The 72,089-nt window shown below is 37.5% G+C and overlaps 1 protein-coding gene across 1 annotated transcript; it reads left to right on the plus strand.

Annotated features, from left to right (window-relative positions):
* The first annotated feature begins 28,471 nt into the window (after positions 1–28,471).
* On the plus strand, positions 28,472–34,530 carry LOC149257609 (disease resistance protein Roq1-like). The gene is made up of 6 exons (XM_089380562.1): positions 28,472–29,052; positions 30,659–31,739; positions 31,825–32,115; positions 32,252–33,345; positions 33,452–33,772; positions 34,347–34,530. Exons 2-6 carry the CDS (start codon positions 31,029–31,031, stop codon positions 34,528–34,530), a joined length of 2,601 nt encoding a protein of 866 aa, XP_089236688.1. The 5' UTR covers positions 28,472–29,052; positions 30,659–31,028.
* Positions 34,531–72,089: the final 37,559 nt, after the last annotated feature.

Raw genomic sequence — 72,089 nt, forward strand, 5'->3', positions numbered from 1 at the left:
GTCCCAATGGTTTAACCAGGCCCTGGTGTCTTTATGCCAACCTCGTTTGAGCCTTAGGTGGTTATGGCTAGAATTTAAAGCTGGCTTAGGAAGTCTATTGTCTCCTATCTTATTGAGTTTGTGCTTGTACAACAGAAGCCTAGTCATAGCTAGGTTCTCGATAGGGGAAAGACCCACTTCTATAAGGAGAATAGGATAGGGTGTATTTCTTTTAATTTTGAGGTTATACGTTATAAAACGATTCTTGATTTGCTCAATATTTCTCCAGGATTCTCTAGAGATGCTGCAACCCCAAGCCTCACATCCATATAAAATAACAGGAGTGACTAAATTTTCAAAGAGGAACTTCTTTCTATCCCACATTACGAGGTATGTCGTTTTATAATTATTTTCAAGACCAAAATAAGCTTTCCACCCCCATTAATCCTTTTCTCAATGCTATAATTCCAGTTGAGCTTGTGATGAATATCAATTCCTAGGTACTTGTAAGAAGACACTTCCTCCAAGTTACTATTGTCATACATAAAATTAGCGTAAGCGTCCTTCTTGGATTTGATAATCATAACTTTTGTTTTGTCAATGTTAACAGTCATACCCATGGTAGAGCAAAAATCCTTAAGAAGTTTAAGTTGATTATCAAGATCAAATGGGCACCTTGCGAGAAGAACAATATTGTCAACATAGAGAAGAAGGATGATGACAATCCTAGCTAAGATTGTGCCATATCAACCTGCTTCCTCTAAACAACCCTCTAGCTTATCAATGTAAATTCCAAATAGGGTAGGGGAGAGGGGGAAACCTTGTTTAACTCCGATATTACACGTAATATCTTTCGACCACTCCTCATTGCTCTTTAACTTGGAAATTACATTCTCGTATAACCTTATAGCGACAACTCTCAACTCGAAAGGAACCTTTATCTCTTCTAATCTATTCCATAGGTTGTTTCTCAGAACCATATCGAAAGCCTTTCTAAAGTCCACAAAGCAACAAAAGAGATTGGATTTATCATTGCGGCATTCCTCCACAATGATCCTAAGTGTAACAAGGTGGTCCGTTGTTGAGTGCTACCTTCTAAAACCCGCTTGGACTTTAGCCCGCTTACCTTCACTTTCAAGACATATGCTCAACTTCTTTTCCAAAATAATACCATATAACTTGGCTAAGAGAGGGTTGCTCATAATTGTCTGATAATTAGAGGGGTTATTTGTATCCCCACTTTTAAAAATAGGGATAATGAGGCCCTGAGTCCAAGGTTTAGGAAACCCTTGCTTGGCCGCTTGATTGAAAAGCTTGTGGATGTGGGGGATGAGGACAATACCTCCAATATGTAAGATTTCTGCCTCGTAACCTTCAATGTCCTTAGCTTTCCTATTTGCCAGGCGTTTAACCCCAAAATCAATGTCTTCTAATGAGAAAACTTCTTTCGTTGTGAGTAGGGTTTCAAATTTATCCATAACATTTGGAAATTCATAAAGCTTTTTAAGATAGGAATTCCAGTTGTGTAAAGAAATTCTATTATTATCTTTAGCTTTCCTAGTTAGAATCTGCTTCCAGAATTTCTTAGGAGCTACCTTAGAGAGGTGTAAGAGGTTCTCTTGTATTTTACGAATATACTGCTTTTTTTTCCTTTTAGTTAGGGCTTTGTATATTTTTATCTTGCCAATTTTGAGAGATTCATCTAAAACCTCCTTAATTGTTCTCCTCGCACTTTTATAATCTTTGTCATACCATGTGTTGGTTTTGCTATTTCTTTTATTACTTGAAACTTCATTTGAAAATTTGTTAATAGAATATGAGAGGGTTGTAGTAAAATTATGATAGAGATCTTCTATGTTGTTTATACTAGATAAAGGAAGAAAATTAGTTTTTAATTCATTTAGAAAGAGATCGTTTTTATTTCTATCAAATATTAAGTTCTTTGGGCTATAAGAATTATCTTCTATGGGATCTCTATGCATGAAAAAATTGAGAGTTATAAGTAAAGGCCTATGATCATAATCAGGCTCGTGGTCATTTAAGATGTCAAAATTTATTATTTCATTGTATAAAGGGAGATCGGAAATAACATAGTCTACCACGCTACTACCAAGCCCATGTATGCAGGTCATCTGGCTAGAATTGGGCCACTTCTTTAGACCATTGCAAATTATGAGATCTTGAGCACTACATAGCTTGACTAGCTCCGACCCAAACAAATTATCCTTGAGATATTCAGAGCTCCTTTTGTACTGGCTAGCCAGAGTAAGGTCTTCGTCTAACCAAAGAGGATTAGGGTTGGAATGATTTCTTAGAAGAATAGCTTGGTTGCTTGAAGTTCGAGCATTAAAGTCACCCATTAAAAGAATATTACCTTCATTCCCGAGGCTAGAAATATCATTCTCTAAACCAATTACACACTTCTATGTTGTATGAAAGGTGATAGTGGGGAGAGAAGGGAGGGAGGCGGCGATGGAGCGCAGGAGCATCGATGACGATGGCTAGCTAGGGTTTGACATATTTGCAGGTTTCTGAGCCTGTGAGATATCCCTGACCCGCTCCCCTGGACGCATCTGCCCTTTTGGTGGACGATCTCGTCCTTTAACTCAGTCCCCTGACATCTGCTCTCTGACCTACTGTCACTGGAACCTGCTGCTCATGGGAGATTATGAAGCTGTAGATTACACTGCTGACCCTCTGGAAGGTGTTCCTTTCTGGCGTACCCCAAATGCTTTACGAGGTATGTATAACCAAGCTTCTTTTTCTATTGGGGATCCGTCGCTCTCTTGTCCGGCATCTCATCCGATCCTTACACCTTCCCGGCATGACCTCTCTTCTCCGGCGACCCTCAAAACTACGGTGGATTGCGCACCCTCATACCCTCCCCCTCCTTCTTTCTCAGCTTCTGTTCCGGATCACATTCATACTGCACCGCCTCCCATCTCTTTCTCTGTTTCACAGTCTTCAGATCCCCTCCTTGGAGGTCACCCATGTCATCCTTCTCCCTTTGATCCTTTTAGCACTTCCGGCGGCTTCTCTATCCCCACATCCTCCTCTGTCCCTCCTCCTGTCTCAGGAGCCTCCCCGCTACCGCATCGAGCGTGGAGTTCACCACAGGATCCTAAACCAAAAAGGAAGAACAGATGTTTCAAGTCCAAAGCAGAGGACGTCTTTCTCAGACTGGAGGAGGATGTCCAGTGGGGTGAGATTATGGATCATTCCGATAAAGTCTTGGTGGGCCGAATAAGGGGTCGGAAATACTCGGTTTCTTGATTGAAGGCATGGATATCTGATATTTGGGGACTCCATCTGAGGGATCCCCCCTTAGTATAGATATTAGCTAGAGGTTGGTTTGCAATAAAAATTTTCCTTGCTGAACACACAGACTGGGTCTTATCTGCACATTGGCATTTCCAACATGCCCCAGTCCTCCTTAAACGTTGGACTCCAATGTTTGACCCCGAATTGGAGCTGATCGGCACTGGACCTATATGGATTCGGCTCCCAGGCCTCCCTATACAGTATTGGTCTGAAGATATCTTCAGAAGAATCGGGAATGCATTGGGCTCTTACTTGGACTATGATCGATCCTTCATCCATACAGGAGTGATGACATATGCTCGTATTCTCATCAATCTGGACACCAGGGGTGGCCTTCAAGAACACATCTCTATACACTGGAGGGACTTGGCGCGCAAACAGATTATCGATTACGAAGGGATCCCGTATAGATGTCGCCGATGTCACCAAGTTGGACATCTATACCGGGATTGCCCTCTCCTTCACAAGGGTAAGCAGCGACCACTGGAAGAGGATACTGAAGTTCCCCCTCACTTCCCTAATATGCAAGCATCGGATGCGCCTTCAACGGAGCAAAACCAGGCTACTGATGATACTCATGACCCTCTGGGCAGCGCTATTGATCCCACTTCATGTCCGTTGTCTGACCAAACGCAAGCGTTTCCTCATCAGTTGGGTGATAGTTCATCGATCCCTCATACCTCTTCCCCTCCGGCACATCCATTTCCCTCTGAAGAAACTGCTCCGCATCCGAACCCTTGCCCTCCTGGATCTGACCCTCTTTCGGGGATTCCCCCTCCCTCCCTCCATTGCCCCATTCCGCCTCCGACTCTCGCTTCTCCCCCTTGTTCGCCCTCCATAATCACTCCATCCATATCTGCCTCCCTTGCTCTATCCCCCCCGCTTTCCCCTCGATATGCCCTCAGATCCAGATCTAAAGACAGAGGTGGAGATGCTTTCGGCCTTGACATTATATCAGCTCCTATCAAGCAATCTCGTGGTCGACCATCGCGTATTTCTAAAGCTAGACATACTGCCGATGCTGAAGTTGCCATTGGGCGACAACAAACCATCCCCTGGGCCCTTAGAGCAAAGCATGGCCCTGCCCCTCTTCCCTAATGAAGGTACTCTCTTTCAACTGCAGGGGTTTTGCTAGTTCCCCCAAGAAATTAGCGCTCAGGAGATTGCTCTCCATATCTCAACCAGATATCATTCTACTTCAAGAGACCCTCTGTCCTGCAGACACTCTCATCCAGTCCTTCAAATCTTGGATGCCATACTGGACATTTCATGCTATTGATGCATCAGGGAGATCGGGAGGTTTAGCTATTGGGATCCTCAACAAAGCTATCAAGATCAGTAACATTTGGGGTGGTAGGGGCTTCATAGGCCTGGACATCTATGTACTTTCTATGGAAATGAACCTGCGTATTGTCAACGTCTATGGTCCATGTTCTAGCAGGGCTCCCTTCTGGAGTGCGCTACTTGAATCTGACCTTTTGAAGGAGGACAATATATTGCTTGGTGGTGACTTAAACTTCTCAATGGGTCAGTGTGAGTCATGGGGACACTCTGCCCTGACAGACCCTTTATCGGACACCATATCCAACTTGTTGGAGGCGCATCACTGGGTAGACATACCCTCTGCCAGACTACAGCATACCTGGACGAATAACAGAAGTGGGAATCAGAGTTTGGCTAGAAGATTAGACAGGTTCTTGCTTAAAGAAACCCTCTATAACCATCTTCCTCGCACTAGGCAGTGGGTCGGCTCCGGCGGCATCTCCGATCATCGCCCTATCTTTCTGGAGACAGCTGACTCCTATGACAGAATCAAGAGCCCTTTTAAATTCAATTCTACTTGGTTAAAGGATCCCTCCTATATACACTTGGTCACCGAATATTGGCAGAACAATCCAATTCGTGAACAGGAGGAACTCTCGGCCGGATTTGTGAGGAAACTAGCTGAATTAAAGCGCTTGTCTAAGCATTGGGCACACCAGAAGCGGATCAGGGACGATCACACTTTAATAGAAGCTGAAAAAGCCATTGCAGCATACGAGACCTCTTCTGATGGCATCTACACTATTGAAGGAAGCAAAGAACAGTTCAATTCCCTCATTACCGAGCACACACAGATTCTGAAATGCAGAGAAGAAAGCTGGCAGCTGCGCAGCAGGGCCATATGGCTTAACGAGGGAGATGCTAATACTACTTTCTACCACAAGTTCGCCAACGGTCGAAAAGCCATCAATTCTATTTGGGAGCTCAGGGATGAACAAAATCAGTCTATTACATCTCAGAGGAACCTGGCCTGTTTAGCGATCAATCATTTTAAAGGCATTTATACTACCCCCAGAGAGGCAAACATCCTGGAGATCATGCGAGTGGCAGAGCATTTTCCCAGTTTCGTCCTTCAAGATGATACAGAGGAGCTCACTAAGGCAGTCACTATGGAGGAGCTAGAATCCACCATTAAGTGGTTCAAGAAGGATAGAAGCCCCGGTCCTGATGGCTGGACCATCGAATTCTACATTGCATTCCTTGATCTTCTGGGCAACGATCTCCTCCATATTATTGAGAAAAGCAGAAGATCTGGCAGGATTTCATCAGCTATTAAATCCACCTTCATCGCTCTCATACCGAAAGCCAACCACCCTTCGTCCTACAACGACTTCCGCCCCATCTCCCTCTGCAACTGCCTATACAAAATCATCGCTAAAATCATCGCCAATCGTCTTAAGCCCATTTTATCTCGCCACATATCCCCTGAACAGTTTGCTTTCCTCCATCATCGGCAGATTCATGAGGCCATCGCCACCGCTCAAGAGCTCCTTCATACTCTCCATACAAAAAAACAAAAGGTCCTGATATTAAAGGTTGACCTGTCAAAAGCTTTCGATAGAGCCAACTGGCTCTACATCAGGCTTCTTCTGACTCATCTCGGCTTTCCCTATAGCTACACTAAATGGATAATGGGCTGCATCTCTGATGTGCCCTACAGCATTCTTCTTAATGGTGAAGCCACATCCTTCTTCACCTCTGAACGAGGGCTCAGGCAAGGTTGCCCATTATCACCGCTTCTATTCCTCCTCATCATGGAAGGCTTGAGTCGGCTTATCATATCTGCCCGAGACAGGAATCAACTCAATGGCATCAACATCTTAGAGTATCTTCATCTTACGCACCTCTTGTTTGTCGATGACATACTCATATTTCTTAATGGTTGCACAGGTGACACCACTACTCTCCAGAACATTTTTGCTCTCTTTCAACAAGCCACTGGTATGCAGATCAATGAGACCAAATCCACAATTACGGTGGTTGGCTGCTCACAACATGAATTTACCTTTGCTCTACAGCGCTTCCCCTTCATCTCTTTAACATTATCTGAAGGCATCAAATACCTGGGGTACAGATTAAAACCTGTGGGCTATCGGATTGCAGATTGGTCGTGGTTAATAGCGAAGGTGGAGAAAAGATTACAGGTTTGGTATCACCGATATCTTTCCAGAGCCGGTAGATTGACTCTTATCAAAGCAGTCATTGAGGCCACCCCAGTATACTGGATGACCTTGGCATGGATACCTCGGGGCATCCTGAGCAGATTACAATCCATATGTGCTAAATTTTTATGGAATGGGCATCATACAGGGAAGAATTTTGCCTGGGTGAATTGGGCTACCATAGCAAAACCCAAGCGATGGGGAGGCTGGGGCATTAAAAACCTCGACTTCTTTGCAAAAGCGTTGGCTGCCAAACTTGGGTGGAGCCTCTTGACCACGGAAAGCCTATGGACTCAAGTCGCACAGGCAAAATACACCAAGCCAATGCACCTTATGGACTGGTTACGTCTTCAACACAACCCGGGCAGAAATACTTCAAATATATGGAAAGCAGTCCTCCAATCGTTGCCGCTGTTGAGGGATGGAATCACCTGGCGCATCAAAGAGGGCAACAGTGTCAGGATTGGAGTGGATCCGTGGGTCGGGTGCGGTAATTCGCACAGGTTACCAGATGAGCTTTTAACGCACCTCCATGCCAATGGCATCACTCATATCTGGCAAATTGGGGATAGGGCAAACACCACCTTCCTACAACAAGCGTGGGCTTCACCTCGCACATTAGAATTACCTGAACGTTGGCATCCTGTATGGCGGGATTATACAGAAGCTCTGTCGCAGGCCCACATTCGACTTACTGACGGTCATGACGAATTAATTTGGGCAATCGCACCCCATGGCACCTATTCGCCCAAGCTGGGATATATCACTCTAATGGAGCCATATAAGCCCACGGTTATTCTCCCTGTCTGGAAAGCGCTCTGGAAATTGGATGCTGCCCCCCGAACTCGCCTCCTTATGTGGAACATCCTTGCTGATAAAATCCCAACAGGTATCAACCTCATGAAGCGTGCTTTCCACGGGCCATTCAGATGTCATTTGTGCCGATCAGGGGAGGAAAGAACTGCACATTTGTTCCTATTTTGTCAAGCCACAGTAGCATTTTGGTAGAGCATAGTTATACACTATCCATCCCTCAAGCCCTGGCAGGGACAAAATCTCATGGATACATGGAGCGACTGGTGTCGATCCCACACAGGCAAATACGTCAACATGCCCTTACCTGTTTGCTGGGCAATATGGATTGCCCGAAACCAAGTTATTTTTCAAAACAGGGAGCCACAGTGGCCTGTCATTCTGAGACACACTATAGCAGATTTTGATTTACTTCCCACAGCTGTACCAAAAAATACCACGCGTACCTTCAGACAAATCAACTTGGATAAATCGAAGCCCTGGGCGTTTTTCGACGGCTCTGCACAAGAAATAGGCTGCGGTGGTGGAGCGCTCCTTTATCTCAGCGATACCCATTGCTACAAAATTCAGATAAATCTGGGTCGTGGTACCAACAATTTTGCCGAATTATGTACAGCAAAGCATATCATCCACTTTGCCATACAGAAACATTGCAGCCATCTACAGTTATTCGGAGATTCTCAAATTGTTTGCAATTGGTTGAACGATACAGCACACTGCCATACATACTCTCTGAGCCACATTCTCCTAGAGACAAAAAGGCTGATAGCATCATTGGAATCCTTCAACTGCAGCCACATATACAGAGAACAGAACACCGAGGCGGACCAGCTTTCCAAAGCAGCTACTCATATTCAAAGGGACGGCTGGCTCATACAAGAGGACATTGATGGATCATCCCATCAATACTACCACAGACCTTTCCACGATATTCCATAGGTCTGGGCTTGCTCCCACACACTATCTATGATTTTTTGTAGCTCATATGATCAGCTGTTATTTTTTATTTTTACATCAATTATGTAGTTGTACTAGAACTGCTGGGCTCTCTGCGCAGAGCCGGAATGTGAAAGTATTATACAGGCTTTAGCTGTTAGGACTCCATATCAGACGATAATCGTTACACAATCTTGAATGCAACTGCATCTGTAAAATGTAATTTCTCCTTTAATAGAAGTTACGATATTTTCCTTATGGGAAAAAAAAAAAATCATTCTCTAAACCATTGTAAGGACTATTTTTATCTAGACTCTTTTTCTTATAGAAGTTAGAATTGATGGGGGGGAAATAACAGATTTTTATGTAGGTATTTTATCATTAATGTCAGTAATCTCTATCCAACTATATTGGTTGTAAGGGTCGTTTTATAAATCCTAGCATGGGGGGAAATGTTCTTCTTAATGTAACAAGCTATACCCCCAATGCCTCTACGGGAGGATCACTTGTTCCAGGTAGACCATAGTGCAAAGCCATCTATGTTGGGGACCCTAGATTCTTCGTGCTCCCAAGTTTCAACAAGCATATAATATCAACATCATTCGAGATCCAACTTAGTTTGGGGCCTTTGTTCCATGGAAAGCCCCGACAATTCCAAGAAAGAATCTGGAGCATGTTAAATTGCTATTTATTACTATCTTTTTGGTTTCTATCTCAAATAACATCATTTCTATTTCTAATTATTGCCCATTTTCCTTCCTTCCTAGCTTCTGTTACCTTTTGAACCTCCTTTCTTAATTCTACTTGATCTTCTTCTGGAATGAGACCTTCATTTATAAATATTCTTGTTCATTTTAGACTTGAGGTTTTACTAACTATATGTATTAGATATATGTAATAATATTTAAAAAAAGATTAATTTAAATTCAATTTAAGCTTGGATTTATGAAAGATGAAGACGAATAAAAATAAACATTTTTTAATATAAATAAATTGATATAAAATAAACAATTAAATAATATAACAATCGACAAATTAATAAACTTCATCTTTCTCATCATTTAATTTAATAGGTTTATAATATAAATATAAATATAAATTAATTAATTTTAAAGTTTTTAATTCAAGAATCATATGAATAACTACTTTTAAAATTGAAATGTACATTGATTTATAAATATTAGAATATATATATATATATATATATTAAATGTAAGTGTTATTTTTAAATTATTTATATTTAAATAATATATAATTAGCATAAATTTAAAATAATTCAAAATTGAAATATATTTGTGTTCATATATGCAATATGTTTGTAAATTTAATATTATAAAATTAATGCATTATGAAATTTAATAATATGAAATTTCAATAATTTAAAAAACATAAAATAAAATATAGTCTTTTAATTTCACAAATAATGTATTAATAATTAAAAATTAAATTAAATTAAAAATAGCGCTATGTGATTCATTTCGCTAGTTTCAATCCCACTTCTTCATCCCTGTGAGCTTCACGTGATGCAACGAGTGCTAAGTGAACTATTCAAAAATCATGATAAATTAGTCAGTTACGACTACCTCTCATGGAAATGGTCATACGTGACTGAATTACTTAACGCAATTGAATCCCAAAATAATATCTAACATAATGCACTGCGTAAACCCCCTAATACTTAAATTCAAAAAAGAGTGAAGGGATCTCTACTTGAATGGTTCATGAGGCACAATACTTGCTAAGGTTTTGCAAATGGGGTAGCAAGCTAAGTGAGCTTGATTGTGGGGAAAACTCCACAGTTAAGCGCGCTTGAGCTAGAGGCGATCTGGGATGGGTGACCTCTCGGGAAGTCTTGGTTACTGGGTGCAAGCCTCAGTGATGATTGACGTTATGTGATTCATTTCACTAGTTTCAATCCCACTTCTTCACCCCTGTGAACATCACTCGTTGCAATGAGTGCTAAGTGAACTATTCAAAAATCATGAGTTGCAATGAGTGCTAAGTGAACTATTCAAAAATCATGAGAAATTAGTCAGTTACGACTACCACTCATGGAAATGGTCATACGTGAATGACTTACTTAACGCAGTAAAAATCCCAAAATAATATCTAACATAATACACTGGGTAAACCCCCTAATACTTAAATTCAAAAAAGAGTGAAGGGATCTCTACTTGAATGGTTCATGAGGCACAATACTTGCTAAGGTTTTGCAAATGGGGTAGCAAGCTAAGTGGGCTTGATTGTGGGGAAAACTCCACAATTAAGCGCACTTGACCCAGAGGCGATCTGGGATGGGTGACCTCCCGGGAAGTCCTGGTTACCGGGTGCAAGCCTCGGAAGTGATGATTGACGTTATGTGATTCATTTCACTAGTTTCAATCCGAATGATTTACTTAATGCAGTGGAATCCCAAAATAATATCTGACTTACTGACTTTCTGACTTACTTAACGCAGTTGAATCCCAAAATAATATCTAACATAATGCACTGCGTAAACCCCCTAATACTTAAATTCAAAAAATAAAAAATAGTCTTTCTAATTTCTCAAATAATATATCAATAATTTTAAAAAATAAAATAAAAAGTAGTTTTTTAATTTCACAAGTAATGCACCAATCATTTAAAAAAATAAAAAATAAAAAAATAGCTTTTTAATTTCACAAATAATGTACCAAAATAAAAATAAATGTAAGTGTTATTTTTAAACTATTTTATATTTAAATAACAAATATATTTAAGTTGATACATGTAATAAGTTTGTAAATTTAATAATATAAAATTAATGCATTATGAAACGGTCACAAATTCAATAATATAAAAGTTCAATAATTTAAAAATGAAAAAATAATCTTTTTATTTTACGAATAATATATATATATATATATATATATATATATATATATATAAATGTACTAATAATTAATATAAACTAAAATTAAAAAATAGTCTTTTAATTTTATTTCACTAGTAATATATCAATAACCCCTCGGTTTCTTGCAGACCCCCCCGACCCTGCACTCCTGCGAGCTGGGTCGCTGTGTTTCCTCTTCCTCAGGCTGCGAGTTCTATGTCATTCGCCTGGTACCTGGCCGCAACCGGCTAGGTTTGGACCTTCCTCATGGAGGATCCGGACCACCCTCTTGGGCCTTCCTCCCCCCCCCTCCATCTACTGTTGAAACCTTCAAAGCTTTGCTGGATTCTCTGCCCAAGAAGAAATCCGTGGAAGCCGCCAAATTCGTGAAAAGACTGGAGGACATTCCCGAGATCGCTCTACCTCCTGAAGGGCCGATTCAAGTAGCTTTGTCGCTGGCAGATCGTGCACTGGTCGGGCAATTTACAGGACTCTGGCCCTCCCCAAAAACAACAGAGAGCTGGGTAGCCAGAAACTGGGCTCCCCTGATCCAGAATAAGGTAACGTCTTACTTCCTCGGTCGAGGATACTTCCTATTTGAGTTCTCAGATAAAGAAGATAAGGATCTAATCTTCAGAAACGGCCCGTACTTCATGGGACCTCAAGGGCTATATCTGAATAAATGGACACCGGATTTCGATCCGGCGGTAGACGTGCCATCAGCAGTCCCGGTTTGGGTAAGGCTCCCCAACCTCCCGGTCCATTGCTGGAACTGGGATTCTCTGAAGCACATCGGAAACACCCTTGGGAAATTCATAGACAAGGCCAACAGCAAGGACCAGTACGACTGCGCCAGAATCTGCGTGGAGGTTGATCTGGAGATCGGACTACCAGAAGCCATCAAAATAAGGGTTGGTCCCTGGACGCATGTACAGAAATTGGACTACGAGCAGCTGCCGTTCAAATGTCGGAGGTGTCAAGTGTATGGACACTTCGCCAGAGATTGCCCGTCCAAAGGGGTAGAGGAAAAAGGGAAAGAAGAAGGATGGAACCAGGCTAAAAGATCCAAAATGGCGCACAGGAAAACTGCAAGTACTAATCCCAGAGCCACCCAACGGGGCCCTGCTCAGCACACACCCTTAGAGAGCCAAGGAAATAAATTTGAGATCCTGGGATCTGAAACCATGATCACCCAGGAAACTGAAGTTGAGAAAGAAGTTTCCCCGCTCAAATCTAAAAGCGAACCAGAGAAAGCTAAAGGGAAGGCATCAGAAGACGAGGAGGAAACCCAAGAGTCCGAGGGCTCAGAGGAAGAAGGGGAAATAGGAGAGTCCCAGTCCACCCCCAGAAGGTCTACAAGAGGTCGAATGTCATCCAAAGAAAAAAGGGAGCAAGAAACATACAAGGAAAAGCTCCAGGGCAGCCAGCCAACGCTAGAAAAACTTCTAGCTAAAACCCCGAAGACGAAGAAGAATCATACTTTGAGCTCCAAAGGAGCTCACCACAACAAAAGTAAATGATGAAGATAGTCTCCTAGAATTGTAGGGGAATGGGTTCCAAAGCTAAAGAAGAAGCAATGAATAGCCTAATAAGGCTGGAAGCCCTGGACATTCTCCTCATCCAGGAGACAAAGCTGGAGGAGACAGCCTTCCTCCAAGAAAGCAGAAAGTTTTGGAAAAAAGATGGAGCGCATGCAACCTCCGCTCGTGGAGCATCTGGAGGACTTGGATCGCTCTAGAATTCTAATAAGTTCTCCCTTATCTCTGAATCCCTGAATACTCACTGGATTCTTTTAAAGCTGCAACATCTAGAAACTAAGGAAATTATTAGTCTGGTCAATGTATATGCCCCTAACAATGCAGGTGAAAAGCAAACATGCTGGGACTCCATCAAAGGCCTGGCTGAGCAGGAAAATCTGGAAAACGTCATCATAGTCGGGGACCTCAACCTTACCCTCCTCTCGTCGGAAAAAAGAGGAGGCAGTATAGTCAGAGATCCGGCCAGAGAAACAGTAGAAGATCTCATGCAAAATTGGGACCTGATAGATATCAAACCAACTGTCGGGAAATACACATGGACAAACAAGAGGGTAGGGTCGGGGCATATAGCAGCTAGATTGGACAGATTCCTAGTGCAAAGCTCCTTTCTTCTCCTTGGTCTAGAAGCCAGATCGCGTATCCTCCACAGCAGCATATCATATCATAAACCCATCAGCCTTGAACTAATGACTACTAAGGATTTGGGACCTATACCCTTCAAATTCAGCCCCCTATGGATCAAAGAAAAAGACTTCATGGAAAAAATCAGAGAGTGCTGGAAGAAGCCAGTCAATGGATCGCCTTTTTTTGTATGGGAGGAAAAACTCAGAAGAGTCAAAATCATGCTAAAAGCTTGGGCCAAAACCCTGCCAAATCCGGCAGAGGAAAGGAAAAAAATCCAAAATGAGCTAGAAATCCAGCATCAGCACTTTGAAACAGCAGAAATTACTAAGGCTGATTTAGAAAAGGAGGCCAAGCTTCAGCAAAGTCTCCATAAAGCCTGTTTGGCAGAGGAAGAATTCTGGAGGCTCAAATCTAGGAGCCTCTAGCTCAAATCTGGAGACAGAAATTCCTCATTCTTCCATAAGCAAGCCCAAGCCAGGAAAGGTTGCAACTCCATCAACGAGATAAAGGAAGCCAATCAAGTTCTGAAAGATTTTACCAGCATAAAAAAGGCAGCAACAACCCACTTTGAGCAGCTGTACAAAGAAGATGCTGGTACCAATGTCAACGCATCCTGGTTAGATGTTGTCCCTCCCATGATCTCCTCCAAAATGAACAAGTCTCTAGAAGAAAAAATCACAATAAAGGAAGTAAATGAAGCCCTGTTCTCAATGGACCCGGACAAAGCTCCAGGTCCTAATGATTTCACGCCCAGGTTCCTCCAGGTTTGTCGGCAGATCGTAGAAAAAGACCTGATTAAAATGATACAGAAATCTCAGGATTGCCAAAAGATAGGTGGCAGTACAAACTCAGCCTTTCTCGCTCTCATCCCCAAAGAGAAGGGAGAAAATACATTCATCAGATTTCGCCCCATTTCTTTGTGCAATATTGGATATAAAGTCATAACTAAAGTGATTGCCAATCGGCTGAAAAGGATCCTCCCCAAAATCATCCCCGATAATCAAGGCGGTTTTATTCAAGGCAGGCAATTGGTGGACAACTTTGTGCTGGTCCAAGAGGCGATCCACTCCAGTCTACACCGCAAGGAGAAAGGTATGGTTATCAAATTCGATCTTGCAAATGCTTTTGACCAAGTTAGGCACAGTTTTTTGTTTGATGTTATGCAAAAAATGGGGTTCGGCCCAAGCTTTATCAAATGGGTTAGAGCCTGTATATCGAAGCCATGGATTGCCCCCCTGGTAAATGGAAGGGCAGCTGACTTTTTCAAAGCCTCTAGAGGACTGAGACAGGGGTGCCCCCTGTCCCCTCTTCTCTTTGTGCTTCAAGCCTCTGTGTTCAGCTTCTACCTTCAACACAAACAACAGGATCATGAGCTGGCCGGACTATGCATAGCTAGAGGGGCCAAAAACATCAATCATGCGCTTTTTGCGGATGACACCATTTTATTGGGGGCAGCAACAATGCATTCAACATCCAAGTTCAAAGAAGTCCTGGATGAATATTGTAAGATTTCAGGCAGCGCTCTAAATGAATCCAAATGTCACATATACAGCTGGAACATTCCCGTCTCTACTGCAAGATATATTGCTCGCTGCATGGGATTTGCAATCTCGGTTTCATGGTCATCGTTCAAGTACTTGGGCTTGCCCATCTTTCACTCAAGGGCATTGGGCAAGGACTGGCTGCCTCTGTTAGATAAATTTAAACAAAAACTTCAGGCTTGGGGGTCCTCCTGGCTAAACTTAGCAGGGAAGGCGGTTCTCATAAAATCCGTCCTCAGCAGTTTACCTCTTTTCACTTTCTCAGTCCTGTTGGCACCCGCAGGAATTATAAATAAGATGGAGGAGTTAATCAAAACATTTTTATGGAAGGGAGGGAAGCAAAATGAGAAAAGATTTTCGCTGATAAATTGGGAGACTGTCTCTAGACCATTCCAGGAGGGAGGTTTGAAATTAAAAGACCTCAAAGCTCAGAATGTTGCCATGGGCGCCAAAGTAATTTGGAGGATCATTGCTCCAAATCCTGGCTGGGTCCAAATTGCATTATGGAGAAAATATTACAGAGGACCAAGAATGCGGTGTTTAGACCAGCCCAAGAATAAATTCAATACTCCATTCAGTAAATTTCTATTCAAAACCAGCTCTCTGATCTGCGACAACGCCTTCTGGGTTCCAGGCAATGGGAAATGCATTCAAATATGGAACGACAACATCCTCAATAATCCTCCGCTCGCTGAAGTCCTGCGCAAGCCTGAGCTATAGCGTTGGATGACAGATTCGAATTTAATAACGTTGTGGGATATGTCGACTTGGGAGGGGAACGCGTGGGCCGGTTGGAAGACTCCCGCGGTTCCTATCCACCTCCGCCCAGACCTCAGCGAGCTATACACGCACCTGCACGGGCTAGCTCCCACATTAAAAAACAATCACGATGTGAGAGGCTGGGGCATTAAGCGTTCAGGCTACTCTGTCTCTCAGGGCTATGTTAAATACCTAGAGAAGCCTCATGTGCCACCCAATCCAGCTCCCTAGAACGGTATATGGAAAACCCCTTCAATCCCAAAGGTGGACCACTTCTGCTGGCTCCTTTGCCACCAGAAAATATTGACTGAAGACAGGCTGCAGATAAGGGGATTTCATGGGCCGTCTAGATGCTCCTTATGCAAGGAAAATTCTGAAACTGCCCTCCATATCATGATTAATTGCAGATTCGTTACCTCAGTCTGGCAGGAGCTCCTAGCCCTGTGGAATTACAAGTTCAACTTCCCCTCATCAGTCCCTGATCTATTTGCAAGTTGGATGAACAATTATCCTGGTCACCCTCCAAAAAATAAAACAATCAAATTTGCATGGAGCGCTTTGCCTAAATTTGTCAGCTGGCAAGTATGGATGGAGAGGAACCGCAGGATTTTTAGAAATAAAGAGCAGGACTACAGGTTGGTGGTCAATGCAGTAAAAGGACAGCTTGCAGAATGGCTGGAAGACAAAGGGGATGATGCCAATTTAAGCCAACAGGACATAGAGCTTGGTTTGGCTCTTAACTTCAAATTCCGGAAAATAACCAGCTCTCCCCCTCCCCCCAAGGACTGGCAAATTAGGAAAAATGAACAAGAATTCCAATCCTGGCTGTCCAACCAAACACTACCATCGCTCTTCTTCGACGGGGCTGCTAAAGGGAACCCAGGTATTGCGGGAGCCGGAGGTATCATTTTAAATCCAGGAGGAGCTGTTGTCCACCGCTTTGCCTGGGGATTAGGCCACTCTACAAGCATCCAAGCAGAAGCAATGGCACTTTATCAAGGATCCAAATTCCTCAAAGAGCTGGGCTATAAGGAGGCAAATGTATTTGGAGACTCCCAGGTAATTATCCAAGCGCTGGCAAATAATTCCATCTCAACGGATCTACAACTTGCAAGAATAATCTCAAGGATCAAAGGCTTGACAAAAACTACGAATTTGAATTTTTTTCATGTCTTGAGATCAAACAACAGTGAAGCAAACATCGACGCAAATAAGGCAGCCCTGATGGACATTGGCTCCCTCCTCAGAGATAATACAGCCCTTTGGGAACCAATACTCTAAAGTGAAACGTTTTTCCATCTCCTTCTTCACCAGTTTGTATGTATCTTCCATCTGGAGAAATTAGCAGCAGAAGCACACTTTACTAAGTGCAAAAAGAAGAATCTGACTAGAGTAGAGGGCAGGGTCTGTTGGCTGAAAAGCCAAACAGAAAATACACCAGCCTTTTGTAACCGATTTCATGGCTTCAGGCCGCCCAATGAATGAAAGATCATACCCGCTTCTGTTAAAAATATATATATATATATATATCAATAATTTTTAAAAATATAAAATAAAAAATATTTTTAATTTCATAAATAATGTATTAAAAAAACCTAATTTCTTAATTTCACAAGTAATACACCACTAATTTAAAAAAATAAAAATAAAAAAAATAGTCTTTAAATTTCACGAGTACTATTACAATTTTAAGATGAAATAATTATTTTATTTTTTTATTTTAAGTTATAAAAAACTAACATTTTGAAAAATACTTAATTTCACTCGTATTTTATTTGCGCTGCACCCTCATGCAGTGGAGCGTGTGGATCCCACATGCAAATCGATGGTCCTCGGTGCTAATTTGACTTGTCTTTTGTATTGTTTGAGCGTGTGGATCCCACACAGTTCGATGGTGCTCGGTGCTCACGACTCATGAGCTCCATAAAAATTGAGCTTGTGGGTCCCATTCACAAAGTGATTATGACTTGAAAAGAGATAAGAGAGTTGAAAATCAAATGTTGGGTTGCATCAATTTTGGGCTAAAGGCTTTAATATTTCTGTGTATCTATGTAGCGCACACATTTTTGGCTATTTTTCATTGCAATTTTTCTCTGCTATTTTATGATATTTTGTTATTTTCTCATTGCAAATAATTTATTGCCAAACTATTTTGGGTGAAAGATTTTGTTAGTTTTGGGATGTTAAGAAGTTGGAGATAAAAATTACTTTTCTTGTATTGCTTAGTTCTTAATCACGTGTTCTAATTTTCAAAAATTTGGGTACACTTTTCGCTCTTCTTTTCTATCATATAGAAATACAATGTTAAAGAATCTTTTCTATCATATAGAAATACAATGTTAAAGAATCTCAATTAATCTTTTACTTTCTTAAAGTCTCACAAGGCATATTAATCTTAGTAAATGTTAATCATCACCATCATTATCATTACAAAAATTATTAATTATTATATTAAAAATAGTTTTTAGTGTTTCATAATTGTATATGTATATACAAAAAATATTGTTTATATACATATTATTTTTGAAAAGATCAATCTATCTTTTTTTTCTAGGTAGAGACTAGGCCCAGTCTGCTTATTGGTTGGAAGAAGACTAATGTACCCACAAAGGGATGCTTATCACCAAGATTGTGTTAGACTTTGGTCAGGTCTAGAGGCCCTTTGGGAAGTTTAATTCTCCCAAAGTGGCTTCCACTCCTGAGCCCCTCCCCATGAGGTTTGAACTTGTGACCTAGCATTGTTCTTACACCATCAAACACTGTTTAATAAATATAATGAATAATAAATTTGTATTTACTGACTAAACACCACATAAACTAGTTAGTTTACAGTTCATGGTCAATTTATCTTTATTTTAAAGGTAGATGTTTACATTTATTTTAAAATTATATTTATTAAACATCTAGAAGATTAAATTTGTTAGTTTGTAATTTTTTTAAGGAATATCTTTAGTGCAATTTGTTAGTTTGTAATTTTTTTAAGGAATATCTTTAGTGCAACTTTTTGGACTTTTTAGATTTTAAAGAAATTAGATCAGAAAAACCTACTAAATTTTTTTTAAAAAATCTCACTCAAACAAGTCGTTTTTTTTAATACCAACACATTAATATAAACTATAAAATTAAATAAATAATAAATAATAATTTGAAAAAATGAATTTTTTATCATTTAATTTTAATAAATAATTTAATTAAAATCTATAATAATAAAATATTTTTAGTAATATTTATATTTTCAAATAACTTATATTTTAAAAACACATAATTAATATAATTTTTAAATAATATATATATATATATATATATATATATATATATATATATAATATGTAATTAAAAAAAATTGAATAATGCAAAATTAAACTATATTTAAATGGATAGATGTGCAATTAATGAAATCCAACCCATAAAAATGTTTATAAAATTAATAATATAAAATTAATGTATTTTAGTCCATCAAAAGGACCACCCATTTAAGATATAAAATATAAAAAACATTATCATTTAAAAAAAACTTTTAATTTAAAAATAACAAATTGTGATATTTCATAAATATTTTATTTTATTTTTATTTTAAATTATGAAAACGGAATATTAAAAAAATACTAATTTCATTTATCTTTTATTTTATTTCAATGTTACGCTGCAAATTTCATTTATTTTTTTTTTGAATGTGTATCACGCTGCAACCTCATGCTATGGGTTGTGTGGATCCTACACGCAATTCGATAGTTCTTACCAGAGACTTAATTTCATTTATCCCCTATTTTATTTGAATGCGTATTTTTTAATTGAATGCCTATCACGCTGCAACCTCATGGATCCCACACGGAATTCGATAGTCCTCGCTGCTAATTTGGCTTGTCTTTTATCTGGTTGCGGGTCATGGATTTCACACAGTTTAATAGTGCTTTTTAAGTGGAATCTTTTGGTTTATTTTTTGAATTAATTTGTATAAATTATTTAGGAATTTATTAAATTGATAAATTTGAAGGATTTTTTTAAGATGTTAATTTTTTAGGGTATAGAATAGTAAAAATACGATATAAATAACACAAATAAAACAAAACCGATTCAAAAGTCTCACACTCCAATCCACTCAATTAAGCGCGTGGATCTCAAACTAACACCTAAAAAGGCACAAACCCAATTGTGTTTAGATTCAAGTGTGATTGTATCAAAAGAATCATAGTCTTGGTAACCACGCATTTGAGATTTCCATATCAAAGCACAAAATGTATTTTTTTCTAGTCAAAATAATAAATATACCCATTTTATAAAAAAAATCTAGATCTATAATCAATGTGACAACATTAAAGAAACTACATAAAACTGTTAAAATCAAACAAAAAAAATAATTGTTTCACCTACATAAACAAGTTAGATAGTGTTTTATATAGAATACCAATGGCCCATGGGTGCGAACATGTCATGTGAATCTCGACCTTTAAGCTTCAATGTTTATGCTTTATGCTTAAAAAAAAGACAAGTTTTTTCTAATAACTTCAAGGATCCACCATGGATGAGTCTACGTTTATTTTTAAGTTTTATCTTAAATTCTTAACATTATGGGTGTTTTATCTAAAATTCTTAGCTTTATGCGTGTTGCATACAACTTCATTTGTTTTTTGTAAATTTATTTGAAATTCTTTATTTGTGTGTGGACGAGGGTAATTTTTTAAGTAGCCAATGAAATTGACCATTTGAAAACTTCAATACCATCATCAATGAGGTTGGATAACCATCATCAATGACCATTTGAAACTTCAATACCATCATCAATGACGTTAGATAACCATCATCAATGACGTGCATATTGTTTAAATAAAGATTTACCATTCAAATTTAACACTTTTTTTGTATGACATGTAGGTCCCATTGAAATGAGAAAAAAAAATTATTAAATTAAAATTATTAAAATAAAATGAATTAAAATAAATTTATATAGAAATTGATGATGATGGTGATGGTGATGGTGATGGTGATGGTGATGATGATGATGATGATGATGATGATGATGCCTCCCAAGTTCACTATAATTTTGACATCATAAAAGGCTAGGAAGGTCAGAGTTTCAAAAAAGATTATGAAACTGAGATCTAATGTTGTTGTATGCGGGGCACTCTAAGAGGAAGTGATTTTCATCCTCGATGTTCATATTCTCACAACGATGGTAGAGCCTTTCCATCCATGGTGTTTTAGGAACTGCCCAATGACCCATTTCACTATGGAGCTCATGAGAGTTCGTCCTAGCCTTGGCTATATTAATTTTCTCAAACAAAGATTATGAAACTGAGATATAATGTTGTTGTATGCGGGGCACTCTAAGAGGAAGTGATTTTCATCCTCGATGTTCATATTCTCACAAAGATGGCAGATCCTTTCCATCCATGGTGTTTTAGGAACTGCCCAATGACCCATTTCACTATGGAGCTCATGAGAGTTCGTCCTAACCTTTGCTATATTAATTTTCTTCTTTGAGATAGTTAAAATCGAGAGATACTTTTGATCTTCTAGGGTGGGTTTGATGACCTCCCTATAATATCTTAATTTTCTTTTAGCTGCTAAATCTTTCTCACACCACAACTTTTCTTTGAACTTAGAAGTAACAATATTTTTAATGTTATTAATGTTTTGCAATGCAACATTCTCGTCGATCTCCCAATGGTTTAACCGGGCCCTGGTGTCTTTATACCAACCTCGTTTGAGCCTTAGGTGGTTATGGCTGGAATTTAAAGCTAGCTTAGGAAGTCTATGGTCTCCTATGTTATTGAGTTTGTGCTTGTACAACAGAAGCCTAGTCATAGCTAGGCTCTCGATATGTGAAAGACCCACTTTTATAAGGAGAATAGGATAGGGTGTATTGCTTTTAATTTTGAGGTTATACATTATAAAATGCTTCTGGATTTGCTCAATCTTTCTCTAGGATTCTCTAGAGATGCTGCAACCCCAAACCTCACATCCATATAAGATAACAGGAGTGACTAAAGTTTCAAAGAGGAACTTCTTTCTATCCCACATTACGAGGTTTGTCGTTTTACAATTATTTTCAAGACTAAAATAAGCTTTCCACCCCCCATTAATCCTTTTCTCAATGCTATAGTTCTAGTTGAGCTTGTGATGAATATCAATTCCTAGGTACTTGTAAGAAGACACTTCCTCCAAGTTACTATTGTCATACATAAAATTAGCGTAAGTGTCCTTCTTGGATTTGATAATCATAATTTTTTTTTTGTCAGTGTTAACAGTCATACCCATGGTAGAGCAAAAATCCTTAAGAAATTTAAGTTTCTTATCAAGATCAGATGGGCACCTTGCGAGAAGAACAATATCGTCAGCATAGAGAAGAAGGATGATGACTATCCTTGCTAAGATCGTGCCAGATCAACCTGCTTCCTCTAAACAACCTTCTAGCTTGTCGATGTAAATTCCAAATAGGGTACGGGAGAGGGTGAAACCTTGTTTAACTCTGATATTACACTTAATATCTTTCGACAACCCCTCATTGTTCTTTAACTTGGAAATCACATTCTTGTATAACCTTATAGCTGCAGCTGTCAACTTGAAAGGAACCTTTAGCTCTTCTAATCTATTCCATAGGTTGTTTCTAGGAACCGTATCGAAAGCCTTTCTAAAGTCCACAAAGCAACAAAAGAGATTGGATTTATCATTGCGGCATTCCTCCACAGTGATCCTAAGTGTAACGAGGTGGTCCGTTGTTGAGTGCTACCTTCTAAAACCCGCTTGGCCTTTAGCCTGCTTACCTTCACTTTTAAGCCATATGCTCAACTTATTTTCCAAAATAATACTATATAACTTGGCTAAGAGAGGGTTGATCATAATTGTCTGACAATTAGAGGGGTTATTTGTATCCCCACTTTTAAAAATAAGGATAATGAGGCTCTGAGTCCAAGGTTTAGGGAACCCTTGCTTGACCGCTTGATTGAAAAGCTTGTGAATGTGGGGGATGAGGACAAAACCTCCAATTTTTAAGATCTCCGCCTGGTAACCTTCAATGTCCTTAGCTTTTCCATTTGCCAGGTGTTTAACCCCAAAATCAATGTCTTCTAATGAGAAAACTTCTTTCATTGTGAGCAGGGTTTCAAAGATATCCATGAAATTTGGAGATTCATAAGGCTTTTTAAGGTAGGAATTCCAGTTGTGTAAAGCAATTTTATTATTATCTTTAGTTTTCCTAGTTAGAATCTACCTCCAAAATTTCGTAGGAGCTACCTTAGAGAGGTGTAAGAGATTCTCTTGTCTTTTACGAATATACTACCTTTTTTTCCTTTTAGTTAGTGCTTTGTATATTTTTATCTTGCCAATTTTGAGAGATTCATCAACAACTTCCTTAATTGCTCTCCTCGCACTTTTACAATCTTTGTCATACCATGGGTTGGTTTTGCTATTTCTTTTATTACGTGAAACTTCAATTGAGAACTTGTTAATAGAATATGAGAGGGTTGTAGTAAAATTTTGATAGAGGTCTTCTATGTTGTTTATACTAGATAAAGGAAGCAAATTAGTTTTTAATTCATTTAGAAAGAGATCGTTTTTATTTCTATCAAAGATTAAGTTATTTTGGCTATAAGGATTAGCTTCTATGGGATCTCTATGCATGACAAAATTGAGAGTTATAAATAAAGGCCTATGCTCAGAGTTAGGCTCGTGGTCGTTTAAGATGTCAAAATTTATTATTTCGTTGTATAAAGGGAGATCAGAAATAACATAGTCTACCACTCTACTACCAAGCCCATGGATGTAGGTCATCTGGCTAGAATTGGGCCACTTCTTTAGACCGTTGCAAATTATGAGATCCTGAGCACTACATAGCTTGACTAGCACCGACCCAAATAAATTATCCTTGAGGTCTTCAGAGCTCCTTTTGTACTGGCTAGCCAGAGTAAGGTCTTCGTCTAACCAAAGAGGATTAGGGTTGGAATGATTTCTTAGAAGAATAGCTTGGTTGCTTGAAGTTTGAGCATTAAAGTCACCCATTAAAAGGATATTAACTTCATTCCCGAGGCAAGAAATATCATTCTTTAAACCATTGTAAGGACTATTTTTATCTAGACTCTTTTTCTTATAGAAGTTAGAATTGATGGGGGAAAATAACAGATTGCTATGTAGGTCTTTTTATTATTAATGTCAGTAATCTCTATCCAACTATATTGGTTGTAAGGATCATTTTTATAAATCCTAGCATGGGGGGAGATGTTCTTTTTAATGTAACAAGCTATACCCCCAATGCCTCCACGGGAGGATCACTTGTTCTAGGTAGACCATAGTGCAAAGCCATCTATGTTAGGGACCTTAGATTCTTCGTGCTCTCAAGTTTCAACAAGCAATATAATATCAACACCATTCGAGATCCAACTTAGCTTGGGGCCTTTGTTCCATGGAAAGCCCTGACAATTCCAAGAAAGAATTGGGAGCATGTTGAATTGCTATTTATTAATATCTTTTTGGTTTCTATCTCAAATAACGACGTTTCTATTTCTGATTATTGCCCATTTTCCTTCCTTCCTAGCTTCTTACCTTTTGAACCTCCTTTCTTAATTCTACTTAATCTTTTGGAATGAGATTTTCATTTATAAATATTCCTATTCTTTTTAGACTTGAGATTTTACTAACTATGTATATTAGGTATATGTAATAATATTTTAAAAAAGATTAATTTAAATTCAATTTAAACTTGGATTTATAAAAGATGAATACGAATAAAAATAAACATTTTTAAATATAAATAAATTGATATAAAATAAACAATTAAATAATATAACAATTGACAAATTAATAAACTTGATCTTTTCATAATTTAATTTAATAGATATATAAGATAGATTTAAATTAAATTAATTAATTTTTAATTCAAGAATCATCTAGCAATAGATGAATAACTATTTTTAAAATTGAAATGTACATTGATTTATAAATATTAGATTTTTTTTAATGTAAGCCCCTCGGCCTATTTACTGACCTAACCCCAAGAGCTTTCGGGATTCGAACCTGTGACCTCCCATTGGGGAGGCACTTGATTTGACCGATTGAGCTAACTCTTGGGGCTTTTTTAATGTAAGTGTTATTTTTATATTATTTATATTTAAATAATATATAATTAGCATAAATTTAAAATAATTCAAAATTAAAATATATTTAAGTTGATATATGTAATATGTTTCTAAATTTAATATTATAAAATTAATGCATTATGAAATTTAATAATATGAAATTTCAATAATTTAAAAAATCTAAAAAAAAAATAGTTTTTTAATTTCACAAGTAATGTATTAATAATTAAAAATAAAATAAAATTGAAAAATAGTCTTTCTAATTTCTCAAATAATGTATCAATAATTAAAAAAAACTAGTTTTTTAATTTCACAAGTAATGCACCAATAATTTCAAAAAATAGAAAATAGCCTTTTTAATTTTACAAGTAATGCACCAAAATAAAAATAAATGTAAGTGTTATTTTAAAATTATTTTATATTTAAATAACATATATTTAATATAAATTTTAAATAATTTATAATTAAAATATATTTAAGATGATACATGTAAAAAGTTTGTAAATTTAATAATATAAAATTAATGCATTATACTGTATGAAACGATCACAAATTCAATAATATAAAAGTTCAATAATTAAAAAAAAATAAAATGAAAAAATAATCTTTTTATTTTACAAATAATGTATTAATAACTTTTTTTTTTACAAAAATTTACCCATAATTAATATAAAATAAAATAAAAAATAGTCTTTTAATTTCATTTCACAACTAATATATCAATAATTTTTAAAAATATAAAATATTTTTAATTTCATAAATAATGTAAAAAAATCTAAACTCTTAATTTCACAAGTAATCCACCAGTAATTTAAAAAAAAAAAAAAAAAAATATAGTCTTTAAATTTCACAAGTCATGTACTACTACCATTTTATGATGAAATAGTTATTTTATTTTTTATTTTAAGTTATAAAAAACTAACATTTTGGAAAATACTTAAAAATAAAAATATAGTCTTTAAATTTCACAAGTCATGTACTACTACCATTTTATGATGAAATAGTTATTTTATTTTTTATTTTAAGTTATAAAAAACTAACATTTTGGAAAATACTTAATTTCACTCGTATTTTATTTGTGCTGCAGCCTTATGCAGTGGATCATGTGGATCCCACATGCAAATCGATGGTCCTAGGTGCTAATCTGACTTGCGTTCTGTATTGTTTGAGCGTGTTGCGTTCTGTATTGTTTGAGCGTGTGGATCCCACACAGTTTGATAGTGCTCGGTGCTCACAACTCATGAGGTCGGTAAAAATAAGCGTGTGGGTCCCATTCACAAAGTGATTATCACTTAAAAAGAGATAAGAGAGTTGAAAATCAAATGTTGGGTTGCATCAATTTTGGGTGAAAGGCCTTGATATCTCTGTGTATCTCTATCTTTGGCTATTTTCCATTGCAAATTTTCTTTCTGTGTATCTCTTCTTTTCGATCATATAAAAATACGATGTTAAAAAATCTCAATTAATCTTTTACTTTCTTAAAGTCCTATAGATCATATCAATCTTAGTAAATGTTAATCATCACCATCATTATCATTACAAAAATTATTAATTATTATATTAAAAATAATTTTTAGTGTTTCATAATTCAGTGTATATATATACACAAAAATATTGTTTATATATTATTGTTTTTAAAAAGATCAATCTATCTTTTTTTTCTAGGCAGAGACTAGACTCTTATTGGTTGGAAAAATTGGTTGGAAGAAGACTAATCTAGTCTGCTTATTGGTTGGAAGAAGACTAATCTACCCACAATGGGATGCTTATCACCAAGATTGTGTTAGACTTTGGTCAAGTTTGGATGCCTCTTGGGAGGTTTAATTCCCCCAAAGTGGCTTCCACACCTAAGCCCCTCCCCATGAGGTTTGAACTTGTGTCAAGTCTAGACGCCCCTTGGGAAGTTTAATTCCCCCAAAGTGGCTTCCATTCCTAAGCCCCTCCCCATGAGGTTTGAACCTGTGATGTGGCATTGTTCTTACACCATCAAATATTGTTTAATAAATATAATGAATAATAAATTTGTATTCACTGACTAAACAACACATGAACTAGTTGGTTTACACTTCGTGGGTCAATTTATCTTTATTTTAAAGATAAATGTTTATATTTATTTTAAAATTATATTTATTAAACATCTAGAAAATTAAATTTGTTAATTAATAATTTTTTTAAAGAATTTCTTTAGTGCAATGTTTTGGACTTTTTAGATTTTAAAGAAATTAGATCAGAAAAACCCACTAAAAAACTTCCAAAATATTTCCCTAAAAACAAATCATTTTTTTAATACCAACACATTGATATAAAATAAAAAATTAAATAAAATAATTATAATGTGATAAAATAATTTTTTTAATCATTTAATTTTAATAAATAATTTAATTAAAATCTATAATAATATTTAAATATGTGAGAAGTTTTTTAATAGTATTTATATTTTCAAATAATTTATATTTTAAAAACATATAAATAATATATATATATATAGATAATTGAATAATTTAAAATTAGACTATATTTAAATTGATAGATGTGTGATTAATGGAATCCAACCCATAAAAATGTTTATCAAATTAATAATATAAAATTAATGTATTTTAGTCGTTCAAAAGGATCAACAATTTAAGATATAAAATATAAAAAATTTAATCATAAAAAAAAAAAATTTAAAAATAACACATTAATACGAATTTGTGATATTTCATAAATATTTTATTTTATTTTTATTTTAAATTATGAAAACAGAATATTAAAAAAAACTAAGGTCATTTATCCTTTATTTTATTTAAATATGTATCACGCTGCAAATTTCATTTATTTTTTATTTAAATGCCTATCACGCTGCAACCTCATGTAATGGAGCGTGTGGATCCCACACGGAATCCGATAGTCCTCGGTATTAACACAATTTAATAGTGTTTTTTAAGTGGAATTTTTTGGAAAGAGCTAACCAGTTATATATTGGGTATTTAATGCCGAAATATATGCACGCAAGTTAACGCGATAACACGGGAGCGGGCAATTTCGGCATTAAATAATATTTGGGCACTCCCGTGTTATCGGGCTAACTTTCGGCATTAAATACCCAATATATGGCTGGTTAGCTCTTTTCGAATTTTTTGGTTTATTTTTTTAATTAATTTGTATAAGATTTTGTGGGGATTTATTAAATTGATAAATTTGATACGTGAATTTTTATAATTTAAATAGAATATATTTTTTTAAATATGATTTTTTTTAGAGTATTAAATCCAGGTATATAATATATAATAAAAATACGATTTAAATAGTCTCACACCCCAGTCAATTAAGCGCGTGGATCCCACACACAACGTGATGCCTACTCAAATTTAATGGTCGAGAGAGCGCCATTCCACTGTAGTTGCTGAACCTTATTCTCGTTGACCCGGTAAATAAAGATTGTCCTAAGGAGTAGGGGGTTGATGGTTCGTAGGCGGCTACGAGCAAAAACGTAAAAAGGAGTGACAACACCGATGGTTGGGTGCATAAAGCACGGCACACCATCTCTGGGTTTTCCATTGCAATTTCTCTGGAGTCTCATCCGCTCCTCCACAGTTTTCGTCTTTCCATTTCTCTCCGGTATTTCCAAATTGGCAATGGCTGCATCCTCTTCCACCTCTGGCTATGGCTAATACGACGTCTTCATAAATCACCGTGGGCCTGACGTGAAGAAAACATTTGCCAGCCATCTGTATCGTCGCCTTCTTTCACATGGACTGAAAGTTTTTCTAGATCAGCCCGAATTGCAACGGGGAGACTCTTTGACTTCTCAAATAGACAGCGCTATTAGAACCGCCTCAGTCCATGTGGCGGTTTTCTCTCCTGGATATGCAGACTCCAATTGGTGTCTGGATGAGCTCCTCCAAATGCTGGATCCGAAAAACCCATTATCCCAGTGTTTTACGGTGTCAAACCCTCTGAGCTTCGCTGGACGCGGGGCAGTGATGGAAAGTATGCTCAAGCCCTACAATCACTGGCCAAGAAGACGACTTATGATGATCAACCTCACCAAAAGAGGTTGCGATACGACCCTGGCACTATTGACAGTTGGAGAAACGCTCTTGCTAGTGTTTCATACTTATGTGGTTTCGACCTGGAGAGCTGCAATGGGTGAGAACTCAACCTCCTCTCTCGTTTAATGGTATTGTATTACTTTATGTTGGATAGACATATATATATATATGCAGGTTTGTTTATGATAAAAATTGATAATGTCAATTGTTTCATTATTTTTTGGTTGAGAGAATATTTCAACTACACACCAATGTAGGAAATAGATACTAACTACTAGGAACAGAGTCTTTTACTTAGTAAGAATCATAACTGAGACAAGTAGGAGTTACATTTTCCAACACTCTCCCTTAATGACTATTTGTTGTCTGAATATCAATCTACAAAATCTAGTTGTGGTCAAACATAAAAATAAATAAAAATATGTTGATGTCCATATAAAGGAGCAACCATCCACCGGAATGCATGGGTACTAACTGCTGCAACCGCCAGTCTTGTAGGATGTCTTTCGCATACATGGTTCTTTCAACCATTATAACTGCACACCTGTACCTGTACTTGTAAATCCCCCTCCATCATTGTTAATCTGGGTTTTGTTGGATTACTCGTAACCATGCATTGGGTTTTATCGGATCACCCTCAACCATGCCACCAAGGGCTCTCAGCAACCAAGGCTCAACTCAGCGATGAAGGCTCAACGCACTCCAGCCACTATGGGCCACAAACTTGCCACTAGGGCACTCCAACCACTCTGAGCTACAAACCTGCCACTAAGGCACTCCAAAGACCATACTCAACCAGACCGAGGGTTTTCTCGACTAACCTTAAACCATGCCAACAGAAATCTCTGTCACACTTCACTCTTACACGAAATAATCAATAATTTTTGCAAATTTCTATATTGTTAAAATAACCAATTCCAACACACTCAAAATTGTGACAATAGTTGATCTTGGTCAGAACAATGTCAGTTCAATGACAACCAAAAAAAAATACGATGATACAATTACCTCGAGCCCATTACTCGTATCCAATGCTTTGCTGCCATTCTCCCTGATAATATCCATGACCTCAGTGTCCTGATCCTTTTTCTTTCTTTCCATGATCCTTTTTCTTTCTTTCCACGGCCCAACAGGGGCTCTTGATTCAAATCCCGAATTTGGGTATTATCATACACAGGTAGAGAATCTTTGGGAGAATTAAATACCTGGACTGGATTCGTTTTAGCGAGTTTGCTGTGTGCTATTTTATCTGGTTGGGATTTCGATTGTTCCTCCGTGAAGTGATCCTTTTCTATTTGAGGAACACCCACAAGAGGAGCCACAATGCGCTTGTAAACCAGACCGAATTCTTTATCAAAACAACACGAACAGAGGTTGAGCCCTTCACAACCTCTGTTTTTCAACAATTTCTTGAACTCATCTCTGACATGCTCCAGAAATAGCAGCCATCTTTTCCACAACGGGCCACCACTCCAAAAACACAGCAGCAGCGCTGCCAGTCGGCATCTGCCAATGCTGCCAGTCCGCCAGCTCACCGATCTGCTGCCACGCGTTGCCAAAATCGAACCGAATAAATGGACAAACCAAAATAAAATATTCAATAAACTTTTTATTTCCCCTTAGCCCAGGACGGACCAAGCCCTTTACCTATATTTTCCAACAGTTTCTTACTGGCTCTATTTGATCTTCTTGTGAACAACCAGGGACGAAGCCGAGTTGCTGGATCTGGTAGCTGAAGGGGTTTTGAAGAAAGTGAAGAAGACAACTTTGCAGGTAGCCAAATATCCAACGGGTCTCGATGAAAAGATAAAACATTTTGAAAATGAATTTTTATTGCAGCAGCAAGAGCAAAGTGGAAAACCTCTCGTCCTGGGAATTGTTGGGTTGGGTGGTGTAGGAAAAACAACCCTGGCAAAAGAACTCTTCAATCGAAAGAGTTCGCAGTACAAAAGATGTTGTTTTTTATCGGATGTCAGAGAAAATGCAGGTAAAGGCACTTTAATTTCATTGCAGAAAAAGCTTCTTAAGGATTTGACTGGATCAGATCAACAAATAGACTGCGTCGATGAAGGTATGGAGAAGATTAAACAACATCTCTCATCTTTTCATGCCTTGATAGTTGTCGATGATGTTGATCATGTGGATCAGATTGATTCGCTTTTGCCCGATCAAACTGTTATCCCGTCAGATAGTTTAGTATTGATTACATCCAGAAATAAAGATATTCTCACAAGCTCAGGAATTGAAAATTCATCCATTTATAAGCTAACTGGGCTTAGCGAACAACATTCACTGGAACTCTTCTGCTCCCATGCCTTCCAGCAACCCTATCCACCATCACAGTTTGAATCTCTTGTAAATGAATTCTTAAAAGCCTGTGGGGGTCTACCTCTCTCTTTGAAAGTGTTTGGGGCACTCCTCTGTGGAAAAAATAAGCAATCTTATTGGGAGGAACAATTGGACAAACTTGGACGGATACTTCACAAGGACATAAAGAAGAGTCTTCAAATTAGTGTCGATGCACTCGATTCTGAGGAACGGGAGATATTCCTAGATATCGCGTGCTTTTTCATAGGTGAGGACAGGGATATGGCCGTCAGAATATGGGACGGGTGCAACTGGAAAGGTTTTCAAAATTTAGAAGAGAGGTGTCTAGTTGAAGTGGACAGTGATAATGTGATACATATGCATGATCACCTTCGTGATCTGGGAAGAGATATCACCAAGGCTCCAGGATTGGTGCGTGGGACAGACAATCTTGTTGACTTGTTGCAATCATCCTCTGTAAGTGTTAAATCATTCAAACCTATATAAATTAGGGAATTCAAAATCGATGTTTAATTCTTCATCTTTTGTCGATGTTGAACAGGTAATAACCGAAGTGCGAGGAATTATGACGGTTGAAACTAATATATATAATGATGAGGATGAAAACGGGCTCTCAGAAATGACATGGCATCGAGGAATATTGCAAATTCCTGAAAGTGAAGATGGTCTCCTGGAGCGCATTTTGACAAGGGTGCACTCACCAAATCTCCTATGGCTTCGCTGGTACAACTGTCCCTACTCTTCTCTTCCTCCCTGGATTCCAATGCAGAATTTGAGGGTTTTACAAGTGCGCGGGAAGGAATGGACATCGCTGTGGGAAGGCGAATTGCAGGTGCATAGAAATTTATTGAGTTAATGCTTGTATGGTTAATTCGCATTTAATATGGCCTCGCGTGTTTCTCAGAAAAATTGAAAGGCTTTGTGTATAGGAATTTTTCTTATAGTTGAAACACGGAAAAATTTTGCAGGCACCTCTGCAGTTGCGGGATTTAGAGACTGGAGGCGTCCTCTGGAATTTTCCAAGCTCTATAGGGCGGCTCAAGTACCTTGAACGGATTAATATTTCCCCGGGTCACTGGTCCTCGTACGGACACAAAATATTAAGATTGCCAGAACAATTTTGTAATCTTCAGTCATTGAAAACCTTGCGGTTAACCAACTGCGTAGAAATGAAGTCACTCCCAGATTCCTTTGGTGATCTAAGAAACCTCCAACGCATTGAACTCGACTTTTGCGAGAATTTGGAGAGGCTGCCAGAAACCTTCGGGAATTTAATCGAACTTGAATTTCTTGACTTGCGGCATTGCCCAAAGTTAACCATGTCTAGCGAAACACTCGGAAATATAAGCACGCTTCAGCAAATATTTCTTGACGGGTGCTGGGAGATTGAAGTATTGCCTCTCAAAATAACACAACAAAGGTCGCTGATAGATTTAAGATTGTGGTCTACAGATTTAAAAGAATTGCCAAATGCAATTGGAGAACTAAGCAATTTGGAAAATCTGGATGTGGGAGGCGAAATGGACACGCTGCCTTCTTCGCTCGGTGACTTGAGGAACTTGAAGACATTGTGGCTGGAGCGGTGCTACGAATTGAAATGTTTGCCGGATTCTATTGGACGGTTGACCCAGTTGACTGAGTTGAAAGTACGCGGTTGTTCCATAAGCGAACTCCCCCACTCTCTCGGTGACTTGAGTAACTTGAAAACATTGGACTTGCAGGAGTGCAGCATGTTGAAATGTTTGCCCGTCTCTGTTGGACTGTTGACTCAGTTGACTCATTTGAATGTAAGCGACTGTTCCATAAGCGAACTCCCCCACTCTCTCGGTGGCTTGAGAAACTTGAAGAGATTGGAGTTGCTCTGTTGCGAAGAATTGAAATGTTTGCCGGCTTCTGTTGGACGGTTGACTCAGTTGACTTACTTGAGTGTATTCAGTTGTCCCATAAGCGAACTCCCCCACTCTCTCGGTGACTTGAGGAACTTGAAGACATTGAAACTGTGGGGATTGGAGGAATTGAAATGTTTGCCGGCTTCTGTTGCACGGTTGCCTCAGTTGACTAAGTTGATAACCTCAGTTGACTAAGTTGAAAGTATCAGGTTGTTCCATAAACGAACTCCTCCGCTCTCCTGGTGACTTTTGTAACTTGAATTCATTGTCGGTGTCCAGTTGCAAGGAATTCCGTTGTTTGCCGGCTTCTGTTGGACTGTTGACTCAGTTGAATAAGTTGGCAGTAATTGATTGTCCCATTAGCGAACTCCCCCACTCACTCGGTGACTTGAGGAACTTGAAGACATTGCAACTGTGGGGATTGGAGGAATTGAAACGTTTGCCGGCTTCTGTTGGACTGTTGACTCAGTTGACTGAGTTGAGAGTAGAGGAATGTCCCATAAGCGAACTCCCCTGGCTCCGTGACATGAGGAATTTGAAGATGTTGTCGCTAAAAGGTGGACGCGAGTTAGAAGAGCTTCCAGGGCTTGAACATTTGAGGTCTTTGCAGGAGTTTTGTGTCATTGGATGTGTGAAACTGGGCAAACAGAAAGGACACAAAAATCAGCAACATCTCACTGATTGGGCAACCAAAAAAAGCGTACTATTTTATTGGAAACATTCAAGAATAGTAAAAATCAGTAACATCTCACTGATTGGGCAACCAAGAAAAAGCGTACTATTTCATTGGAAACATCCAAGAATAGTAAAAATCAGCAACATCTCACTGATTGGGCAACCAAGAAAAAGCGTACTATTTCATTGGAAACATCCAAGAATAGTAAATCTCACTGATTGGGCAACCAAGAAAAAGCGTACTATTTCATTGGAAACATCCAAGAATAATAAAGAGGGAAACATATGAAAAACTAGGAAAAAGGAAACATCTAAAATATATTGGCTTTATCTAATTATGCAGTTTGATTTTATCTTTTGTAATAAAGAGAATGATTGCATTGTTTATAAAATGCTCATCTCTTCTTCATAATAAAGTGGTGGTATTGTTTGCAGACTTGTGTTATTCCAGTGTTTGTGTCTACAGTCTGTTCTGTTATTCTCTCTTTTTAATTTTCAGATCTGCAAGTAGATCAGAAACTAAAGAAAGTGAGAGGGTTGGGTCCTCTGAGTTAGAGGACTTGGAGGGTGTCGAACAATGTACATCCTTACGTTGTCTTATTGCCGAGGAATGTCCAAAGCTCAAGTGGGGCGGGGTAGTAATGGAGCAGCTGCACCAGCGATTGAAAGATTTCCGTCTATGAATAGCAAAGTAGAAGAAGAAGAGAGTTGTAAGAGAGGCTACAGAGAGTTGTAATGAGAGCACGTAAGAGAGAGGCTACAGATTATTATTATAATGTTAAAGGTAAATGGTATTAAAGTATGCTTTTTTCACGGTAATAAATAGATTATTATTAAGTTTTTTATAAAATAAAAGAGTTCGATAAAATTCACTCATTTTTTTAATGTATTTTATTTTTTAAAAATTTAGTAGATAACTTTTTTTAATTTGTTTGAGTAGATATTCTTGAAAGTTGAGAAATATGAATAGGTATTAGATATAAATATTTATTGTTTAGACAAGTAACTAATATATTAGAAGGGATATTGGATTTAAAAATATAAGTTTATAAGAAAAATTCCAAGTAATTTTAAAGAGACCTCATTTTATAATTTATTATTAAAGAAGCCCTAGTTTGAGAGAAGATGGTGATAAGGTAACGAGATGCCAACTTAATGTTAGGTATGCCATTGGAAACCAAAGATTGAATTAATTAATATCTTGCCAAATTTAGGGAAGTTAATGTTTTCAAGGGACCTAATGAGTTATTGGTTTCTTTCCTTGTGATTGTTGGCCTTCCAAAGAAAACCATTAAAGATGAACATTGTGATGAAGAGGGACATTCAATAAAGAGGAGAGACAAGAAGGAAATGAGGATTTATAGCAACAAAGATGATAACTCAAAGAAGCAATATCTTTGATGATTAGAGGAGAATAAACATCGAATCTATCCCACGACGAGTGAGGATTTTGTTAATCCATAATCATATGCAAATTTCCTACCAATGGGTAATAACATGCTAAATATGTGTATAGCTCACCCTTTTGTAATCAATTTCTTACTCAATAAAATCCCATAAAAATTGGTTTTCTTGTTAGAGTTTCCATGAAAACATTATTGTTTATTGCATATTGGAAATCCATATTGTATGTTGTGTTTATGTTGTCGTGTGATTGAATACTCTAGTTTAAATCTTATTTGGACAAGAACACCCCAATCTATTCGATGGAAAAATGGTAAAATGTATTTGCACTCTCTTTAGTTAATTTTGAGTCCTAGCATTAAGGAAATCAAGGATTGACTTGTCGTTGACCAACAATAGTGATTGCTCATTTGCTCTATTTGCTAGAATGGAATATTGTTCAATGACTTCCTATAGTCCTTGTGTGGATCAGTTTTTATACTTATCCTCTCAATTCTATGTAAGTCAAAAGCAATAATACATCCTCAAACCCATGAACTTAGGCATTCACCCACAATCATCAACACGTTAATATGAAAATTTACTTTGCAAGAATATTGTGTCTCCTAATGTGCTAGCATGTCACTTTGATCTATCTAGAATATATCTAAAAGTCATAGTGTTGCAATACACAATGATGGTATAGTGCTAACCTACAAACATCAACCTTTGTAAACATATGAAATTATACTTCTTATATATGGATTTTGAATTGCATGTGTTGTTGATACAATGCTTGATTTGACATTTAAATAAACAATGTGTTTTCCACCAGCATAACAAAATTGAAAGGTGTGCTTAACTTTATTGTTGGGCATTGACCTTGCCACTACAACTAAGTAAACCAAATCGTGGAACTAGATCTATTATAGAGCACATTCATACCCATCAATGAACACTAGCATAGTTGTTAAAAAAATTTATTGCACTCAGTTTTGTAGAGGATCCATTTTGACAAAACAAATAGGCCACATGCCTACAATTTATGAAATATATAATATCAAAGAACCTCCATTAGAGACCTAGAAAATGCTACCATGGGAAAAGCCTTGAAGAGGGAGATGTTGGAAGAATTAATAAACTTAAACAAGAAGATTCAAGAGAAAAATTAGTATTGGAGGAAGAAAGGGGATGAGCTGGAAAAATAACTTGCCAAATGCTAGAGCTCCTTCACAACCATTAATAGGTAAAATTCTATGGATATTTCATTGGATAATTTGTCATAACATATATGATAAAAACATATCAAAAATAAAAAAATGTATACTATGAGGGTGTTGAAAATGGTTTTTATTGATACCAAAGGTTGACCTCCAAATGAAAGAGAAAGTCACATAAATAACTAGCATTTTTCAAGGCCTTTACAGTGATAGGTATTACACCTACTAACTCCTCATAGTTGAGGAGAAATGGATTTTTGAATATATATATATATATATATATATATATATATATATATATATATATATATATATATATATATATATAGATAATTGTCTCATTAGCGAACTCCCTCCCTCACTCGAACCCCCTCACTCACTCGAACTCCCCGACTCACTCGCTGACTTAAAGTGACTTAAGGAACTTGAAGAAATTGACGTTGGTCAAATTGGAGGAATTGAAATGTTTGACGGCTTTTGTTAAACTTTTGACTCCGTTAACTGAGCTAAGAGTAGAGATTTGTCTCATAAGCGAACTCCCCTAGCTACGTGACTTGAGGAATTTGAAGATATTGTGGATGGTTGATGGACTCTAATTAGAAGAGCTTCTAGGGCTTGAACATTTGAGGTATTTGCACGAGTTTTGGGTCTATAGATGTGTGAAACTAAAGAAAGTGAGAGGGTTGGCGCAATTCACAAAGCTTCGCACGCTTAGTGTTTCTAGGTGTTCTGAGTTAGAGGATTGGGAAGGTGTTGAACAATGTCCGTCCTTAAGTTTCCTTATGGCCTCCAAATGTCCGAAGCTTAGGTGGGGTGAGGGAGTAATGGAACAACTACACCAATGATTGGAAGAAGGACTAGAATTACGAATAACAAATTAGAAGAAGAGAGTTGTACAATGAAAGCATAATTAAATCATTACAGTATTCAAAAAGAGCCCATTAGTCATGATGAGCAGGTCCATATGTATATTTTATGTGTCTTCTTAGATTTACATTAATTTAAATACGAGTTGTTTTTAGTGAGACTTCTTGGAAGCTTTTTTGGTCTAATTTCTCTAAAATCCGGCAGGAATTTATTGAAATCACAAGCTTGATGGGTAGTCATGCACAATCTAAGTGCCCTAGGGGTTTTTCAGGGTTTTGAATCCATATATATACTCAAAAAACTAGTTTAAATAACACAAATCAAGATTTCACCTCAATTTTTTCTACTAGATTCCAACACTGGAAAGTCCAAAATGTCGCACTAAAAACAACTCCATTTAAATATTTATTTAATATGCTTTCAAAGTCTTGCATTTATCATTATTAATTAATGATTAGTCATTTAGTATGTGTTTTCCTCAGTAGTGCATTGGAATACATAATGGTCGGTGTCATAATTAGATTACCTTGGTGCTGATTATCAATTTATGGTTCGTAATTTTAACTCAACATAATTTTGTGGAAGTTTTCCCTATGTTATATGGAAAAGTGTAAAGAAACCCACTATACTCATAAAATTAAATACACAATTTTTTTATAAAATTAAATATATAGAGAACACTTAAAAAACTAAATGGATTCCATTTAGAATAAAATAATCTTAATTTGTCATAAGAAGTTTTTCATATGCTAAAGTGTAGAGGAAGCCAATATATTCTATGAAGTATTTCATATGCTAAAGTGCATAGGAAGGTAATATACTCTTAAAATTAAATATAATAAGAGCAGGCTAGAGAGAGCTTTCAGATTTTATTATTATTATTTTGTTAAAGGTAAAAAGTATTAAAGTGTGTTTTTTAAGTAATAAATGGATTATTATTAAAAAAAATTATAAAATAGAGTTTTGTAAAGATCACTTATTTTTCTTTTATGTATTTTATTTTCTAAAAGTGTAGTAGATATTTCTTTTAACTTGTTTGAGTAGATATTCTTGAAAGTTTAGAAATATGAATAGGTGTCAAATATAAATATCTATTTTTAAGAAAGTTATTATTATGTTAGAAGAGATATTGGATTTAAAAACAAGTAATTTTAAAGGATGCCTCATTTTATAATTCATCATCAAAGAAGTCATAGTTTGAGAGAAGATGATGATAAGGTAATGAGATGCCAAATTAATGTTAGGTATGCCATTGGAAACCAAAGATTGAGTTAATTAATCTCTTGCAAAATGTAGGGAAGTTAATGTTTGAAGGGACCTAATGAGCCATTGGGTTTCCTTAAGGAATGTTGGTGGGAAAACCTATAATGATCTGAATTAAATCCTCTCGAAATGTCTTTGTAAACATTGCAATTAACATTTATTTTTATTTTTGACAAAGTTTGGGAAATGTACAAAATTTATTTGGAAGTTTAAATGAACCATTGTGATTGTTGGCCTTCCAAGGTAAAACATTAAAAATAGATGTTGTGATGAAATGAGACATTCAATAAAGAGGAGAGACAAGAAGGAAATGAGGAAGTGTAGCAGCAAAGATGGTAGTGATCCAAATCTTGGGGGGAGGCCCCCAAGATCTAAAAGATTGAAATGGATTTTGCGAGAGAGGCCCCCAAGATCTGAAAAATTAAAATGCCAGAAGAAAAGGAAGAGAATGCCCAATAAACAAAACCACAAAGAAAATTTTTATTAAAACAAAGAATAACTGCAAAAGCTACATTGTGGTGGACAATTTGTCATTCTACAAAATGCGACTTGTTATTTATAGTATTTTTCAGTTACAATACCACAAGTCAATTCCATGGGTGAATAAGTACCGTGGGTGGATGTCACAATACCATGGGGAAATACTATTGGCGAATGAATACCATGGGTGGATGTCAATTACAATACCATGGGTGGATGCCACTTACAATACCATGGGTAAATTCCATGAGTGGATGAATACCATGGGTTGATGCCATTTTCTGTTCAGATCATTCCTCCCTCCTTAAGAAGCAATGGTCCCCATTGCGTGAAGTTCCCTCCTGTGAAGCCTTTGTTGAATATGAATAACCACTAAAGAGAATGGTTTTATGTGGTGTTGTGGTCACCAACAACCCCCCTCTTCGTTTGATATTAGTAATAACATCAAGCAAAGGGGGACCCTTAGCCAAAAATCCAAAAATCTTTTTGTTTGTTTTTAAGAAATCTTTTATATCAGCTCCCTAAAGGCTATATATCGCATCGGAATGGAAAAGGAGCGACACAAGAACCCATCGCATCGCGCGCGTTGAAAGCATTTGAAAAGGGTGAACCTAAAGAAAACGCCGACGGCCGATATGCGACGTCGCACATCGCAACGTCGCATGGGGCAGCACGAAGTGACATAGGTGAAAACCTTGCGATGTTGCGATCTGCGACCAAGCAAAACTGCGATTTGCGATATTTGCGATCTGCGATAACACGTAGTAACGTCACAGCCATCGGTACTGCGATACCAATCGCAGGAAGAGCTCATCGCAAGAACTCTCCGACATACACGATAGATCCAAATTTGAAAGCGCGCCTTAAGGGAAATTAATGACCGCATGCTTGAATATCCAGAAATGATTGCATAGCATTTATCGAAGAGTCAAATTATGATGAATGTCATTAATTTCGCATTTATTAGAATTGAATGCTTTCATGTCAATCTTTTCGTCATTTCCCTTCTTCTTTGCGTAAACTGCAAGACATGAAACTGATATAAATCTATATGCAGGAAACATCTAAGGAGAAGGGAAGAGCGCCAATAAGACAACAGAGAGAAGATGCCTCCGCAATTGGATGCCGCATGCAGCAGAACCGCGGATTCCAGAGTATCGCCCAACAGGCACTGATGAAAATAGACTGTCCAAGACTCAGAGTCAAAGGCACACAAAAGCAGCGTGTTTACAAAAGATCCTGAGGCTCAGACTTGGTAAAGCAGAGAAAGAAGCGCAAGAGAAGAAAGACGCTCCAGAAAAGCCTGGAACAAAGAACGAAAACAATTCTCGAAACAGGGGATTGTCCATACAGCGCGACTTCTAACTCATTGAGTCATTCGCACGACCGGAAACCGAAATAGAAACAACAAAATTAGTTCGAAAAGAAACTGGGTTGTACTAAGTGTGCGCACAGCGAATACACCCAGCTAGAGAAAGGTTTTCGAAAATATCTTCCAGTCTGACAGAAAGAGGTGCCAGCGCTTGTTGTTTCTAATTTTCAAGCTCGAACAAAAGAACAAGACAACCAGCCGACTCTTTCAAGGCGAACAGCGCATTGATTACAGCACTAAGGAGCAGATACAGAAACGGTTAGAAATTAGATTTAGTTTTAGAAATAAATTTGTTTTTAGTAACAGGGCGGTCATTTGAAGCCGTTCCCTGAATTTGTGTAAAGTAAAATTAGTCGGTTAACTAGTATTTAACCCTTCTCGTTGCATTGGAGAAGGGTCCGAAATTTTGTCAAAAAACTTGTCCTCAGAACATGCACTTTTGCACCCTCGGAGGGGGTTTTTGATGAATGGACGGATCAAGATTTATTTATGTTTGCATTTTAATACCTGCTACTGATGTTGCACTTCTGTACTCTTAGTAGGCATTAGAAGCAAGTAGAAATAGATCATACTATTGGCGAATGAATACCATGGGTGGATGTCAATTACAATACCATGGGTGGATGCCACTTACAATACCATGGGTAAATTCCATGAGTGGATGAATACCATGGGTTGATGCCATTTTCAGTTACAATACCACAAGTCAATTCCATGGGTGAATAAGTACCGTGGGTGGATGTCACAATACCATGGGGAAATACTATTGGCGAATGAATACCATGGGTGGATGTCAATTACAATACCATGGGTGGATGCCACTTACAATACCATGGGTAAATTCCATGAGTGGATGAATACCATGGGTTGATGCCATTTTCTATTCAGATCATTCCTCCCTCCTTAAGAAGCAATGGTCCCCATTGCGTGAAGTTCCCTCCTGTGAAGTCTTTGTTGAATATGAATAACCACTAAAGAGAATGGTTTTATGTGGTGTTGTGGTCACCAACAACCCCCTCTTCGTTTGATATTAGTAATAACATCAAGCAAAGGGGGACCCTTAGCCAAAAATCCAAAAATCTTTTTGTTTGTTTTTAAGAAATCTTTTATATCAGCTCCCTAAAGGCTATATATCGCATCGCAATGGAAAAGGAGCGACGCAAGAACCCATCGCATCGCGCGCGTTGAAAGCATTTGAAAAGGGTGAACCTAAAGAAAACGCCGACGGCCGATATGCGACGTCGCACATCGCAACGTCGCATGAGGCAGCACGAAGTGACAAGGTGAAAACCTTGCGATGTTGCGATCTGCGACCAAGCAAAACTGCGATTTGCGATATTTGCGATCTGCGATAACACGTAGTAACGTCGCAGCCATCGGTACTGCGATACCAATCGCAGGAAGAGCTCATCGCAAGAACTCTCCGACATACACGGTAGATCCAAATTTGAAAGCGCGCCTTAAGGGAAATTAATGACCGCATGCTTGAATATCCAGAAATGATTGCATAGCATTTATCGAAGAGTCAAGTTATGATGAATGTCATTAATTTCGCATTTATTAGAATTGAATGCTTTCATGTCAATCTTTTCGTCATTTCCCTTCTTCTTTGCGTAAACTGCAAGACATGAAACTGATATAAATCTATATGCAGGAAACATCTAAGGAGAAGGGAAGAGCGCCAATAAGACAACAGAGAGAAGATGCCTCCGCAATTGGATGCCGCATGCAGCAGAACCGCGGATTCCAGAGTATCGCCCAACAGGCACTGATGAAAATAGACTGTCCAAGACTCAGAGTCAAAGGCACACAAAAGCAGCGTGTTTACAAAAGATCCTGAGGCTCAGACTTGGTAAAGCAGAGAAAGAAGCGCAAGAGAAGAAAGACGCTCCAGAAAAGCCTGGAACAAAGAACGGAAACAATTCTCGAAACAGGGGATTGTCCATACAGTGCGACTTCTAACTCATTGAGTCATTCGCACGACCGGAAACCGAAATAGCAACAGCAAAATCAGTTCGAAAAGAAACTGGGTTGTACTAAGTGTGCGCACAGCGAATACACCCAGCTAGAGAAAGGTTTTCAAAAATATCTTCCAGTCTGACAGAAAGAGATGCCAGCGCTTGTTGTTTCCAATTTTCAAGCTCGAACAAAAGAACAAGACAACCAGCCGACTCTTTCAAGGCGAACAACGCATTGATTACAACACTAAGGAGCAGATACAGAAACGGTTAGAAATTAGATTTAGTTTTAGAAATAAATTTGCTTTTAGTAACAGGGCGATCATTTGAAGCCGTTCCCTGAATTTGTGTAAAGTAAAATTAGTCGGTTAACTAGTATTTAACCCTTCTCGTTGCATTGGAGAAGGGTCCGAAATTTTGTCAAAAAACTTGTCCTCAGAACATGCACTTTTGCACCCTCGGAGGGGGTTTTTGATGAATGGATGGATCAAGATTTATTTATGTTTTCATTTTAATACCTGCTACTGATGTTGCACTTCTGTACTCTTAGTAGGCATTAGAAGCAAGTAGAAATAGATCATTATTGCTTAAAATCTGTAGGTTTAAATCAGTCATAAATGGTACTTTTATCTCTTGACTTGTTTCTGCTTGCATTCTTAGAGTAATATACAGCTGATGTTATTTATATGTTAATGTATGAATGAGTGGACTACCATTTGGCACTTTTGTACGGTGGAGTCATTGATTTATGCTTAATACATGAATAGCTGATTATGCAATATGCTGTTCACAATCGTCTTGCTTAACTTTTTACGCAAGATGGTTCATCTTTATTGATTTATATTCTCATAATAGCTGAATAATCTTCATTACCAGTTATTCTGTGAAATCTTTCTAGATTGCATAATGGAAAAATTCTACCCCGGGTTAGTGTAGATTAGATGTATTGTTTTTGTTAGATTAAAGTAGTATAAAATCATTACAGAGTTTAGGACTAGATTAGTTAAAGAATAGTTACAGATTTTCTATTATCATTCCCTACATACACATACATCACTATTTTTACACACACACCCCTTAGAACGGGAAACTGGTCCCGTCATCCCCAGTCGGACCCGCTACACCAAACGGATACGGAGCCGCCAACCAGGTTCCCGACCGGGTGGGTATCCCCCTTGTTGTCGACCCGATTTCGGGGCCCCCAACATATTTGGCGCTAGAAGGAGGGCACGAACTATGAATGGCACCTAAAGCAATATCCAAAAACCATTCTGAGAGTAATACACCCTCATCAACTCCCTCGACTTCTTCGACACGGTTAAATCCGGAATTTGAAGTCGCTCGAGTATCTACCACTGCTACATATTCGAATATATCAGACCAATCTATTATTGAACCCCCTGAAATTCAAACTTTGATTCGTAAACTCCGGGGATTCTCCATTTTTAACCAGAAGTCTGATAAATCTAAAAGCAGCGTGACTTCACAATACAACCCTGCTCATCCCCTTACCAGATTAAAGAGTGAAAAATTTGGCATACAGCCAAGTGAGCTCCCTCTTCCTACCAGAAAAAGAGCAAGGAAAACACCTCAAGAGTCTGACAGTAAGACTCCTTCATCCACTTCGTCCATATCAACTCCCTCACCGCGAAGTCAACCACCCACTTTTCCATTCCAACTCACTCACCCATCTTCCACAAATCTTCCTCTTCAAACATCAAGGATCCTGATTTCTTCACCTTCTCAGCATCAGGGGTCAGTTTCTGCACTTCCATTAGCTAGCAACTCCACGATGGCCCAGTCTCCATGGAACAATCCTGGGGCGGTGTTAATGCCACCACCCTTGAGTCCTATACCGGCCCATCCAGAGAAATGGCTACCTAAATTTAACCCAGAAGCAGGAATGCTAGCCGAAGAACATATCAATAATTTCATGCTTTCGGTTAACCTCAACGGAGTTACTAACGAAGACGCTGTTGTCCGGCTCTTCCCTTATACAATGCAAGGAACAGCCGGGTCATGGTACTTTTCGTTACCTTCCGGATCCATCACAAGCTGGGACATTTTTCAAAGTCAGTTCCTCACTAAGTTTGGTGATGACCGATCCACGGCGACATTGATTAATGACCTATCTAATCTTAAGGCTGAGGCTAGAGAACCTATCAAAGATTTTAACTTACGGTTCAACAAGATCCTCAACAAAATCCCCGCTGCCTCACAACCCAGCGAGGAAGTAAGATGTGAATGGTACATCACGGCTTTACCTCCAAACTTGGCTATCTTCGTAGATAGGGCAAACAAGACCACATTAGTTGACAACTTGACAGAAGCGTTAGCAGTGGAAAAACGCGTGGTAGCCCTAGAAAAGAGATCCGCTATAGAAGAACGCAAGTCAAAGAAGATCTCTTTCAAAGAAGACACCAAGAAGAAGCAAACGAAAGATCCTTTCGATTTGGAAGGATTACAAAAAGTTTTGAAAGCCATGTCCAATGAGATGGTCGATATCAAGAAACAAGTAGCAGAGACTTCTTCGAAAAAGCCCTTTAGGACTTTTAAAAGAAATCCTCCCATCGAGGTAAAACCACCCAGTATTGTCTCAAACGTTGAATCTGAAGAAGACGAAGAAGAAGAAAATACCGCTGAAGGGCAGACCGACGAGGAAGAAGTTGTAGAACTTCAAGGAATGTGGGATTTCATCCTCCCACAGGAAGAGGATCAAGAAGCATTCCCTGTTAGCACGAGAAGCAAAAATCAGCTTGATCCTCCCCAAACTACCACAAAACAAAAGGGCACAAGCCCTGTAACAAAAGACAGGGTCGTAAACAAAAAGACAACTGCTAAAGCGACCCAGCTTAGCCCAGTCCAATCTGAACAGACGCCTCCATCAAGAACGCTAATAGTGTCGGATGAAATGGACTATAACATCATTGATGACATGAAGAAGACTAGGGCTAATATCACTCTGTACGAATTGAGTAAACTGAAACACCAGCAGAAAATCATGATGAAAGAATTACATGCTGTGCCTACTACATCTTTACCTACAGCTGTAGCTTCCCACAATCTGGGAAGACCTCCAACCAATACGATAAATAAAATTGATCCAAATGACATCGCCTTGATTGGAGGTAGATCAAGATCTCATACTCCTCCTTTTCTCCTCACATATGAAATCTTCAACAAAAACGTGCACAATTGCTTGGTCGATTCTGGTGCTTCGACGAATATCTTGCCAAGGTCAATATGTGCCAAAATAAATGTGCAACCTCAAAAGTCCGCAGTACGTATAGTTCAACTTGATCGATCCCAAGTCGAAGTGATTGGTGAACTAAATCAGGTGACCATAAGATTGTCGTCTAACCCAAAAGTGTGTCAGGTTATCGACATTCTGGTAGCTGATATCCCTGAGTTCTATGGCTTAATTCTCAGCAGGGATTGGTCGGAGAAACTCCACGGATATTTTTCAACTGACTGGTCGCACATGTGGTTACCATACAATGGTAAACCAAATCAGATAAAGGTTGAACGAGAGTTGCACCAAAAATACATAGTGACGGAGCTAGAAGGAGAAAATGAAGCCATCACGTACAATAGCAGCATTGTAGGCAATTACGCAATAGATTCTTTCTTAGGCAATTTCAGTGCTCATATTTCACCATACTTAGAGAATTCAGTTTTATCCCAAGTTGAAAATTTCTCCCAAACTGATGACTCGAAATGTTTTAGTTTTTTAGATAATTCTGTAAATACGTCTTTATTTTGGAAATTATATTTTGACGGATCTAAATCCAACGAGGGAGCAGGAGCAGGATGCGTTCTGATCAACCCGGACGGGAACAAGATTATGCTCACATGCAGACTTGAGTTCGATTGCACGAACAACACAGCGGAGTACGAAGCCTTGGTTCAAGGCCTATACAAAGCAATCAGATTGAATGTTAAGTATCTTCAAGTCTTTGGAGATTCTGAGATTGTCGTAAAACAGGTACGTAACACCATACATTGCCTGTCTAGTCATTTAAAGCATTATCAATCGTTAGTGCAAGATCTCACCACACATTTTATAGCATTTAACATCTCGTCAATTCCAAGAATTCAAAACGCGAGCGCAGACCTGTTAGCTAACGTAGCCTCTAGACTTATCCCTTCCGAAGATTTTAGTCCTGATAGGTTTTCCATAGAATTAATTTTTAAACCTTCCATTCCTGACAATATCACCAACTGGAGAGTGTTCAACGACGACCCAGACATCGTAAGTTTCCTCACCTCTGAAGGATCCTACACAAACCAGATAATTGACGAAGACTGTCATGATCACCAAATACAACAAAGTAGCACTGACAATGCGATACCCAAATCGGTGGTCAAATTAGAAGACTTATATGACCTGAAAAGTCGGTTCAAAAGGTCGGCTAATGCCAAGCTTTACAGTTCAACTCTGAACTACGAATCAGTCAACCTAGGAACCGACGAAAAGCCGCAAAACGTTAATCTAGGTCAGGGCCTAGCCCCTGAAGAAAAGTCAGCATATATTCGCCTTCTGAAGCAGTACAAAAACGTCTTTGCCTGGAACTACGATGAGCTGAAAACTTACAACACTTCCATCATTCAGCACACTATCCCTATGATTGACAACGAGAAACCCGTCCAGCAGAAGCTCAGGAAAATACACCCTAACCTAGAAAATCAAATAAAAACCGAGCTTAATAAGTTGTTGAGAGCCAGAATAATTTTCCCCGTCAGGCATTCCAAATGGGTATCCAATATGGTGCCCGTTAGGAAGAAAAACGGAGACATTAGAATCTGTATCGACTTCCAAAATCTCAACAAAGCCTGTCAGAAAGATAACTTTCCTCTCCCACCTATGGAACAAATTCTACAGGCAGTAGCAGGTTCAGAGTTAATGTCATTCCTGGATGGATTTTCAGGATACAATCAAGTACTGGTGCATCCCGATGATCAGTTAAAGACTACGTTCCGAACCAAGTGGGGCACTTATGCATATCGAAAGATGCCATTTGGTCTGATCAATGCCGGAGCTACCTTTCAGAGAGCCATGGACATCGCGTTTAAAGGATTAGTCAATAAATCAGTAGTGATTTATCTGGATGATATAACAGTGTACTCCAGAAAACGGAACAACCATCTCAAAGATTTGAAGCAAATCTTTCAAAGATGCTTGAGGTATGGGATTTCGCTCAATCCAAAGAAGTCTTTCTTTGCATTAAGCGAAGGGAAATTGCTCGGATTCATAGTGTCGAAATCTGGTATTCACATAGAACCTGACAGAATCAAGGAAATTTCCGAGATATCCATACCTCATAACAAGAAAGCCATGCAATCCTTCCTTGGACAGATCAATTTTGTCAAAAGATTTGTCCCGGATTTTTCACGTATTATTTCACCCTTACAAAATATGATAAAAAAGAATTCAACTTTCAAATGGGGTCTAGACGAGCACGAAGCATTCAACTTGATTAAGCAAGCCATCATCAACGCTCCATCTTTGGCTACCCCAAATTTTTCAGAGTCTTTCATCTTATACACGTTTGCCTTAGAAAAATCCTATGCTGCGATTTTAACTCAGGCAGATCAAGAAAAGGTAGAAGCCCCAATCGCTTTCTTTAGCTCGAACCTACAAGGCGCTGAACTTAATTATTCTGACGTTGAGAAACAGGCATATGCTGTTTTTAAAGCAATCAAATATTTCAGACCTTTCTTGCTAAAAGCCCATACCAAAGTCATAGTACCATTTCCGGCGGTAAGAAACCTCCTGATACAAAAGGATGTGGGCGAGAAGAGAGCAAATTGGATCACCGCCTTACAGGAATACGACCTTGAGATCAAACCAGCACACATCGTAAGAGGCCAAGGCTTCTGCAAAATGTTAGCTGGAGCATCGCAAATCCCTGAGAACTCGTCTGAAGAGGTACACGCGTATGAGGAACTTCATGATGGACCAGCAGGTGGACACTATGCCGGAGATGCGACTGCACACAAAATCTTGCGTGCAGGATATTATTGGCCCACGCTGTTCAAAGACTCATACAATCACGTAAGGAAATGCCAAGTCTGCCAGACTACTGCAGGAAAACAAAGGAAAGCGTCCATGCCGCTACAACCGGTCAACATCGACCAACCATTTAGTCAATGGGGCTTGGACATAATAGGTGAGATCGTTCCTCACTCTTCTAAGCAGCATAAGTATATCCTTACGACGACTTATTATTTTACCAAATGGGTAGAAGCAGTTCCTCTCAAGAGAGTTCATTCTGAAAATATTATTGAATTCATAGACCAATTTATCATAACTAGGTTTGGATTGCCGACGGCCTTAATGTTTGATAACGCTTCATATTTTTCTGGAAATGCTATGACTGAGTTTGCGCTTAAAAGAGGGTTCAAACTGAAATATTCTGCCAACTACTATCCGCAAGGTAATGGATTGGCTGAATCAACAAACAAGAACCTAATCAGAATTATCAAAAGAACAGTCGACCAAAACCAAAAGAATTGGCACAAAGCGCTGGTAAATGCTTTATGGGCTGATAGAATCACCAAGAAAGCTTCGATCGACACTTCTCCCTTTAATTTAGTTTATGGGAGAGAAGTGGTTCTTCCGACTCACTTAGTCATTCCCTCTTTGTCTTTAGTACAGTACATCGACGAAGTACCTACTTCCTCATTACAATTAAGACAAATGGAAATAATCAAACTAGAAGAACAAAGAGAACAAGCTAGAAAAACCCATGCACATCACCAAGCGCTTATAAAATCTTCTTTTGACTCAAGCATCATAACCAGAAAAAACTTTCAGATGGGTGATTTAGTTTTGAAATGGGATAAGGCACATGAAGAAAAGGGCAAACATACGAAATTCCAGAAGCTGTGGCTTGGCCCTTTTCAGATTGTAGAAGTCATAGGCCCGTCCACATTTGTGTTGCAGGATCTGGCAGGAAGGAGAGATTCTTTACCTGTCAATGGATTAATTCTCAAATTATATTTTCCATAGAAGAGAAATTCTTCTAAATTTTGTAGGATAGATTTAGTTTTTATATTTAACTTTGTTTTTCTCTTTTTGATGAATAAAACCCGTTGTAGATGATCATGTAAAAAGGATTCATGAAAAGAGCTCGTCAATTCTCTATCAGATTTTGATTTCGCTTGTACAAGTAGCAAAATTTTTGAAAAATCTGAATTTTATTATTAACAAATAGAGTTAACTTCACCTTGATTACGATATTAGCTTCAACCTCAAAGAACTTTGACGAAAGCAACCTTTGGCGAAAAAAATTGTTTTGTATCAGCACTATGAAAGGTATCACCAATAATAAAATAAGTACTCTCTGCAAAGCTGTTGTTTTCAAAAAACTCTATTATTGTCGACCAGAGCTTTCTTAAGGAAAAACGATGACTTCCTCCCAGCTAAAAGGGGATTGCAGCACCCAGAGAAATAATCCGAGCAAAACACTATATCTCAAAGAATAAGAGGTCTCATCACCAGCCGGCTTATCATGATCACAGATGTTATAACTTGCTGACTTTGCCAAAACTGTCTATCAAAACAGGGCAACGACTTAAGATTGTTGCAATCAAAAGACAAGAGGTCTCATCACGAGCCGGCTTGTTCAGTAAAAGTGTAAATCAAGTGAATGACTGTGTCATAATTTGGCCACCAAACCAAGACATTGTTCTTTAGAGAATTAAAAAAGGAAAAATGTGTCAAAAAGGATTTTTCTCTGGAATGTTGCGAGTAACCTCAAGCAGGAAAAAGGATCATTGCTGGATAACATGGTAACCCTGTCGAGGCTATGGACGCTTGCGGGCAACAGAGGCTCTACCTACGACAAATGAGTATACTTTTAAGCCAGTACGCAGAGAAGACCTTATTTTATCTTTAGTCAAGACCTAGTAATGTCTGGTGTGAATGCAAGAAAAAGCCTGAGGAAGCAAACAATTGAGATAAAAAGGTTGAGACAAAATATCGTTGACAAGGTGAAGGGTAATCTACTCTATCTGTTCATAACAAAATTTAGACATATAAGAATTTTGCTGTTTTGGAAGTGAATGGTCAATAGAAATGCAGAGATAAATGGTTCTTCACAGTGAATCGCCATTGTTGTGGTCACCAACAACCCCCCTCTTCGTTTGATATTAGTAATAACATCAAGCAAAGGGGGACCCTTAGCCAAAAATCCAAAAATCTTTTTGTTTGTTTTTAAGAAATCTTTTGTATCAGCTCCCTAAAGGCTATATATCGCATCGCAATGGAAAAGGAGCGACGCGAGAACCCATCGCATCGCGCGCGTTGAAAGCATTTGAAAAGGGTGAACCTAAAGAAAACGCCGACGGCCGATATGCGACGTCGCACATCGCAACGTCGCATGAGGCAGCACGAAGTGACAAGGTGAAAACCTTGCGATGTTGCGATCTGCGATCTGCGACCAAGCAAAACTGCGATTTGCGATATTTGCGATCTGCGATAACACGTAGTAACGTCGCAGCCATCGGTACTGCGATACCAATCGCAGGAAGAGCTCATCGCAAGGGTTCTCCGACATACACGGTAGATCCAAATTTGAAAGCGCGCCTTAAGGGAAATTAATGACCGCATGCTTGAATATCCAGAAATGATTGCATAGCATTTATCGAAGAGTCAAGTTATGATGAATGTCATTAATTTCGCATTTATTAGAATTGAATGCTTTCATGTCAATCTTTTCGTCATTTCCCTTCTTCTTTGCGTAAACTGCAAGACATGCAACTGATATAAATCTATATGCAGGAAACATCTAAGGAGAAGGGAAGAGCGCCAATAAGACAACAGAGAGAAGATGCCTCCGCAATTGGATGCCGCATGCAGCAGAACCGCGGATTCCAGAGTATCGCCCAACAGGCACTGATGAAAATAGACTGTCCAAGACTCAGAGTCAAAGGCACACAAAAGCAACGTGTTTACAAAAGATCCTGAGGCTCAGACTTGGTAAAGCAGAGAAAGAAGCGCAAGAGAAGAAAGACGCTCCAGAAAAGCCTGGAACAAAGAACGGAAACAATTCTCGAAACAGGGGATTGTCCATACAGCGCGACTTCTAACTCATTGAGTCATTCGCACGACCGGAAACCGAAATAGCAACAGCAAAATCAGTTCGAAAAGAAACTGGGTTGTACTAAGTGTGCGCACAGCGAATACACCCAGTTAGAGAAAGGTTTTCAAAAATATCTTCCAGTCTGACAGAAAGAGATGCCAGCGCTTGTTGTTTCCAATTTTCAAGCTCGAACAAAAGAACAAGACAACCAGCCGACTCTTTCAAGGCGAACAACGCATTGATTACAGCACTAAGGAGCAGATACAGAAACGGTTAGAAATTAGATTTAGTTTTAGAAATAAATTTGTTTTTAGTAACAGGGCGGTCATTTGAAGCTTTTCCCTAAATTTGTGTAAAGTAAAATTAGTCGGTTAACTAGTATTTACCCCTTCTCGTTGCATTGGAGAAGGGTCCGAAATTTTGTCAAAAAACTTGTCCTCAGAACATGCACTTTTGCACCCTCGGAGGGGGTTTTTGATGAATGGACGGATCAAGATTTATTTATGTTTGCATTTTAATACCTGCTACTGATGTTGCACTTCTGTACTCTTAGTAGGCATTAGAAGCAAGTAGAAATAGATCATTATTGCTTAAAGTCTGTAGGTTTAAATCAGTCATAAATGGTACTTTTATCTCTTGACTAGTTTCTGCTTGCATTCTTAGAGTAATATACAGCTGATGTTATTTATATGTTAATGTATGAATGAGTGGACTACCATTTGGCACTTTTGTACGGTGGAGTTATTGATTTATGCTTAATACATGAATAGCTGATTATGCAATATGCTGTTCACAATCGTTTTGCTTAACTTTTTACGCAAGATGGTTCATCTTTATTGATTTATATTCTCATAATAGTTGAATAATCTTCATTACCAGTTATTCTGTGAAATCTTTCTAGATTGCATAATGGAAAAATTCTGCCCCGGGTTAGTGTAGATTAGATGTATTGTCTTTGTTAGATTAAAGTAGTATAAAATCATTTCAGAGTTTAGAACTAGATTAGTTAAGGAATAGTTACAGATTTTCTATTATCATTCTCTACATACACACACATCACTATTTTCTACACATACACACCTTAGAACGGGAAACTGGTCCCGTCATCCCTAGTCGGACCCGCTACACCAAACGGATACGGAGCCGCCAACCAGGTTCCCAACCGGGTGGGTATCCCCCTTGTTGTCGACCCGATTTCGGGGCCCCCAACATGTGGTTAACCCATAACCATGATGAACAAATATCTGACGATAGAGATACCCTGTAATGCTTGTGACCAACTGTGATAATGACAGTGTGTGGCCTAGAAAATGGACTTCGATGAAGTGTGGGTTTGTGGATGACCCATAACCATGATGAACGAAGATCCGAAGATAGAAATGCCCTGTAATGCTTGTGACCAACTGTGATACTAATAGTGTGTGGCCTAACAAATGGACTTTGATGAAGTGTGGGTTTGCGGATGACCCATAACAATGACAAACGAAGATCCAAGGATAGAGATACCCTGTAATGCTTGTGACCAACTGTGATACTTGTAGAAATTTCACCTGTAGAGCAAACTGATATATGCAATGTCCTAAAGCATAATACTTGTTCTACTTCTACAAAACATTAAGCGGAAGCATAATCGAATTCATGAGCAACATCAAGTAGAAACATGCATAATTGATCAAGAGAAATAATCACACATAACACAAGATATATCCAGGGGAAAGCACCAGCATAAAACCCCAACCATGTATTATCAATCAAGTGGAAATCCTCTTCACAAGACAAAAAGAATCAGCTCTCAAGCTATCCTGCTCTCTCTGTACTCTGATGATCTTCAATCAGAAGATGAAAATCATGGACTACCTAGGCCTCATTATATAGGCTGAAAATTGGCCTAATCATACCTGTTGTCACCTCAGGTCCACCTACGTAGTCATAGAAGAAAATAGATTTCTTCCTCGTCTAAGGAATACTTACTAGAAATATCCTAGCATCTGATAATACACTGTCCCACATCTAATCTCAACTGGGTCTCTGACAGAACTGACATGCAACAGTTATCCATGAGTGAATTCTCAGTTATCTAAAATAATAGTTGTCACATGCATGCAAGCATTAGCAAACCATATTTTATTATTTTAACAACTTGTTAAAATAATCTAACTAGACTTGACTAGTAAGAACTAAGTCAATTGATTCTCTCATTATAGAACTCATACTTATTCCCTCAATCAGTGGAGGAAATTAAGGATAAATTCTTCAATCAGTGGGACAACTCATGTGCATGCTCACAAAGACTTCAAATTCGAATTTCCTTCACTAATTAACTCAACTGAATTAATTAATTAATATTTCCAACTGCTGTTAAGTCCAAATTAATTTTACTTCCTATAGATAGACTAGGGACTGCTATAAATAGGAAGGGACCTAGAAATGCTATTTTTAGAACTTTCTATTTTAGCAGTTTCACCTCTCACCCAATGTGGCCAATGACCTCACTGGCCAAACTGCTATTTTTAGACATGCTATTTTTAGCAGGTCTTTTTTTAGGACATTCTAAATTTAACATTTCTTGTTGCACATTTTTCAACACTCCCTCTCAACAAGAAAGGCTTTCTCTCGAACCCAATCCTGTAACTGTGGAATGTTTTGCATGCAACACATCTACCCGGTCCACTTTCTCCCACAACACTTGGAACAAAAACACTCCCAACTGACCACTCTGTTGGGCTAGGAACATACTCTGATGTTGAAGCTCTACCTGCTGCTAACAAGTGCTCCCTCTCTGAAATCTGCGCTACTACAACATCTCCATGCATCTCGCACCGTTGCACACCTCTCTGTGCCACCTAGCACTGTGCAAAACACTTGTGCCTCTCGCATTGTTGCAGCCTGCTAGCTATGCGTTGTCCTAGGATTCCTTGCACTGTTGCTCTCTCTGCCGCTCCATTCGCATCTGTCTCTACCTAATCAGTCAGTTCCTGCTACTCCACATCAGGGCTCCCGTAGCAAGGTCTCATCAAAGAGGTTTGGTACCTCAAGGATCCCTCCCCTCCTCCTTGGGACGATCAATCCACATCACCCCACCTCCTACCCGGAGGTATGGCTGCATGCAATCCCTTTGCCCACCTGGCTCGAAGTTGTCCCCTACTAGAGGTCTCTGCATGAGTAGATGTCTCTACTCGATCTCCTCTCAGCTTCCCTTGTTGTGGCTGCTCCACAACCTCCTGAAGTTGCTGCACCAAATCGTGGCTCCTCCACAATCGTCTGAGACTTCTTCTAGCTCTGCATGTTGAGAGGTAATATACCCTCCCTCTCAACCACCAAGTCTCCATTAATTTCCTTGCTGCTCAAGGCTTTGAATGCATCTTGAACCTCAAGAGCATACAAGTTCTTGACCCGTGAACCAATCTGCTTCACCTGTCTAGTGATGATGTGTCTAAGGAAAACCTTTCCCTTAGTGAAGACTACATCATAGCCTTTGTATTCTAGCATTGCGATCGACACCAAGTTTATCTTCAGTCCTGGTACATACTTGACATCGGTCAAGGTAAGGCGAGATCCATGCTCCCTCTGAAAAATAACCATGCCTACACCTGAGACACTATACTTCTCATCATTACCCATCGCTATGAGTATCTGGAGATCTTTCTCCTCCAAAGTACTGAACAAACTCTTGTCGTTGGTCATGTGGAAAGAAGCTCCATTGTCAAGAAACCAACCACTTCCCATCATGGATGAAACCATGCATGTGAAGAGTGTGAAATCCAACTCAAAATGTGAAGCAAGTGCCTCACCTTCAGATCCTTCCTCGGATCCCTTCTTGGATTTCCTCCGTGGACAATTTGCAGCATAATGGCCCACCTCATGACAACAAAAGCATCGTACTTTTGATTTGTCAACCTTCTTCCCATCATTGGAAGAACTGGATTCGGAAAGAGAAACCTACTCCTTCCCCTTGTTCGCCTTACTCGCTAAGGCACAGTTCTCCTCATCATGCATGGATGAAGAACTGTCTCTGGTGCTCCGCCTGATCTCCTCCTACATCAAATCCGACCACAGTTGTTCCCAATCTGGCAGTTTATCCCTTCCATTCACCGAGTCCTGGTAGCTATGCCAGCTCTCAGGAAGGCCAAGGAGTGCTAGACTCACCATATCCTCATCCGATGTCACGACCCCTACACTTGCAAGCTCATCCCTGCATGTGATGAGCTTGATCAGATGCATAGAGATCGTCTCATCCCTTTCACACTTGATCTTTCGAAGTTTGTCCTTTAGTGCCAGCTTCCTTTGATCACTGCTATTCTGATATAAATCTTTCAATGTATTCCACATTGCATGCGGAGTCTCCTTCCCATGGAGGCTTGAGACAACGTGATCTCGCACTCTCTCCAAGAGAATTCTCCTAGCTCTAGCCGCACACTTCCTCCATTCCACCTGCTCAGTCTTGTCAGTAGGCTTAGGAATTTCTTGATCAATGAAATCCTTAAGGCCATTATCTTCCAAGACTTCCTCCATGCGATCCTTCCAAGCTATATAGTTTGAGCTGCCATCAAGGGCATACTCAAGCCTCAAACCATTGAACGCCATCAATGAAATAGATGTGATAAGAACTTGAGATCTATATCAAGAATAAGAAACTTCGAATTCCTCCTGCTAGTATATTGTTCTTTCTTGATCACCTGTGCTCCGATACCATGTAGAAATTTCACCTATAGAACAAACCGATATATGCAATGTCCTAAAGCATAATACTTGTTCTACTTCTACAAAACATTAAGCGGAAGCATAATTGAATTCATGAGCAACATCAAGTAGAAACATGCATAACTGATCAAGAGAAATAATCACACATAACACAAGATATATCCAGGGGAAAGCACCAGCATAAAACCCCAACCATGTGTTATCAATCAAGTGGAAATCCTCTTCACAATATAAAAAGAATCGGCTCTCAAGCTATCCTGCTCTCTCTGTACTCTGATGATCTTCAATCAGAAGATGAAAATCATGGACTACCTAGGCCTCATTATATAGGTTGAAAATTGGCCTAATCATACCTGTTGTCACCTCAGGTCCACCTACGTAGTCATAGAAGAAAATAGATTTCTTCCTCATGCAAGGAATACTTACTAGAAATATCCTAGCATCTGATAGTACATTGTCCCACATTTGATCTCAACTGGGCCTCTGATAGAACTGACATGCAACAGTTATCCATGAGTGAATTCTCAATTATCTAAAATAATAGTTGTCACATGCATGCAAGTATTAACAAACTATATTTTATTATTTTTATAACTTGTTAAAATAATCTAACTGGACTTGACTAGTAAGAACTAAGTCAACTGATTCTCTCATTATAGAATTCATACTTATTCCCTCAATCAATGGAGGAAATTAAGGATAAATTCCTCAATCAGTGGGACAACTCATGTGCATGCTCACAAAGACTTGAAATTCGAATTTCCTTAACTAATTAACTCAACTGAATTAATTAATTAATATTTCCAACTGCTGTTAAGACCAAAATTAATTTTACTTCCTATAGATAGACTAGGGACTGCTATAAATAGGAAGGGACCCAGAAATGCTATTTTTAGAAATTTCTATTTTTAGCAGTTTCACCTCTCACCCAATGTGGCCAATGACCTCACTGGCCAAACTGCTATTTTTAGACATGCTATTTTTAGCAGGTCTATTTTTAGCACATTCTAAATTTAACATTTCTTGTTGCACATTTTTCAACCCATAACCATGATGAACAAAGATCTCACGATACAGATACCCTGTAATGCTTGTGACCAACTATGATAACGACAGTGTGTGGCCTAGAAAATGGACTTCGATGAAGTGTGGGTTTGTGGATGACCCATAACCATGATGAACGAAGATCCGAAGATAGAAATGCCCTGTAATGCTTGTGACCAACTGTGATACTAATAGTGTGTGGCCTAATAAATGGACTTTGATGAAGTGTGGGTTTGTGGATGACCCATAACCATGACAAACGAAGTTCCAAGGATAGAGATACCCTGTAATGCTTGTGACCAATTGTGATACTAACAGTGTGCGACCTAGCAAATGGACTTCGTTGACAAGGATTTTCTGCGGTTGACCCATAACCGTGATGTTGGTTGTTGATGAAGTAACAGGTGATTACATAGCCTAGAGTGGGAGGGCATGTCTCCAAAGAACCCAAGCCGAATGCTGCTATGCTAGAACTGATGAATGTGAAGCAAGTGCTTACTAAAGCGGGGTGGGAGGGCAAGTCTCCAAAGGGAACCTGATCCGAATGCTGCTCCAGAATTAAAATGGACATAACTTGGTCAAGATAACTTAGAATATTTATTATAACCTGTTTTTGGAAACAGAAAGACCATTTTTCATCTTCCCTTATGTTGGAAATCCTTATCTGGACACTCTAGAATCTCACCCTCACGCCGCAACTTTTATGTCATCACAAAAGTTCTGAAAAAATAGTTGATTTTAAATCAGTGATATCTCCCACATCTAAACTCCGATTAGACCCATTTTTTTTTCGAAATTGAACGATTTTTTGAGAGGAGCTCAGATCTACAATCACTTTTTTGAAATTATGCACCAAAATTGAATATATATATATATATATATAGGAGAGCCGACGTCCACGAATTGTCGTTAGAGACATTTCTGCAACATCGCTGATTTTAAATCAGCGATATCTCCCTCATACGGACTCTGATTCGGCTGATTTGTTTTTTTAATTTGGGCATTTTTTCGCAAGGAATCTAGATATATTATTTGTTTTTGTAATTTTTGCACCAAAAATTTCAAATCTGATATGCAAACTCGTCGCCCAAAAATATTCCCGCTAAAAAATGAAAAAAGAAAAATTCTTCCCGCTTGGCCCAAGAAAATGCTCCGTGGAGGATGTAACACATGCATGAAGTTTGTTGAATATTGCTGCAAAATTCGAAACTGAAATATGCATAAAACCCTCATTCCCATGGAATCACAATCTGCTCTGATACTACTAATCCAGATCTTGGGGGGAGGCCCCCAATATCTAAAAGATTGAAATGGATTTTGGGGGAGAGGCCCCCAAGATCTGAAAAATTAAAATGCCAGAAGAAAAAGATGAGAACGTCCAATAAACAAAACCACAAAGAAACTTTTTATTAAAACGTAGAATAACTATAAAAACTACATTGTGGTGGATAATCTGTCCTCTTACAAAGTGAGATTTGTTACTTATAGTATTTTTCAGTTACAATACCACGGGTCAATTCCATGGGTGAATGAATATCTTGGGTGGATGTCACAATACCATGGGAAAATACCATGGGTGAATGAATAAAATGGGTGGATAAAGACCATGAGTGGATGCCACTTACAATACCATGGGTAAATTCCATGGGTGGATGAATACAATGGGTTGATGCCATTTTCTATTCAGATCAAGTAGCTTAAACAAGAAATATGCTTGATGATTAGAGGAGAATAGACATTGAATCTATCCCATGGTGAGTGAGGTTTGTTGTTAAGCCATAACCATATGCAAATTTCCTACTAGTGAGTAACAATACACTAAATATGTGTATAGCTCACCCCTTTGTATTTAGTTTCTTGCTCAATAAAATCCCATCAAATCTAGTTTTCCTACTTAGAGTTTCCATGGAAAAATATGTGTTTATTGCATAATGGAAATCTCTATTGTATGTTGTGTTTATGTTTTCGTGTGATTGAATGCTCTAGTTTAAATCTTATTTGAACTTTGTGTTACCACAAGAACACCCCAGTCCATTCAATGGAAAAAAGGTAAAATGTATTTGCACTCGCTTCAGTTCATTTTGAGTCCTAGCATTAAGGAAGCCAAGGATTTAGTTGTCATGTACCAACGATAGTGATTAATCATTTTCTCTATTTGCTAGAATGAAATAATATTTAGTGACTTCCTATAGTCCTTGTGTGGATTGTTAGCTACACCAATCCTCTCAATTCTATGTAAGTCAAAAGCATCAATACATCCTCAAACCCATGAACTTGGGCATTCACCCACAACCATCAACACATTAATATAAAAATATACTTTGCAATAATATTGTGTCTTCTAATGAGCTAGAGAACACTTTGATCTATCAAGGATATATCTAAAAGCCACAATGTCACCCCCCAAAATGATGACATCAAACGCTATCATTAGAGACAGGTCAGTCCAAAGACAAATTGACTATAGTCACCCCCAAAATGATGACATCAAACACTATCATTAGAGAAATTTTAAGGTCTAAAATGGGCCTCCTAAGGAATATTATAAAATAATAGTGGAAATAATAAAATAAGATTAGATTACATCATCAAATTTTAGAGGGAAAAAAGGTAAAACTGTTTTTTCAACTTGTATTTTCAACTTATCTCCCTATATTTTTACTCAAATTTCGAGCGAGTGCACTCGTTGGATGTAGAATTTAATTCCTCATTCAATGAGTACCCATTTTGAATAATTTCGATGGATCTTGCTACATGAAAAATGAGAAATACATGAAAAAATGTTATTGCAATCACGTTTTTCATGTATTTCTCATTTTTCATGTAGCAGTGTCCATCAAAAGTATGCAACATGGGTAATCCTTAGATAAAAAATTAAATTTTGCATCCAACAAGTGCCCCCGCTCAAAATTTTATTAAAATTGTAGGGAGGTCAATTGAAAATACACGTTGAAAAAATGGTTTTATTTTTATTTTTATTTTTTTACTCCAAAAATGGTGAATTGTCCCCCATGGTTGACATCATCATCTTGAATCTTATTGGTTCTTATAAAGTTTAATTTGGACATTTTTGTTTTGAGTCCCATTTTAGATCTCAAAATTTCTCTAATGATATATTCCACTCATGTGGCTCATTTGAGCATCATCTTGGGTTTTGGGTAAACAATAAGGCCTGTGAGAAACCACAAGGTTGAACCTAGTAGAGACATGGCCAAGCTAAGGAGTTGTATATGATATGGAATCCTATGTTATGACAGGGAGGATTGCATAGTTTATAGGAGGATATTTTGCACTATTTTAGCGAAAGGTTTTAGATTGGTTTTGAGAGGGAAAAGATAGGTCGAAACTAGGGCAAGTTGTTGATATAAATTAGGCCCCAATTGTAAATCGAAGAAACCTTGTTATAGAATTTTTTGTAGGCTCAAGTTGAATTGGTTGTAGGCAAGAGTTGCACATGGTTGCATGCCTAAATTTCCCTTTGTTTCAGGCCCAAATTGTCTTGGTTGTAGATATAAATTACCTTAGTTGCGGGCTATAGATAGGTTGGATTATAGAATAGAGTTAAAGCCAAGTTTTTGTGCTTGAGTAGACCAAATTCTAGGCAACATTTAGACTTGTTTTAGAGTAGGTCGAGCCTTTTTAAATGACTAATTTGTAACCCCTATCAGAATAGACGTCAAACTTGTTGAGTAGACCAATCCCTAAATCATTGGAAATTGCACATTTATAATAATTTTTGAAGGCTTATTATGGACAATTTTATGCATATCTGAGTTATTGTTAAGGTTGAGATATTGTGTGATAGAGCTTTTTGTCAACCCTCTGATAAATATTATTATGATTCAATGCAATTCATTTATGTGAAAATGTAACACATCGACTGACTGAGAAGGGGTCACAAATTCAAAGGTCTGAAGGAGGAGGAGTTGCTTGTAAACCCACATCTTGCATATATTTCATCACCTAAATCCCTAATTGGTTCTATGGCACTACTTTGCAACAAATTACTAAGGAGAATGGGCTCTTGAACCAGAGGAAGAGTCCATAGAACACCTCATGGATCGCGTTGATAAATTAGACACATAGGAGGAAAGTTAGGGGCGAGGAGGATGCATAGAAACTTGTTTGAGTAGATATTATTGAAAGTTTAGAAATATGAATAGGTATCAGATACAAATATTTATTTCTTAGGAAAGTCACTAATATGTTAAAAGAGATATTGGATTTAGAAATATAGGTTTAGAAAAAAAAATCTAAGTAATTTTAAATTTGCCTCATTTTATAATTCATCATCAAAGAAGTCGTAGCCTAGATGGTGATAAGGTGATGAGATGCCAACTTAATGTTAGGTATGTCATTAGAAACCAAAGATTGACTTAATTAATCTCTTGCCAAATGTAGGGACGTTTATGTTTTCAAGGGACCTAATGAGCCATTGGTTTCCTTAAGAGGTGTTAGTGCTCAAGCCTATAATAATTTGAATGGGAACATCACGAAATATCTTTTTAAACTTTGTAATTAACATTTATTTTTATTTTTGATAAAGTTTAGAAAATGTATAAAATTTAGTTGGAAATTTAAATGAACCCTGTGATTGTTGGCCTTCCAAGGAAAACCATTAAAAATGAACATTGTGATGTAGAGGGACATTCAATAAAGAGGAGAGACAATAAGAAAATGATGATTTGTAGCAACAAAAATGATATCTCACAGAAGAAATATGCTTGATTATTAGAGGAGAATAGACATTGAATATATCCCACGATGAGTGAGGATTATTGTTAAGCCATGACAGTATTGTTAAAAAAATGTAGCAAGAAAGGCTTAATTTGACTTTAGCCTTAGTCAAATTGAGTAAATCAAATTTCCGCATCAATAAGACAACTTGGAGGTAGTTAACTAGTGTGGCATGGCTCTTTTCACTCAAGTAGTTCAATAAATTCGAGTTAGAGGGCTTGGAGTTCAATTATGCATGTGTGGTTTCTAAAGTTTAGGAATATAGTTCGGTATTTTCAGTTGTATTCAGTTAACTGACCTCTAACTATTGATAGAGTTAGTTGAAGGCCAATTATGCAGTGGGACATCAATCTAACTCAGAGATCTGTCAGTTAACTGATCAAGCAACCTAAAATAGCTAGTGCATGCATGAAATTTGAATTCCTTAGCTGAAGTGGAGATGACAAGGAAATGTAATATGAGTTGTATACTAATTAGAGTGTACATTTGTTGCATGCAGTCAGGAGATCAATCCTTGGGAATTATGTAAGAAAATAGGTGAAAATTCCTATATTTTAGGGGCTAATTTCCTTAGGTTTTGCATAAGGAAATAGGAGGCTAGATGAGCAGATAATGGCATAAGTGTTAGCCATAGTTTCTCATTCAGCAAAGAGAACAATTATTCTTTTGCAATTTGTGCTTAGAGTTGGAGCAAGTAATTGTAATAGTTTCTATATTCAACTAATTAATGCCAAGAGGCTTGAGGAGTTTTTCCTAGATGGGTTCCCCTATAAATCACTGTGTACTTTTGACTTTGCTTGTTGCATGTTGTTCTAAATTGTGATTTCCATTCCACAGATTAGTAAAGTAGAATTGTGTCTCTTGTTTTTTAGTTTGAAATCTTGAGCAATTGCAATTTCTATCAAATTTCTACACATGTGAAAATTTCCTACCAATGAGTAACAATATGCTAAATATGTGTACATCTCACCCTTTTGTAAGCACTTTCTTGCTCAATAAAATCCCATAAAATTTGGTTTTCTTGCTTAGTGTTTCCATAAAAAAATATGTGTTTATTGCATATTGGAAACCTCTATTGTATGTTGTGTTTATGTTGTTGTGTGATCGAATAATCTAGTTTAAATATTATTTGGACTCTGTGTTACCACAATAACACCCCACTCTATTCGATGGAAAAATGGTAAAATGTATTTGCACTCTCTTAAGTTGATTTTGAGTCCTAGCATTAAGGAAATCAAGGATTTGCTTGTCGTTTACCAACAATAGTGATTGCTCATTTGCTCTATTTTCTAGAATGAAATATTGTTTAGTGACTTCATAGAATCCTTGTGTGGATCATTAGTTATACTTATCCTCTCAATTCTATGTAAGTCAAAAGCATCAATACACCCTCAAACCCATGAACTTGGGAATTCACCCACAACCATCAACACATTAATATGAAAATATACCTTGAAAGAATATTGTGTCTCCTAATGTGCTAGAGCACACTTTTATCTATCTAGAATATATCTAAAAGCCACAGTTTGCAATATGTGATGATGGTATAGTGCTAACCTACAAACATCAACCTTTGCAAACATATAATTTTAGATTGGTTGTATATGGGTTTTTGAGTTGCATGTGTTGTAGATACAATGTTTGATTTGACATTTAAATAAAGAATGTGTTTTCCACTAGCATAAGAAAATTGAAAAGTGCACTTAACTTTATTGTTGGGCATTGACCTTTCCACTACAACTAAGGAAACCTAATCATGGAACTAGATATATTATAGAGCACATTCATGCCCATTAATGAACACTAGCATAGTAGTTAAAATTTTATACTGCACTCTATTTTGTAGAGGATCCATTTTGAGAAAACGAATAGGCCACATGCCTACATTTATGAAACATATAATATCAAAGAAGCTCCATTAGAGACCAAGAAACTACTACCATGGGAAAAGCCTTGAAGAGGGAGATGTTGGAAGAATTAAGAAACTTAAACAAGAAGATTCAAGAGAAAAGTTAGTATTGGAGGAAGAGAGGGGTCGAGATAGAAAAATAATGTAGAAATTCCTTATAGATTCAAAATTGCTTATGTAATTTACTATAAAAAAAGACTTGAATCTAGTCTACTCATCAGTAGATACAATTTAACGATCGAGAAATCATAACATAAAAGTGAGACATGATTCAATCACATATGCTTAGAGATTTATCTAGGGGAAAGCAGTTGCTCAAAACCCCTTCCTATATGTATTGCATTAGTTAGAAAATAGGGAAGAAATACAATGCTTTCTGAAGCCCAAGAAACATCTGCACTAGTATAATCTATCTCATTACATCACAAGCCAATATGGTCAATACTTAACCAAATTTTTTCCTACCCAAGTCCCTATTTCCTTGCGTTGTTCAATAAGGAATTAGCCCCTATTAATTAGGGAAATTGCTCATTATGAATTGCACAATTTCTATAGGCCCTTCTCTGACTGCATAGTACATTGCCCTTGAACTCCAATCTCAACTGGGTAACTCGAGTTATCTACATGCATCAATTATTTTGGGTTGATTGATGAGTTAACTGGTTGATCACAAGTGAACACACCCCACTACTAGACCTTCCACTAGTTCTTAATCAGTTAGAACTAGTTAAACTCACAATAACTCAAATTAACTAAAACAGATTGCTAGAAATTAGCAATAAATCATAACTAAACATAACTCAAGTGTCTCCAACTCGAATTAACTGATTTAACTAAGTGGCAAGTTCCATATCACCTCATTTAAATTCATCCAAGTATTTTACTGAAATTGAAATTGAAATTTATCATAATTTAATTAAGGCAAAATTAAATTAGTAATTTCTTGTTTCATTTTCAACACTCCCTGTCAACAAGAAAGGGATTATCTAATACCCCAATCCTGCCTCTATGGAACTCAAATTTGCCTCTTGACAAAGCCTTTGTCAAAATATCTACATCATGTTCCTATGTAGGAATGTACTCCAATAACATGATCCGCTGCTGCACACAATCTCGTAATGGTGATACCGGATGTCGATATGCTTGGATTGATCATGAAATACTAGATTCTTAGTGAATTTGATACAACTTTGATTGCCTACCCTCTGCCTTACATCCCCAACAATCTACACCTCCTATGCACTTTATTTCTAAGTCCTACCACCTTGATTTTGTGGAAAATCTCTCTTAAGGTGCTCCTTGCCGCATGTCCAACACTCCAACCGACCAGTACGAACACCTCTATGTTGCTGCTACGACTAATGTCCCTGTCTAGATGCATTAAATTTATTTTGTTGTGCCACATTTTATTTCTCATCTGCATGTTAAGGCCTTGTCCTCTTAGGTTTCCATTTACCTTTACCTTTGTCTTTTCCTTTCCATCCTTACTGAGATTCATTCTTATTCTTTCACTGCTCATAGAAATGCTTCATAACCAATGACTTCCTCAAGTTCCCGAGGTTCATCATACTAATCTGATCTCTAAATTCCAATGGCAATCCACTGAAAAATCACTGAACTTTAGCTTTCTCATCTTTAAGATATCATGAATACCTCAATAGCTCTAGAAACTTGGTCGTGTACTCTTCATTTTTCATTAATCCCATCTCTAGCTCATAGAATTATTTAGCCTTACTATCGTAGTACCTTTCTGACAAGTACTTCTTCCTGAAAAGCCTATTGAACTCATGCCAACTCAAATCATCTGTCCTGATGTCTATGACCTACTTAACATCTTCCCACCAAATGTCTAGTTTACCTTTCAAGCTGAAGATCGCACTTTGGCCTTCATGTTATCTGTGTAATTATGAAACTCAAAGAATTTTTTCATACCAAGTATCCAAGCCTCTGCATCTTCCAGCTTCTTCACATCTCCATCAAAAATAGGTGGCTTCGCTTTCTTAAACTCTTCTAGCAAGTATCCCCTATCACTCCTCCTATAAGGATGCTAATGATGATTATCATGATGTCTATCAGAACCGGAACTATAATAATAATTGTATTCATTGCCCCTCCTATCCGTAGTGTCCAACAACTTGCAATCTCTCACCATTTCAAATCTATCTGACCTATGTCTACCAAGAGACCTACTGCCATATGCTCCTTTCGTTCTATCCCCCTGTCTACAACTGATCCGAAGTGGCCCTTGTTGCCAAAATTCTAACAAAATCTAAAGAAGTATAGCATTAACCTTTGCTTGTTTCTCTTGTGCCTATATGATCCTGTCATCATCTGCCTTACAATTCCTTCTCTCTTCCTTCAAGCTTCTCAATGTGTCTGCCAAATCAGAAGAGTTCCCCACACAATGCTGCTCATTTGATTCATAGGGAGATTCTTTGTAGTCTACCATCTTTCTAGCCATTTGATCTCTTTCCTGCAAGGCATACTATGTCTGCTAAACCAAATCACAATAAACCAACATACCTTAGTGTAATTCGAGGAGGATACCTTGTCTACAAGATAAAAAAATCAACGTGATACATGTGTAACATAATCATAATAGCATATATATATATATATATATATATATATATATATATATATATATATATATATATATATATATATATATATGTATATATATATATATATATATATATATATATATATATATATAGATATATATATATATATATATATATATATATATATATAGATATATATATATGTAACAAGTAAGTGAATCAACACATAAACATCATTCTAGTTAGGGTCCAGTCATCAATGGAAGGCCATATCAACAATTTATGCTATGACCTCATGCATGACAACAACCATTACTCCATTGTACACATTCCCACATGCAATCATCAACATGCATCAACAATGCATAATCAACTACACATACACATGAATGCATGTAGTCGAGCATAAGCGATCAATACTTGTAGCCAAACCTACAAGACTGATACATGTAACCAAAGATACCAAAATGCAACCAAGTGACATATAACAATATGTAACTAGCCTTATACTCATGACGATGCATTTCGGAAAATCAACATCAAGTTCTTTATGACAACCTTACTACAACCATGATCAACATTATGCAATGCAACAAGCACATGGAATGCAAGTGTAAGAGACACACATGCAACTGACATGCATGCATGACCAACACACAATGCTGATCTAGTCTAAGGGGTGAACTGTTCTATGATACAACTTTGTAATACCATCCTCCCATATCTACCCAAGTAATCGGCCAACCAGGGTAAACATACGATGAGATGCTACTATGGATGGATTCAACCTCCTATGTGACCTTAAGGAAGTGGAAACAATGGAAAAATAACACACATACCTTCCATATCAGCTAGAAGAACCCTGAGAACCATGCCAACACTTCAAGGAGCTTTCCCCTGGGTCCCACTGAATTTTTTATCAAATTAGTCCCAAGTCGCTCTCGTGCTATAGGTATGACAGTGTCCAAGGACCTCCAGTTGCTCTCATAGGCTTGTCTGCCAGCTTCCATAGACTCTTTTTGTCAGTGTTGTGCCAGTGTCCCCACGATTTGAGCCACTTTTTTAGGCCCAGAGCCCAGGTCACTGTCCAGAATTACATGACATCTTTAGAATCATAAAATGACAAGGAAATAATGATGCTAGAGAAAATACTTAAACAAATCCTCAACCAAACCCCTACTAGCCATGACAGGCATTTCGTCAAACATATCACAAGCATGTAATCTACAGGTGTAATCAACGAAATTAAGCATAGGGATCTCATACTTATCTGAGAATCGCTAAGGACCATTGTTCCCTCATGTCATTTGTTTCATTATCATCTATTAGGTCATAGATACATTATCCATTCATTTGCAAGTAAAAACATGTTGAGAGCCATACATAGTTGTTGTCATAAAACATACATAGAACCAGCATAGTAACAGCAGAAATACCATATATATATCAGCCATAAGATCCATATATAAACTAGTATATTTTCACATGCAAATCAAGGGAATGAATTTCTCATTAATGAATGCAAAAAACCAACTGGAGATGGGACTACCATGTTCCACCTGACCATAGCATGGCTAAGCCAAATCTCTCTTCAACCATTCACCCCTGTGCCATATTCCAAGCATGAATGCAGGACTCAAACCAAAAGAACCAACTAGGGCATACCAAGGCTAAACCACCTCACCCACTAAAATAGAAACTAAGCTTTATTGTAATCCATCCTAGATCACTAGACCAACATAATGAACACATCATAACATGCTTTCTCGTGATCTCCACCCGATCACTAGGCCAAACAAGCATGGATGCCACAATATTTCTCCACCTACACCGTGAGGAATTTTCCTGTCTCCTAGTCTCTTAAGCTTTACCATAATCCAAACTCGGATCACTAGGCCATAAACCGAGACCCACTCTCTAGATTTTACCATATATCAAAAACTCGAGATTACTAGGCCAAACGGAGAGAAAACTACCTCTTGGATTTACCGTATATCCTACCATTCACTAGAATATTCCCAGGCCCACCGAGCAAATGTAATCCTAGCTTTACCACAACCCACAGTCTGACTCAGGGGTCACTAGGTCAATGGGTTTATCGTGATCCAAAGTCTGGTTCAGGGACCACTAGGCCATGTTCTCTATCAGTCAGAGATCCACCTCACTTATCTTTGAATCCATCTGTCATTCCATCTCAACCAAAACATGAGAACCCCATCACACCATGGCTATCCGAAAAAGGCAAGGCTAAGCTAAAAACATTGTTACACCTGTAAAAACCCATGCCACAAAAACAAAAGAACCATATTCAATACCATCCATTCTAAATCTAGCAAGGAAAATACACATGCAAATCAATCAGGAAAGAGGATGGCTCTTTGGGGCATAAGGTGTTCAGGAAATCAACACTGCTAATTCCCACCATCACTCGGCCCAGAAGTTGGGTGTTCTAAACACTCTTGCTATCAGAGCCCTTCGAATTTCTAACTCTGAGCATCTGAATGAAGAAAAGAAGCATTTAGTTTCAACATTTAAGAGTATAGGCTACAAGGAACATGAGATTAAAAGAGCCATAGAGACAACTGAGAGGAGGTTGTCATCTCATGAACCTAAGGCTCAAGACCAGCCTCAATGTGGTAAAGTTTTTCTGCCTTATATCCATGGAGTTACAGACAAAATCGCTAAAATCCTAAAGAAGAAAAACATAATCACGCATTTCTCAGCCCCTGGAACAATTAGGCAAGGTATGAGGTCTGTAAAAGATAATATTGACAAACATCAGCTTAAAGGAGTCTATAAAATAGATTGTTCATGTGGAAAAAGCTACATTGGTGAAATAGGTCGCTCCCTACAGACAAGGCTCAAGGAACATGGCGCTGATATTAGGAATGAAAGGTCTCATACTTCAGCCTTAGCAGAGCACTCCTCAAAAACTAAACACCATATCTGCTTGGAAAGTGCCTCAATTGTCGCAAGGGAAGAGCAACATCATAGACGAAAGATCAGAGAAGCACTTGAAATTATAAAACATCCTCATAATCTGAACAGAGACAATGGTGTGGAGATTAGCGTGAGCTGGCTTCCCTTAATCAGGGAGATCAAGATCGCCAACACGTCCCAGGTATAGCATATCTTCTACCTTATCATTATCTACATAAAAATTTCTTTACTAAAAATTAATAATAATTATAATAATAAATAAGCGAATAAAAATAATAATAATAATAATAATAAATAAATAAATTCTTAATAAATATATAAATCTTAATAAAAAGTTACTATTTTATTTATTGACATTATTAATGACGTCGTAATATTAATTAATTCTAATTATCAAGTATTAATATTAACTTTGGTTGATTAATTATTAAGTAATTAATTAGGTATGTATTAGCGCTATTAATTTCCATTATCATTAATATTATTGATTTATTAGCATTATTAACATTTATTAATATTAATTAGTTTAATATATTAATTAATTTATATAGCAATTAATTAATATATTATTTATTATTATTAATATTAATTAATGTTAATTAATTATTAAGTAATTACTAATTTAATATATTAGCAAGCATTAATTAGGTATTATTAATATTTTTAACTCTACTAATATCTTTTATCATCATTAATTTTGATTTATTAACATTTTAACATTTACTTTTATATTAATTAGCTTAATATATTAATTAGTATAACAATTAATTAATATATTAATTATTATTAATGTTAATTACTGTTAATTCATTATTAAATGTTTATTAATTAAGTATTAATATTTACTAACTTTATTAATTAAGTATTATTAATATTTTAACCCTATTAATTTCTATTAACTTTTATTGATTAATTTAATATATTTATTAGTTTATAACAATTAATTAATTAATTAATTATTATTAATATTAATTTATTAATTATTATTAATATTATTATAATTTTAAATCAATAACCTTAATATGCATTCAATATTCTTATTTCTCTAATCTTTAATACTATTATATAAGAATAATTAAGTTTCCCCTTTTGAATCATAATTAAATAATTCAATAAATAATTAAATGAATAAATTAAATAAAAATAAAATAAATAAAATAAAATAAAATAAAATAAAAAAATTTAGCATATATTAAAATTATTATTAGTACTACCATTTAGATTTTGAATTTTAAATTAATTTATTAACTCACCTATAAATAAAAATTAATATATAAAACTCTGAGATTAAAATAAAATAAAATAAATAAAATAATTGAATGAATTATTAATTAATTAATAAATAAATTAATAATTAATTTTCAGCCGAATTCTGCTGATTCTAAAGTTTATTTTCCTCATTATTATTTATTTCCTTCTTAGCGGCTCTTCTTTTATCATCATTCATAAGCCCTGATGATGGATCCCAGTTGGGATTTGAAACGTTGGCATAAAAATGTTCATACTGTGGATTCTCCGGTAACTGAATCAAATGAATCATGTTGTCGTTGCTTGATCCTGCCTTTCCCTGCTTGATATTTGCTTAATCTTTCCTTATTTTCCTTTCTTGATCCAATGCCAAATTGATCTATATAGATGGTGCATTAATGTCAACCTTATGATGGCATGTATGTTGGAATTGATGTGGCTTGATGCTTTGACATGTGTTAGTGATGAGGGTGAATCATGTTGATGTGGATGCCATTTAGGTCTTCAAGTTGGGCCTATATTCATGACTTGTTGCATCAGTGTGTTAACCCTATGATGATGTTGTAGAGGTGCTACAATGTGTTGTAGAAGTGTTTCACTTGTGCAGGTGTCAAAGGAGAGTAAAAGACTTGTTGGCAGCCATGTCAACTCTTACTTGTTAGCTACTAGGTCAACTTGTCAATGGAACATGGGAGACATCTTTGATCCATTTGCAGAGGTGTCATAGAGCTTAGATAAAGTTTGGAGGCATGCACAGATGCTGGAGAAGTTGCCCAAATTGTTGGCAGAGTTTCTGGACTAAAGGTCCATTAATTTTCCATAAAATATTCCCTTCCTATTAGGAGATAAGCTTTTGCATGTGGTTGAAGGCCCTCGGAAGCAAATAAGTATGCATGTGCATGCATCCATGGTCAACATTTCCCTTTTTTATGTGTGTAACTAAGGTTTAAAGCTAAAATTATTCTGCATTCCTCATGTGCATCAAGAGTATTTTGACTTGTTTTATCGTGGAAGCTTATATATTAAGTATATAAAGTTGAAATTGGTTAAATAAGTCCTCCAATGGATGTGAACACCTTTAGTGCACAAGTAGTGATGGCTAGGGTTAGATTTTGTTAACCTTGTGCACCTTTGATCTCAGTCCAAAAGTGGAATTCTCCCAGTACATTATATATGCATTATTTTGGACCTGAGATATGGTTGGTTCAATCATAGAATGAGTGAGAAGTATAAGAGAGGAATAATTATTTAGATATAGTTGTGAGCAGAGATACGTAGTGCATGTGTGCAAATGGTAGTGAATTAAGTAGTTTTCCATAACAGAGATATCAATTTGTAGAACAAAGTTGATGGTGTTGTAGCATAGATGTGTTTATATTGTTGGATGATTCAATTCTTGTAGATTTGATGGTTGCATTTGAGCCATTATTTTGCTAGAGTTTATAGCATGTTGTTGTGGTGTTTTTATAT

This window comes from Pinus tabuliformis, chromosome 6 (assembly GCF_031772625.1).
Source record: "Pinus tabuliformis cultivar Carrire ecotype Pingquan chromosome 6, CPIR1, whole genome shotgun sequence".
Classification (NCBI taxonomy): Eukaryota; Viridiplantae; Streptophyta; class Pinopsida; order Pinales; family Pinaceae; genus Pinus; species Pinus tabuliformis.

What these genes read in the sequence shown, in the direction of transcription:
- LOC149257609 (XM_089380562.1), top strand. Translation starts at nt 31,029, where the DNA reads ATGGAGAAGATTAAACAACATCTCTCATCTTTTCATGCCTTGATAGTT. An exon ending in ACTTGTTGCAATCATCCTCT is followed by an intron (nt 31,740 to 31,824) that starts GTAAGTGTTAAA and finishes GATGTTGAACAG; the next exon opens with GTAATAACCGAAGTGCGAGG. An exon ending in CGGTTGCCTCAGTTGACTAA is followed by an intron (nt 33,346 to 33,451) that starts GTTGATAACCTC and finishes GTCGGTGTCCAG; the next exon opens with TTGCAAGGAATTCCGTTGTT.